Source organism: Macaca fascicularis, chromosome 7 (assembly GCF_037993035.2).
Source record: "Macaca fascicularis isolate 582-1 chromosome 7, T2T-MFA8v1.1".
In the NCBI taxonomy this organism is placed as follows: Eukaryota; Metazoa; Chordata; class Mammalia; order Primates; family Cercopithecidae; genus Macaca; species Macaca fascicularis.
The window spans coordinates 145,284,388-145,345,335 of NC_088381.1; the positions used below are offsets into that span (position 1 = coordinate 145,284,388).

The following is a 60,948-nucleotide window of genomic DNA, read 5'->3' on the forward strand; positions in this document are numbered from 1 at the left end:
AATTAAGGGCTCTTTGGTAATATCATATACTATAATATTTCAAACCAAAACTTCAAAATGGTTCATGATCCTATTTCAGAACTTTAGAAAATATACTTGTCCTCTGGAAGTAATTTCACATATATTATTTTACCCCCAGATAAGCCACAACTACCTGCTTAAAAAATTTTTTTTAAACTATGGAATTAAATAAACATGCATCTCTAGATTTCTAGGGCAACTTTTCATCATATCTTAGAATGAAGAGCCATGACATTAACTCTGGTCCACATACCTGGGGCCTAAAAGAAATCAGGTACATAAAATAGGAATCAGATCATGAGCCTCATTTCAAAGCCAGTGTCTTGCCTTTGGACTCAGTGTGTGAGGCATGCCTATTTGTAAATGACTCCACTATCACTGGCTTTAGTCTATAGTGTTTTCCTAGCTTAGAAATTTCTTACCTTAAGAATTCAAACAGGAGGGGCTTTGTTGGGCCTTCTTGGTTTAGGCAGGGACAATGCAACACTTGAGAGGGAGCAGTGACTTCTGAGCAAAATTCTAAGATGCATTCGATAGCTTTGCTCTCCCCTCCCCCAATACTCCTACCCTTTGCCCCCTCATTTTATTTTGTTTTCACTCCTTGTGATCAATTTTAAAAGACAGTTATCAAGCAGCACAAAACGGTGTAACTTACGCCCCTCCCTTATGCTCCACTAAAACAAGTATCTTATGTAAATATTAGGGTCACTCAACTCCACACCTTAGAACCATTGGGGTTAAAAGGCAACCTTCTGCAGATAAGTGGTCTTAACAAATACAAAAGCAGACTTTAGAGTCTGGGTTTCAACTAATTCTCTCAAAGAGGGACTGAGCAGGACTCAAACATAAACATACTTCCTATAGATTAAGACATTTTATGATAATACCTAATCCCACTGCTTAATATAAGACAGTGTTCAGATTTCACTCTTCCATATACATATTATAATGGGACAACATACACTTTTTTAAAAGCCTGAGTTTTTCTTTCCAAAATAACAAAAATATTCTTTTAAAGTGCATGTATCAATTCATTAAGAAAAAAAACTAAGAATGGTCTAATTCCAAATTGCTACCCACTTCCATGATAAAGCTACCTGTTATCTGAGGATCGAGTTTTAATATCAGAGTCCTGAGGACATGTCATCAAGCAACAGAGGTTAGCATAAAGCCCTTCCGGAGCAGCTTCACAATCACGCCTGTACTGACATGCCAGTTAGTAAGGAAAACAGCAGAGATCATGGCCTGAGGGAAAGGGGAAATATAGCACAGGTTTTGGAAGATGGAGACCAAGAAACAACCTTTTTTTTTTTTTTGAGATGGAGTCTTGCTCTGTTGCCCAGTCTGGAGTGCAGTGGCATGATCTTGGCTCACTGCAACCTCCGCCTCCTGGGCTCAAGAAATTCTCCCTGCCTCTGCCTCCAGAGTAGCTGGGATTATAGGTGCCTGCCACTACGCCCAGCTAACTTTTTGTATTTTGTAGAGACGGGGTTTCACTACGTTGGCCAGGCTGGTCTCGAACTCCTGGCTTCAAGTGATCTGCCCACCTTGGCCTCCCAAAGTGCTGGGATTACAGGCATGAGCCACCGTGCCTGGCCTCCAAGAAACATTTTTATGAAGACCACCTCCTGGGTAACCCCTGTTGAATGAAACAGGTCTGCTAAAAATCCAGGGCTCTCTGACAGAGCTGAGGTTGTCTGTGCAGGGGACATTCTCAACATTCTCTAATTGGACACTTATCAAAAGGAACAGAATGTTAGAGTCATCTTTGCTTAAGAATTGGTAGTTTAAAATTTTTACATTTATGTGGGGAGTGTATGTATACATATATATACAGAAAACCAAAAATAAAATTCTAAGCCCCTCAACTGGCTGAATGGACCCCTCTCTTGGCCCAGGGGATATCAAAGGAACCTGAAAAACTAGTCCCTGGTGGGAAGAAGGGGGTCGGACGTGCCTCATATTACCCTCTTCCCTTTGGAATTTAAATACAACTGACCAGCATTAACATTAAAACAGAGATCTTAAGACTAACCAAACAGACTCTTTGTGGCAATAAAATATCAAATCCCAACCTGACTCTGGTGTAGCATCACATGACAGCAGGCCCCAAAGGAAATTTACCCCCCAATATATTTATTTGACATATTTTGAAATGGCCCTACAAAGCTGTCTCTTGTAGGGGAAATTGCATTCTGTAGAGAATCTATTAGGTCTTTTCTGGAGAGTCTGACACCTTTTAAGGTCTAAAAAGAAATATTCATCATCTGTTCTCTCTGAAGCCTGCTACCTGGAGGCTTCATCTACATGACAAGAACCTCAGCTTCCACAAGCCCCGCTTACTTTAACTTAAGCTGACTTCATCTTTTCAGGTAGAGCTTAACTCTTTCAACCAACTGCCAGTCAGGTACTCTTTGATCTACCTCTGACCTGGAAACCCCCATCTTCAAGATGTCCTGCCTTTCCAGGCCAAACCAGTGTATGCCTTACATGTATTGATTTATGGCTTTGCCTGGAACTTCTGTCTCCCTCAAATGTATAAAGCTGTTACCCGACTCCTTAGGCACGTGTTCTCAGAACCTCCTGAGGCCCCGGCACAGACTCTTAACCTTGGCAAAATAAACCTCTAAAAATATTGAGACCTGTCTCAGATACTTTTTGGTTTATAATATATTTATATTTCTCTTAAGCTGTTTGCTGAATCTTTTCACAATAAAACATTGAAGGAAAAATCAATACTTTAAACATGTCTTCCTTTCTAAAAGCCCCATCTCTCAACAAAGTGGCAGAACTAAAACTAAAGAAATTTAAGAACTCAGTCACTCTGTATAGAGAATTCCAATCTCCTACTATGAAGCACTTTCTTTCAATTGTTTGTTAATATTTATTTGTGCTCTAGGGAACAAGATCAGGATGAAAGCAAACGATTTTTGTTTCATTGTTTGGGTCTATACATTTGGACTGGGAGGGGCTGAGAAAATGACTGTCTCTTAGAATTTGCTGGGCTGTGGGTTCTCAGTAATTACCTGTGCTTCAGTCAACAATATCTTGCCCCTAAAGTTCAATTATTTCAGAAATGTAACGTGAGAATAGTGAATTAGACGGTGAAAATATCTTCTTTAGCTATTTTGTGCTAATGGAACACAGAAACCCCGACTGTTGGTGAAAAACCAGTATGGAATGAAATGTAACCATGCCCAGGACATCAAAAGTGACCAGACACTAACAGGCACACAGAGGCGAGGGGAACAAGTCCCTTAGGCTTCCCTGATGCAACAGAACTAGGATTCCAAAGAAAATAAGCAGAGAATCTCATGATGAAAATCAATAATAACAAGTGTTATCCTTGGGAACTTGCTGTGTATGGCCTGACAGTTTCAATTTGAGAGAAAGGCAGAAGTTAATAATAAACAGGAAAAATAAGCAAGGCTTTTGCTGACTAGAAAACAGCTCAGTAGAAAATTATTTTACAAAGATTATATTCAGTTAGCTAAGGCATGATTCAGCTTCAATGATGCAAGAGCGGTCACTCAGCTATCCAATGGGATGACACACAGCAAATCTGCTCTTCACTGCCTCAACAGACAGTCACTAAAATAATTTCTTTAAAGGTATATAAATTTTGGCCAGTGTAATCCTCTACAAAACACATTTGCAAATATAAAATAATGGAGGTATGATGCTGCTCAGAGAATGGGAATGGTTGGCAGTCCCCAACATCCCATCCCGCTGGGGGCTTTGCTCCGAGGGGAAGAGCAGGTGCAGGATATATTGCCCTTTGATGTGATGTAGATGCTACTAGGGACCCACTGGGAAGAGTCCTGTTCCTTGAGTTATGCTACTGTAGGGACAGACACTTGGTGTGAGGAATCCAACAATGAAGGAGTGAGTCAAAACTAGTCCCTGGTGGGAAGAAGGGGGTCGGACGTGCCTCATATTACCCTCTTCCCTTTGAGTCAAAGGAAACATCACAAAGAAGGTGACTCCTCAGAGGAGACAAAGGACTCTGAAATCCTGGAATCACAGGATATCTCTGATTGGCTAGGCAATTCCTCTGCACTCAATCACCAGCAAATGGTCAGATTCCCTCACAACTTGGGGGAGTGCTGGACTGTACCCCAAACATGGAGTAAGGTGGCATCATCCATCTCTGAAGGGCCACACTCCTTGCAAAGCTGTCACAGGACTGACCTGCAGAAATAAAACCTCATCGCTTCCCAAATTATCCTAAAAATATCATCTTTAACTCCATAAAAGAGGGGGCTTCAGTGGCTCAGAACAGATGGGAAGCCTTCTGAGAAACAGATGGAAACTGTTTCAAAGGCAAAATGAAATGTGCTAAAAAAAAAATAAATATAGTAATAAATAAATCTAATTATTCTTCAGAATTCACAGGCAGTAACAGACATAACACAAGGAGTAAGAGACAGGGAGGTACAAACACAGAGACTGCTGAGGTCCCATCTCACCTCTGACTCCTTCTCCGCCTGGGGGCCGGGCATCTGGTGCTCCGGTGACCACTGGCTGCAGCACCACCTGCACTCTGTGGCACTGCTGAGCCTCAGGAGTGACAGAGTAGGAAATGCTGTCACCAGGGAAATGCAAGCTTTGGTCAGGTAAAGAACAAATACAATGAGCAGCAATAGTGAAGCTTCATGATCACCTAAACTAAGGGACTCTGAACACCAAAAGCTTTAAGCCCTCAATGCAAGAAACCTAAATGCAGAAACTTTGGAAACCTGATTGGGTTTCACTGCATTTGATTCCAAAGCAACATTTCTAAATAGCACTCCTACTCTAAAGACAAAAAATAGTGGTGAGGACTCTGCAGTGGTTTTCTGTTTTTCATCTTCTCTCTCAGATGATACCATTCCTTCTTTGATTACACACACACACAAAAAAATAGTAACACTTGACTTTCAAATATGTGGGTTCTGACATCAGTTCAGTACCTAATTTCCACTCTCTCCACTTTGACTGCCGGTGCCCATGGTAAGGGAAATCAGCTCTTGGAACAGGAAATAATGGAGGCAGTTTTTCTTCCCACAAGATCTTAGGTTACATTGATCATCACTTTAGATTGCATGAAAGTTCTTGCTGTAATGGCAAAAACATAGACTTAGGAAAGAGAAAGGAGGAGGTGTCTACCATCAGGAATAGTAACAGCCCTCCAAAGGCAGTGTGGTCTCCCAGCTATGCAGAGACCAAGAATAACCAGCAGGCAGGAATATGGCAGTGGTGACAGGCTGGATAGAGCTTTCTCCAACCAAAAGATTGGGCTCCTTCATGGACAATGTGCTTTTCCCTCTTCTGGCACCTCAAAAAGTTAAAGAGAGTGGGTGCCACTAAATGCACTGGTTATAAGGGCTCTGGGAGAGGAGAGGGCAGCAATCTGAATGATAAACCTGTGCCAAGATGAATCTATTTTTAAAAAACAACGCCCTGCTTCCTTTCAGGCTTGTGCCCAATGGGTGCCTTCAAGAGGGAATCTGCTGGAGTCTGAAGCAAGAAGAGTATGAGTCAGGGACCACAGAACAGGGGCACTACACCACCACCGGCAGAAGCCAAGAAGGGGAAAAAGCTACATGGGCCAACAGTCAGGCACGCCAGACAGGGTGTGAGGCTCAGGAGCCCCACATGAACCTTTGGCTCTTGCCTATCCCAAACAAGAGGCACCAGCTGGCAGCCTGCTTCAGCCAGCAAATACAGCCTGCCCCCGTCCCAGCAGTCCTTCAGCTGGTGTAGTAGATGTGGAAGTAGAGAGTCTTGTTGCGCAGCAGGGAGTAGGAGTTGTCAAACTTGAGCAGGTAGATGCCCTCACCAGGGTAGTCATGGCTGCCAGCCTGCACGTCTCGGTGGCTGTCCCGCCGGTACACAGGCATGACCTCCCCGTAGCGACCCCGCAAGGAGCTCCTGGAGCCTCTCTCCACATCTCCAGCTGGAACGGGTTCTGCATGAGCAAAATGGCAGAGTGTTTGGATATGTGTTCAGAGACTGCGTAAGTCCTGCCTGAAGGTGAGCGGAAGGACCAGGTGACCCAGTGATTTTCACAGTGCGGGGAGGTTATTGCCGTCCTACAGACAGACATCTGGAAATGTCTGGTGATCTTTTGGTCATCACAGTGACTACTAGGTGATACCTGCATTTAGTACCCAAGGGTCCAGGAATGCTAAAATCAGGATTGCACCTACACAGCAAAGAAGTGTCCTATCCCAAATGCCAATAATGTCTCCACTGAGAAACAATGATTTAGCCTGATAGGAGCCTTCCTAGCTTCAGAAGTGTCTGGACATTTCTGAGAGGGAGAAAGAGATGTTTAGAAGGAAAGATCCTGACATTCTTTCATTTAATAGGTGAAAGGACTAGCTAATGGAGATAGGAATTGCAAATAAACATGCTGTAAAGTGACCCTAGCACCTTCACTTGGCTTCCTGAAAAGCAGCAAATAAGATACAAGGTTCTCCTCTTTCCCAAAGACCTGTAGATTTCCCTGCAGCTTGCTTTTTTTTTTTTTTTTTTTTTTTTTTGAGACGGAGTCTCACTCTGTCACCCAGGCTGGAGTGTAGTGTGGCCCGATCTCTGGCTCACTGCAAGCTCCACCTCCCGGGTTGACGCCATTCTCCTGCCTCAGACTCCCAATTAGCTGGGACTACAGGCGCCCACCACCATGCCCAGCTAATTTTTTTGTTTTTTTAGTAGAGACGGGGTTTCACCGTGTTAGCCTTCTATGAAGAAGCACGTTAAGGGATTGATTGTAAGATTATATAAGAAAATCAGGGAATAAGAGGAATAGGACTAATGCTTAGGACCTAATCTTAAATTACCTGAAAAAATGCCTCTGGGCCATCCTTAGTAGACACTACAGATAGAAACTGGAATGGAGCCCAGAGACCCTTATAAAACTTCTCTGGGCGTGAAGTAAGGAAGTAGCCAATAGTTAGCCAGCTATGAGAGTCTGGGGTAGGGAGAGAATGGGTACCTGTAGCAAACTGTAATCACTCACTTTGGTTCCAGGCCAAGAATATCTCCAAAGTAAAAGAGAGATGTAAAATAATCTCTGGCTTACATGCAACCTGAAAGACCATCCCTCTAAACTGCAGCATGACTCCCCCTCTCTCTGCTCCCGCCCCATCCCTGCCCTCAGGAAGGTGTTGGGAAAACAATGAGGTACTGATGAAAGGAAAAGAGGCTTGCTTTCAACTAAGGCAGCAGTATCAACCTTTTCACAACGTTCTCTTTGGCCTGTACCACTCAGCTTAGCTTGTAATGCTGAGTTCCTCAACTGCTTTCGAAGGAAGAGGAAGACTGGTACAACACAGGAAATGGTCACCAGAAATTAGGTTAAGCCAGAAAACTGCAAATTATGTTAACATTAAATTTACCTTCAATCTCTTCCTCCTCTTCCTCTTCTTCATCCTCATCATCACTGGAATCACTGACCTGCACAGTTATGTCAGTGCTGGTTACAGGGGTCCAGTCAAAATAAACTCCAAAGCCAATGTCATAGTCATCAGTCGCAAACTCCCAGCAGACACGCTTCCCCTCTGGATGAGTAGGTACCCGGATGGTCACCACCTCACCACGCTTCACCACCAGACGGCTGTTCTTCTCTTTGCCCAGCTTGCTTTTGAATTCCTTCACCTTGGCGAAGGTCCAGATGCATGGAGGAGCCATCAGAGGTGGGGAGACTGAAAGGACAGGCAGCTTAGCACTGAGAAACCATGAGGAAACATGAGTACCCCCGGCATTTTGCTAAGAGAGGTTGGCACAGTCAGACATTCTTTCTACTGGCTTCTTTGACTTCCTTTCACAAGTCATTTCCTTTCCTTCTATTTGTCTGTCTGCCTGCCTTTCTTTAAGTATCTACTGGAAACAAACCACCTCCTATACTCCCAAAGGTCTCACCTTTCCTGTGGTCCCCCAGAAGATCTGCAGATTCCAAATCAGCTGAAAGAACATCTATGGCTCCTGTATGTTCAGATTGGATCATAACGATGTCCCCAGACCTCTGTGGAACTTGATACTTGGCCATCTGCACAACAGAACTCTGGTTAAAGGAGTATTAGAGTGGCAGATTCTAATTAATCTTTTTGCATGAAGGCTGCCCCACCCCTGCTCTATTATCTCCACTATCCCCACTCAAAGCTTAATGTACTAGTCAATGTTCCTTCTCTTTCTTCCAAATAGGAGTTGCTAATAAATTCTACTAATTTTTTAAAGTCACCAAAATATTCCATTGTTTAAAGACTGTTTCCTACCTTTTGCAACTTTCCTGCTCCAAACCTTTTATAAGGTCCTTGCCTGCCAACACCCTTGCAGATTGTTGACAGTATTTGCATCGACCATGATTCTGGGCCATGCCTTGGTCTTACCTCACCTGCACAGTACTTCCCTGTGGCTCCTCTCATTAACAGCTCTTGCTCCTAGGGTTTAGTCTGACTCCCACTCTGCCACACAGCCTCCCGCTACAGTTCCCACTCAAGGGTTACTTCTACATTACTGTCAATCAGCTCTCCAAAGCACTGCGGAGACAGAATCTGGTTTATAGTCTTTCTCTCATCCAAAGCCCACCTCAGGCTACAGGTTGTCTCAGTCTTGAAGTCACTAACAGTGTTCTATCAATAGTTACAATTTCACCTTAGACCAGCCCCAGGACTTGCATTTAAATGGTACATTTGCTGCCAGACGTCTGACTTACATGGAAGAATGCAAATGGCATTTGATACTCAAAGCCCTTGCTAACCCATGCAGGAGCTTACAATGTTTCCCTGGTGAGTTTCCCTTCAAATCACTCAGATTAGTGTTCCTGGTTTCATGCTATTATACCTTAATTTCCTGCCCCTTCTCCAAACAGTTGGCAGGCAATTCAACAAGAAATCTATACCTATTGCCCACAGGGGAGAGCACATCAGTGAGTCAGCAATCCAGTTAAGAGGTTGGAATTGTGTTTGTGAGAAATAAATAAATCAACTTTGTAATCCTCCCAGGCTAACTGAAGTGAATCAGACTTTGGCTAGTGTGCTTGAACAAATCCTTCCTTTTCTAAAATGCTAAATAAAGGATTAGGTTGCAACATATTAGCTCCACAGCCGTAGTAAACTCTCTTAACAGCCCTCAGTCTCAGTTTCCTCATTTCTTTCTTTTTTTTTTTTTTGAGACAGAGTCTCGCTCTGTCGCCCAGGCTGGAGTGCAGTGGCGCGATCTCGGCTCACTGCAAGCTCCGCCTCCCAGGTTCACGGCATTCTCCTGCCTCAGCCTCCCAAGTAGCTGGGACTACAGGCACCCGCCACCATGCCCGGCTACTTTTGTTTTATATTTTTTAGTAGAGACGGGGCTTCACAGTGTTAGCCAGGATGGCCTCGATCTCCTGACCTCGTGATTTGCCTGCCTCGGCCTCCCAAAGTGCTGGGATTACAGGCGTGAGCCACCGTGCCCGGCCTCATTTCTTTCTTTCCTTTTTTTTTTTTTTTTTTTTTTTGAGACAGAGTTTTGCTCTTATTGCCCAGGCTAAAGTGCAATGGTGCCATCTCGGCTTACCGCAACCTCCGCCTCCCACGTTCAAGCAATTTTCCTGCCTCAGCCTCCTGAGTAGCTGGGATTACAGGCACCTGCCAACACGCCCAGCTAATTTTGTATTTTTAGTAGAGACAGGGTATCTCCATGTTGGTCAGGCTGGTCTTGAACTCCTGACCTCAGGTGATCTGCCCACCTAGGCCTCCCAAAGTGCTGGGATTATAGGCATGAGCCACCGTGCCCAGCCAGTTTCCTCATCTATTAAATGGAGACACAATGGCACCTATCTCACAAGGTTGTTCTCAGGAGTAAATGAAGTGTTACAGATACAAATGCTTGTAAACTATGAAGTATTATACGAATCTAATTATCACGCCTGGTGTTGCCTTCATTGACATTAATACCAACCATTATTCTAATACATATGCTAATAAATGATAAAACAACCCCACCCCCTACCTCCACGGCAGGGGTGCTGCTACACTATCACTTCCATACAGCTACCTGAAGGGCTGGGGCAGGAGGATCACTTGAGCCCAGGAGTTTGAGGCTGCAGTGAGCCATGACTGCACCACTGCACTGAAGCTGAGTGACAGAGTGAGACCTCTGTCTCAAAAAAAAACCAACAAGGCCGGGTGCAATGGCTCACGTCTGTAATCACAGCACTTTGGGAGGCCGAGACGGGTGGTTCACCTGAGGTCAGGTGTTCCAGACTAGCCTGGCCAACATGGTGAAGCCCTGCCTCTACTAAAAGTACAAAAATTATCCGGGCGTGGTGGCAGGCGCCTGTAATCCCAGTTACTTGGGAGGCTAAGGTAGGAGAAACGCTTGAACCCAGGAGGCGGAGGTTGCAGTGAGCCGAGATCGTGCCACTGCACTCCAGCCTGGGCAACAGAGGGAGACCCTGTCTCAAAAAAAAAAAAAAGAAAAAAAGCTTCTATGGAACTTTATCATAAATACTGAATAGATCTACCACAAAAAAAGCAAGAGCAAAATAGTCCAAAATGACTTCGGGCTCCTCAATGAAGAGGATTTTAGAGAACACATGAAAATTCATTCTAACACTTCGTTTTCTGAATAGGTGCCTACTGGGTGCCAGTACAATGATGGGCCCTGTGGAAGATACAAATAATCATTCTCCAAATAATAATGAAAACCAAGATGCCCTACATTAGAGGGCAAAGAGAGAATTCCGGGAACCACCCTCGCAGTGCTATCTAATTCCAACCCATCCACTATGTGTCCACATTCTGGTGCCTCCCTTCATAAGAAAGAGCCAGAATCCTCCCCCTACCTCATTGAGGACCTGGGCCTGGTCTGCAGGCAGCAAATCCTGTTTCACCAAAGCCTGAGCCTCCAAGGCACCAGCTGCTTTCCGCAGATCTTCCGTGGCATCCTTACTCACTGGAGATACCATCTGTGGCCTCTCAGAGGAAGAGAGCATGTCAATTCAAGGGCTCTTTGAAAAGACGCAATCATCCTGGAGAAACTTTGAAATAAAACAACATTCAAAACACCCCCAGCCCCACCTGCCCCTGGTGTTTAGCTCTACTGTCACTTTAGCCGACCACTGCCCAGCGCTGAATTGGTCCACAGTAAAGTGTTGACAGTGTGAAAACAAAGACTAAGGCCAGGTCAGAAGCCAGGAGAACCATAGAAAACACACAGCTCCATCATCTGAGATGGACTGCTGGTTTGGTTTTTTTTGTCATTGTTGTTTCTTTTATTTATTTATTTTAGTTGACAAAGTGTATATATTTATGACGTAAAATGTGCTGTTTTGATATATGTATGCATTGTAAAATGATTAAATTGAGCTAATTACCATATCCATCCCCTCACATCTCCTTTTTGTGGCGAGAACATTTAAAATCTACTGTCTTAGCAATTTTCAAGTATACATTGTTATTAAGTATTGTCACCATGTTGTACAAAGGTCTCCAGAACTTGTTCCTTCTTCTAACACTTTATACCACTTGACCAACATCTCCCCATCCGACCCTCTGGCCCCAACCCCTATTAACCACCATTCTGCCCTCGGCTTCTATGAGTTCCAATGTTATTCCTCACTCTGGGACCCACAAAATTTTAACCAAAGAATTGTTAGAATCTCAGTTCAGTTCTACACACAAAGCCACTGGCTAGAAGCAAAAGGAGGAGGCCTGCCTAAGGAGGCCTGCCTGGTGGCAGGCACTGGGTCTCACTGCCTCTGTATGCACCAAAACAAACTACAAACTGATGATCGAGGCAACTCTCTGTGCAGTTATCCATGAGGCAGTCTTTCAGCAGGTCTATTTCATACCCTGTCCCCGTCAGTGCTAGCGGTCATCACTTTCTCTCCTTTTTAAAGCACATTAATCAACAATCCCAATGGCTTCAAACACAGCTATGTCAATAGTTGATTGATTGTTTGTTTTTTGACGGAGTTAACCAGGCTGGAGAGCAACGGGGTGATCATGGCTCACCACAACCTCCGCCTCCCGGGTTCAAGCAATTCTCCGGCCTCAGCCTCCGGAGTAGCTGGGATTACAGGCATGTGCCACCACACCCAGCTAATTTTGTATTTTTAGTAGAGACGGTGTTTCTCCATGTTGTTGGTCAGGCTGGTCTCGAACTTTCGACCTCAGGTGATCCACCCGCCTCGGCCTCCCAAAGTGCTGGGATTACCGGCTTGAGCCACCGTGCTTGGCCGTGAATAGTTGATTTTAAAGATGCAAGAGAATGATTTATACTCTCTTCCATTTCCCCTGGCTTCACAAAAACTAGAAAATTAGTGCCAGGTCTGTAGGACAATAACCCAGGCCTTTTGGAAATCTGTTGCCGATAAAAGGTGACATGGATTTTTTCTGAATGACAATTATCAAAGTATGGTCTGGGGACCCTTGGGGTCCCCAGAACCCTTCAGGGGAGTCTGCGAAGTTCAAAGTGTTTCATAATAACACTAAAATGTTATTTCCCCTTTTTTATTCTCATTTTCTCAAGAGTGTGCAGTGGAATTTTCCAGAGACTATATGACATGTGATATTGCAATGGAATGAACTCAGAAGCAGAGCTGAGAATCCAACTGTCTTTTATTAAGCCAAACATTAAAGAGATTTACAATGTCTCTCTTTGTACTACATTCTTTGCTTTGAAAATTAGTTGTTTTTAAGTAAAAACATGTTTTATATATAGCATGTAATGAGTTCATTATTTTTAAATGAACAAATAACCATATTCTAATTTTTCAGTTTTAATTTCTAATATAGTAAATATTGATAGGTATAACCCACACAAACAAAAATTCTTTGGGTCCTCAATCATTTGTAAGAGTATAAAGGTCTGAGAATCCCTCCTTGAGGGCATCATTTCCTTGAAGAGGCTGAGTAAATGTCTGGAAAATGGTAGTATACACCTCATGGGGGAAACAGAAGGAGGCTTTATTTTAGAGTTTATTAGTTTGTTTCTTTCCTTTTTTAACATAAACAAGAAAAATCACTCCTATTTTACAAGTTACCTCTTCAGATAAAACAGCCTTGTTTCGGAATATCTAAAATGACTCCAGCCTACCTCAGGACAGACAAGAGGAGGTCACTCCAAGAATCAGAGCTATGGGATCCTGTTGATCTTTATAGGTTCACTTGGGTAATTCAATGTGAGCTGTAAACTGGCCTAGGCTGTGGACCTATTTTAACACTCTTCAACCCAGAAATTATAGTCCATTTCTGTTTCTTGACACTGTATCATCTGCCTCCTCTACTAGAAAGTAAGCTTGGTGGCAGGCACTGGGTCTCACTGCCTCTGTATGCACAGCACCAGAAACCAAGCCTGCCACCTGGAACTCTAACGCCAATTTTTTTTTTTTTTTTTTTTTTGAGACAGTCTCGCTCACTGGGGTGTAGTGGCATGATCTCGGATCTTGGCTCACTGCAACTCTGCCTCCCTGGTTCAAGCAATTCTCCTGCCTCAGCCTCCCAAGTAGCTGGGACTACAGGTATGCACCACCACACCTGGCTAATTTTTTGTATTTTTAATAGACACAGGGTTTCACCATGTTGGCCAGGCTGGTCTCAGACTTCTGACCTCAGGTGATCCACCCACCTCAGCCTCCCAAAGTGCTGGGATTACAGGCCTGAGCCACCTCGCCCAGCTCTAAGGCCCTTTGCACTCTGACCTCACCTCCCAGAATCCTCATTCTACCCTGGTCCCTCCAGCCACAACAGCCTCTTCAATCCTTGATAGTCCTCAAACACCCCAAGTACTCTCCCACTTGAGAGCTTTTGCATTTGCTGTAACCTCTGCCTAGAATACTCTTCTAGGCCATTAACTCTTCTTTAGTTAACTGAAGACTTCCTTCCGGCAGGTTTTCTGCTGAGAGGTTTCTCAGAGGTCTGTCTATAAAATGGCTACCGCTTCCTGGCCTTGTCACTGTCGTTTTTCTTCACTGCAACTATTACTGCCTGACATGATGTGGAGCATATTTTGTTGATTGCAAGATGCACACCGGCTTTTAGATTTTAACACAACTGAATGACAGGATGTCTTAAAAATTAATGATATCTTAAAAGTGCCGTGGGCCCGGACTGACGTCAAGTCTTTCCGCAAGAGATTTGCATTTGCTTCTGCCAGTACTTAGGAATGCTACCAATCTAAGACGCCTTGAAATTAAGTTCTCTGTTGAGGGTTTTGTTTAGATCATCCTGGCAGAGTGAATTTAGACAAGACACTGGCTAATACCAACTTGTGGTTCCTATTCTCAGAGGAGATTTTTTCCTCCTATGACACAGTGTCAAGTTGGAGACAATCAAGTTTCCTTGCTGTCCTTTTCTGTGTGGGGATTTTTTTCTTTATATTTTCACTGAAGGTCCAGGCTTTTGGTATCCCAGCTCCATATGGGGGTGTCTATTAGACGATCCATCTTAAGCGTTTCTTCCTTTCTTGGTGGTACATGGAAGTACATCTTACAGTTGATGGCAACTTAAGAGTCTATGAAGTATGATGTGTAATTGTTTACTGTCTACTTCCCCCACTAGAACGTAAGCTCCCTGAGAGCAGTGACAGACTCTTTTGTTCATTTGTGGTATCTTTAGTACCCAGAACGGTATCAGGTACATGGTAGGCTCCCAACAAACATCTGTTGAATAAATAAATATTAGCCCCAAAATGTATGTTGAATAAAAAAAATGAACAAGTTAATTTTTGCTTGGGAATAAAAGAGAAATTCTGGATCAGACTATCATTTATAATATTGGAAAGGTGAGGCCAGGCACGGTGGCTCAAGCCTGTAATGCCAGCACTTTGGGAGGCCAAGACGGGTGGATCACGAGGTCAGGAGATCGAGACCATCCTGGTTAACACGGTGAAACCCCGTCTCTACTAAAAAATACAAAAAACTAGCCAAGCGAGGTGGCGGGCACCTGTAGTCCCAGCTACTCGGGATGCTGAGGCAGGAGAATGGTGTCAACCCGGGAGGCAGAGCTTGCAGTGAGCTGAGATCCGGTCACTGCACTCCAGCCTGGGCGACAGAGCGAGACTCCGTCTCAAAAAAAAAAAAAAATTGGAAAGGTGAGACTACAACAGGCTATCTGAATCATTAGCCTGACGTACTGTGTGTGACATCTAAAATTTAGTCTCTTTGTCTTTGTGCATGCTACTCTGAAAAAACATGGTTCTGCTTATTTAAAAAACATATTTTACGGCTCGCTGTGGGGGCTCATGCCTGTGGTCCTAGCTACTCACAAGGCAGAAGTGGGAGGGTTGCATGGGTCCAGGAGCTTGAGGCTGCAGGCAGTTATGACTGCTCACCGTGCTCCAGCCTAGGCAACAGAGCAAGACTATGTCTCAAGAACTAATTAAATAATAAGATTATGTTAAACAGGATATGTGCCACCCATGTAAATTGAATATTCACATTAGCATTTTATGCTCTGGAGAATTAGAAAAGGGTATTTGGGGAAAGATGAATTTCAAATCACTTAATGCTGGTGATAAGCCACGTAAAGGAAAAGTCTCTGCTTTAAGCTTCTGGTTTGTACTGACCTGGAGCAGGGAGGCCATCTCAATGGAGGGGAGAGCCTGGCCAGCCAGCCAGCCTCACTAGAAAAGATAGAAAGTTGTGCCGTTTCCATTTCCAATAGACACATAAGCATTAAGAAGTGAGCCTTAGGCATCACACTCACTGGATTTTTATCTTTGCTCAGCAAATGTTAGAAACAAAAATTAAAAATTAAATCCCTGGCCCTGTGCAGTGGCTCATGCCTGTAATCCCATCACTTTGGGAGGCTAAGGCGGGCAGATCACGAGGTCAGGAGTTCGAGACCAGCCTATCCAATATGATGAAACCCTGTCTCTACTAAAAAATACAAAAATTAGCCGGGGGTGGTGGCGCGCACCTGTAGTCGCAGCTACTCGGGAGGCTGAGGCAGGAGAATCGTTTGAACCCGGGAAGTGGAGGATGCAGTGAGCTGAGATCACCTCACTGCACTTCAGCCTGAGGATGGAGTGAGAATCCATCTCAAAAAAAAAAAAAAAAAAAATTAAGGCCAAGCGCAGTGGCTCACGCCTGTAATTCCAGCACTTTGGGAGGCTGAGGCGGGCAAATCACAAGATCAGGAGATCAACACCATCCTGGCTAACACGGTGAAATCCCATCTCTACTAAAAATACAAGAAATTAGCCAGGCGTGGTGGTGGGCACCTGTAGTCCCAGCTACTCCGGAGCCTGAGGCAGGAAAATGGCGAGAACCGGGGAGGCGGAGCTTGCAGTGAGCAGATTGCACCACTGCACTCCAGACTGGGTGACAGAGCGAGACTCCGTCTCAAAACAACAACAACAACAACAACAAAATTAAATACCTTTGTGTCCAAGGATGTTCTGTGTTTCTTATTTTAAAAAATTTATTGACCCTCCGAAGTACAAAACAGTTCTGTGTACTTTGGTGATGGACACCATAAACACCTTGACTTGATCACCGTGCATTATATACACATAAAAAATGTATCACAGACCCCATGAATTTGCACAAATTTAAAAACAAAACAAAACAACACCTTTGTGCCAAACTCATCACCCAAAGATCCTTCAAATCAGCAGGTACAGAAAAGGGATGATGACAAGAAGATGGAAAGGAGTTCTCCTCAGGAGATTTGATGAAAACATGACTGGTCTCAAACAAAGCCTTGAGGAGGCTACATCTTCTATAGGATTATTATGTATATTAGCTGAGTAGCTCCAGGCATAGAACTCAAAACTCTCTGGCTGGTTATGAGAATCAGCTATAGAGCTGAACAAAACTAAAGCTATGTGAACTTGAGCAAATTCTTGAACTCACTGTTTCATTTGCTTCATCTTTTTTTTTTTTTTTTTTTTTTGAGGCGGAGTCTCGCTCTGTCGCCCAGGCTGGAGTGCAGTGGCGCGATCTCGGCTCACTGCAAGCTCCGCCTCCCGGGTTTACGCCTTCTCCTGCCTCAGCCTCCCGAGTAGCTGGGACTACAGGCGCCCGCCACCACACCCGGCTAATTTTTTGTATTTTTTAGTAGAGACTGGGTTTCACTGTGTTAGCCAGGATGGTCTTGATCTCCTGACCTCCTGATCCGCCCGTCTCGGCCTCCCAAAGTGCTGGGATTACAGGCGTGAGCCACCGCGCCCGGTCCATTTGCTTCATCTTAAAAAAAAAAAGCAGGTATATTTATTTCATGAGGGCTGTTATGAGAATTAAATGAGATAATAAATACACCTAGTACAGTATTTGGCAAAAAGAAATGTCTGACAAAGTAACTATTTCATTACATTATTATTATTTTTATTTATTTATTTTGAGACGGAGTCTCGCTCTGTCGCCCAGGCTGGAGTGCAGTGGCGCGATCTCGGCTAACTGAAAGCTCCGCCTCCCAGGTTCACGCCATTCTCCTGCCTCAGCCTCCCGAGTAGCTGGGACTACAGGGGCCCGCCACCGCGCCTGGCTAATTTTTTGTATTTTTAGTAGAGACGGGGTTTCACCGTGGTCTCGATCTCCTGACCTCGTGATCCACCCGCCTCGGCCTCCCAAAGTGCTGGGATTACAGGCGTGAGCCAGCGCTCCCGGCCTCATTACCATTATTACAGAGGAACATTAAAAAAAAAAAAGGCTATTATAACCAACTATAATTATACTTACTAATCATACAAATTATTTCACATGCAAAAGTAAGAGGAAAGAGCTTCTAAATGGAACTCAAGAAATAACGGATTTTTGAAATACCTTGACATCTGCCACCACTTCCAGACATCAATTTTGTGTGGAGACCACAGGATTACTGGGCAACACTGTCCCATGAACTGATCAGTTGGACTACAATACTCACTAGCTCAGGGTTCTCCAATATACAGGTTTTCATTAGTTATTCTATTAGTGCTTCATGGTTTCTACTCTTTCCAGGGCTCAGTACACCTCTTCTCTTTCTGTTATACATTCTGCTGTCAACGATGGTGGTTGGATGAGATAGGCAGAGAAGGAAATTAAGAAAGACAACCTAAAGGCCATCAAAATGGTTTAATCTGAAAATTACAGAATAAAAAAATTCCAACTGCTTTTGTGAGGGCATATGTATGTGTGTATGCATTTTATAAAACCAAACGTGCATTCTCTTGCAAGTCCACTTGGAATCTCCTTCAACTATTTTAACATTTGAACATGATCTTCAGGAGAAAATAAATGAGGACACTACACTAGACTATTTGTTATAGTTTTATTCTCTGAGAGTAAAGGAAAAATGTACAACCTGAAGTAGACCTGACATTGCCCCTAAACACACTTGAGGGTTGATTCATGACAAAACTATCCACAATTTTTTGTTTTTTTGTTTGTTTGTTTTTTTGTTTTTGAGACAGAATCTCGCTCTGTCATCCAGGCTGGAGTGCAATAACATGATCTCGGCTCACCGCAACCTCTGCCTCCTGGGTTCAAGCGATTCCTCTCCCTCAGCCTTCTGAGCAGCTGGGATTACAGGCATGCGCCACCATGCCTGGCTAATTTTTGTATTTTTAGCAGAGACGGGGTTTCACCATGTTGTCCAGCCTGGTCTCAAACTCCTGACCTCGTAATCTGCCCGCCTCAGCCTCCCAAAGTGCTGGGATTACAGGCGTGAGCCACAGTGTCTGGCCAACTATCCACTATTTTTTTTTTTTTTGAGACAGAGTCACACTCTGTCACCCAGGCTGGAGTGTAATGGCGCAATCTCAGCTCACTGCAAGCTCCACCTCCCAGGTTCACACCATTCTCCTGCCTCAGCCTCCCAAGTAGCTGGGACTACAGGCGCCCGCCACCACATCTGGCTAAATTTTTTTTTTTTTTTGTATTTTTAGTAGAGACAGGGTTTCACTATGTTGTCCAGGATGGTCTCCATCTCCTGACCTCATGATCCACCCGCCTCGGACTCCCAAAGTGCTGGGATGACAGGTGTGCGCCACCGTGCATGGCCCACATTCTTTAACTTGTCTTCCCCCTTAAAGTCACTACCTATTGCTTTCACCAATCCTCATCTCGGAATATGAAACCTCGGAAAGCATTCTATTCAAAGTGGTTACCTGTTGGGTGAGGAACGGGGTTCTGGATCAGTGGCAGAAGCCAATAGAGAGGTATCCTTGTAGTTTTCCAGATCTTCATTCTCTAGAAAACCATAGAGAGAAAGAATTCAATATCTGAGAGGGAACACAATCATAATTATCTTGTACCTTTAAAATAAAATCTAGCAATTTCAACCAAATTCTTCCCAAAAATATTCTGGTATGAACTTTATCCTCTGGGAGGCCCAACACATAAATTATTCAAGTCATCACATCCAAGTATTCTCAGTCATAACTCATTCATAAAAAATAAGTCATTTCTAAAACAAGTCTCCAAAAAGTTAATCCTAATTTAAGAATCATATTTCTGCTAGGTGAAGTGGCTCACACCTATAACACCAACACTTTGGGAGGCCAAGGCAGGAGGATCGCTTGAGACCAGGAGTTCAAAACCAGCCTGGGCTAACAGAGCAAGACCCTGTCTCTAAAAAAAATTAAGGCCAGGTGCAGTGGTTCAAGCCTGTAATCCCAGCACTTTGGGAGGCTGAGGTGAGTCAGGAGTTTGAGACCAGCCTGATCAACAGAGTGAAACCCCATCTCTACTAAAAATACAAAATTAGTCAGGCATGATGGTGCACACCTGTAATCCCAGCTACTTGGGAGGCTGAGGCAGAAGAATCACTTGAACCTGGGAGGCAGAGGTTGCAGTGAGCTGAGATCACACCATTGCACTCTAGCCTGGGCAACAAAAGCAAAACTCTGTTTCAAAAAAAATAATAAATAATAAAAATAAATTTTAAAAAAATAGGGCCAGGTGCAGTGGCTCACACTTGTAATCCCAGCACTTTGGGAGGCCGAGGCGGGTGGATCACTTGAGGTCAGGAGTTCGAGACCAGCCTGGCCAACATGGCGAAACCATGTCTCTACTTAAAAATACAAAAATTAGCTGGGCATGGTGGCATGCGCCTGTAATCCCAGCTACTCAGGAGGCTGAGGCAGGAAAATCACTTGAACCCGGGAGGTGGAGGTTGCAGTGAGCTGAGATCACACCACTGCACTCCAGCCTGGGTGACAGAGCGAGACTCCATCTCAATTAAAAAAAAATTAATAAAAAGAAATCAATCATATTTCTCAGAAAGCAGATGGCTAAATTAGGCAGAACATAGAGGGTAGAGTGGGATGTAAGATAAACTGAATTTAGAGTCAAAGTATAAAGTATCACTTCTATATTCAATAAGCTCAGATCAATGTACCCAAGGTCAGGTAAAGGACTTTTGTAATTTCATTTATTTATTCAATCACTCATTTACCAATGATTTATTAACAACTAGGTGCCCTCAAGGAATATATAGGTGAAATGCATAATGAAGGCCATGTTCTACAAGCTCAAAACAAGCCTATGATTGGCGGGTATTATCACAGCCATTTTTGCAGTAAAGAACTTAAGGCATAGAGACAGGATTCAAATCCAGGCAGTTGTGCTCTTAACATCGGATGCTACTTAGTTTTCTGGGTTATTCATTTAGTCTTTCCTTGAATACTCAGAGAGCATATGGTTTAGTGCATTCAGACAGCCCCTCATTTAACTCCCTCTGTGTAAGACAGCAAGACACTGAAGACTGAAGTTTACTTCTCAATACAAAATGCAACTTAATTAAGTAAACTTCAAACATTGAAAGTTTCAGAGTTTGGTAGCAAAGTCAAAGTGAAAATGGCTGGCAAAATTTTTAATCCAAGCCTAATCTAGTCTCATGTTTTATATGTGAGCGAGATCTATTTTTCTTTTCTTTCTTTCTTTTTTTTTTTTTTGAGACAGGGTCTCCCTCTATCACCCAGGCTGGAGTGCAGTGATACAATTACGACTCTCAGCTTCTCAGCAACCTCAACCTTCTGGGTTCAAGCGACCCTCTCACCTCAGCCTCCTGAGTAGCTAGGACCACAGGCACATCCCAACATGCCAGACTAATTTTTTTTTTTTTTTTTGTAGAGATGGGGGTCTCACTATGTTGCCCAGGCAGGCTGGTCTTGAATCCCTGGGTTCAAGTGATCCTCCCACCTCAGTCTTCCAAAGTGCTGAGATTACAGGCGTAAGCCACTGTGCCCATCTAAGATCTATTTTTCTTTTGGTCAATTCAGTCTCATAGGCAGAAAGACCTTAGAGCTCCTGCCACCCAATTGTTCTCCCAACAAAGAAACTGAGTCTAAGACACTGTTCCCCAGTCTCTGCCACTCTGTAAAGAGGCCCATGAACTGAGGGAAAATGCAAAGAGAAAGTTCTCCCTTATGTTGACATAAGTGAAATGTGCTTTCTAATAAATTCTATTCTTTGACCACTGCTCCCCACAATATCCTTTCCCATATTGACAGCTGGCTGTCACATTTCCACAAGTTCTTTCTCAGGCTGGTCATCTTCATACCACACAGCCTGTGACCATGCTGGCCCCCTATAGCTGCTCCACTTAGTTTGTTCCATTTAAAGAAAGGAGCCAAAATGAACAACTTTTCCAGGTGTGTTCCAATCCGTGCAGACTACACTGACAATAACCTCTTAAAAAGGACACAATATTTCTTGACATAATACCCTAACCAGGCACTAGATTTCTTAACTGCAAACTTACTGTTGGCCTAAATAAGTCAGTCAAGATCTCCAGGGCTTATAAAAATAAACTTTTTCCAAGCCCACTCTCGACTATGCTCTATTTTTAAAACAGACTTTTGGAAAATAATTGACTTTTTAACTTAAAACCAGGACTTTACATACCCTATTACTTATTTCAAATTAACTTTTTGAAATTACACTAATAATGCTTTGTTCATTGTAGAAAAAAGTAAGTACAGATAAGAAAACATTTTGCACTTTATTTCCTTTAAAATAAATTTTTAATATACAGATAATCCATTGTTCACTGTAAAAAAAAATATCAGGAAACACAGATAAGCAAAACAACAACAAACTAACCATAACCCCACCAACCAAAGATTACCACTGTTAACTTTTTTTTAAAAAGACAAAAGAGGGCCGGGCGCGGTGGCTCACGCCTGTAATCCCAGCACTTTGGGAGGCCAAGATGGGCGGATCACGAGGTCAGGAGATCGAGACCATTCTGGCTAACACAGTGAAACCCCGTTTCTACTAAAAATACAGAAAATTAGCCGGGTGTGGTGGCAGGCGCCTGTAACCCCAGCTACTCAGGAGGCTGAGGCAGGACAATCACTTGAACCCTGGAGGAAGAGGTTGCAGTGAGCTGAGATTGCACCACTGCACTCCAGCCTGGGAGACACAGGAAGACTCTGTCTCAAAAAAAAAAAAAAACAAAAAAACAAAAAAACCCACACAAGGTTTCTCTATGTTACCCAAGCTAGTCTCCACCTCTTGGGCTCAAGGGGTCCTCTCACCTTCCCCTCCCAAACTGCTGGGGTTACAGCACAGCACCTAGCCAACTGTTAACATTTTGATGTATATCCCTTGAGAAATACATTTATACATATATACATACAAATACGTATGTATATGTATTGTGTGTGTGTTTGTGCGTTTCTGAAAGGACATGCACTAAACACTGTTTTGTTTTGTTTTTTTTTTTTTGAGACATAGTTTTGCTCTGTTGCCCAGGCTGGAGTGCAATGGCATGATCTCAGCTCACTGCAGCCTCTGCCTCCGTGTTCAAGTGATTCTCCTGCCTCAGCCTCCTGAGTAGATGTAATTACAGGCACACGTCACCATGCCCGGTTAACTTTTTGTATTTTTAGTAGAGACGGGTTTTCACCATGTTGGACAGGCTGGTCTCAAACTCCTGACCTCAGGTGATCCACCCGCCTCAGCCTCCCAAAGTGCTGGGATTACAGGTGTGACCCACCGTGGCCAATAAACACTTTTAATGAACATATTTCAGAGTCAATAAAGATAGGGCTGTATCATAATTTTAAATGGCTACATATTATCCCATATGTTGTCCCATTATTTCTTTAACCAATTCTTAATCTTCTACTGGTAGAGCTAGTGCTTATTCCAAATCTTTCATTGTTATAGACAATGATGCTGTATCTTTCATTGTTAGAGATAATGATGGTCTATTAGCAGTATCTACAACGCTTTCTTGAGAACCTCCCCTGTCAACAGCCTTGGAAGTGGTAGTTCCTATGATGAAGGTACATTATGTTGGCCATAGTTCATTGGTTTTGGGTGAGCACCCGACCAAAAGTCAGTCCAATTCTCTTCCGTAAAATCTGGAGTTGGTATCCAAGACAGAAACAGGCTGGGGAGAACCTTTGTGAGTTTAGGAGCTGAGCCTGCCTTTTGGGAGAAGCCTTCACAGGCCATGTAAAAGCAGATGACTAAGCAGAGAAGATAATTTTCAAAGAGAGTACAATGATGCATTCAAGTAAAGGGAAAGAGAAACAAGGGGACCTCTGGCTTTAGGAGAGAAACAGACCAGAGAGGCTACTTTGTAACCCCATGAAGTTCAAGTGTGTTCCTCCAATTGGAGTCTGTAAGAAGCCTTACATACTAACAATGAGCTCTTTTCTTCTTTTTATTGTGAAATAAACCACATATATGAAAGACTGCATGGAAAGAAGATACAGAGCTAAAATATTAATAATACAAATACCTGCATACCTACTAACTAGGTGAATTATTAGTACTTTAGAATTCCCCTGCCCAATGCCCCTTCCTATCCTATATTCCCTGTTCCAAATTCTGAGTAAATTATTCCTTGTTATTCTTTATGTATTTTAATTAATTACTGCTGTTTAAAAACCTTTTTTATTGTAGAAAATGTTAAACATATACAAAATCACAAAATTATATAACAGTAGAACGAAGACTCATGCACCCTACCTATCTTCTCAACAAGATTTTATTTGGCCTTTTTTCCTCCATGCCCTACCTTCTTGGCCCACCAACAGTGGATTACTTCAAACAAAGCCCAGACGTCATTGTATCTACCACTACATTCATTTACAACAAATCTCTAAAGAAAAAGACTTTCAACACAGGTACAACAACATTATCATTCCTACAAAATTGGCAGTTCCTTAATATCATCTCATACCCAGCCCATGCTCAAACTTCTCCAAGTTGGCTCCCAGAATTTCTTTTTAGGAGCTGGTTTGTTTGAATCAGAATCCAAATAAGGTTCACACATGAAATTTACCTTATAAATCTCTTAATCTACATTAATCTTCACCACCGTGGGTCTGTATACAATATATTTGTTGAAATTTTTAAAAGCTGATCTGCAGACTTTTCAAACATTCTGAATTTGGCTGATTACCTTTCCATGGTATCACTTAACAGATTATTTTATGCACTCTATTCCTATAAACCAGTCATAGATGTAGAGCTTCACTGTCCAGGATAGTACTTACTAGTACACGCGGCTAAATTTAAAACGTAAAATAATTTAAAATTCGGTCCACCCATCTCAACCAGCCACATTTCAAATACTCAATAGCCATGAGTTGCTAGTGATTACTGTTGCCAAGGAGCATGTTTTCACCGTCAAAGCAATTCTACTGGACTGTGCTGATCTAGAGGCTTGACTCAATTCAGATTCAGTTTTGTTCTTGAAAGAATACTCCAGAAATAACATTTGTAATTCCTATTGTATTACACTAAGAGGCACATAATCTATGGTTATCACAAGTTTAATGACAAAGATTAGTTTCATGCTTTCAGCCTAATCCACCATCCAGCTCCTCATTAACCCTGCACCTAGTGGCTTTAGCAGGCATTGATGATCCTTGTCTAAAATAGATACAGGATTTCATTAAAAACTAGAAAATGACTTTTCCAATTCCAGCACTTTCTACAGTTGTTCTTAGTTGGAATTCTACTAAAAACAAAACAAAACAAAACTTCCCCTCACCAACTATTTGGCTACTCTGACACAGGCATAAGAGAAAAGAAGGATAAAGACTTGATCCTTCACCAACTGAGTTAGAATCATAACAACCTCCAAAGGTAACCAATGATTTGTTTTTTGAAGTATTGTTAGAAACACACGAATTTTAACATATTTTATGTGCTTCGAGTTTTCCTAATTTTGGCCTGTGGGAGCTCCTTAAAGTTGGCTCTTGTGTCCTTTTAAGATGATACCAGTGGTCTTGCTTATAGCATAAGTCCCAAGCTTTAAAATCTTATAAATGCCTGTCCTACACTTGGAATCAACTATTTCTCTAAGGAGCCCTGGTTCTTTTTCATTAGAAATTGTATTTAAAGGCTGGGCATGGTAGCTCACACCTGTAATCCCAGAACTTTGGGAGGCTGAGGTGGGTGAGTTGGAGACCAGCCTGGCCAACATGGTGAAACCCCATCTCTACTGAAAATACAGAAATTAGCTGGGCATGGTGGCACACGTCTGTAATCCCAGGTATGTGGGAGGCTGAGGCACAAGAATCGCTGGAACCTAGAAGGCAGAGGTTGCAGTGAGCTGAGATTGTGCCAATGCACTCCAGCCTAGGTGTTGGAGTAAGACTCTGTCTCAGGAAAAAAAAAAAAGAAATTGTATTTAAAGACCACAATCAAGGTAAAACATTACACGTATGTTACACATACACACACGAATATATATATATATACACACACACACACACATATATATACCCTAAATGTCATATATTAATATCATATATAAAAATATACATGTAAGGCTGGGCACGGTGGCTCATGCCTGTAATCGCAGCACTTTGGGAGTGGATCACGAGGTAGGAGATCGAGATCCACAAGGCAGGCGGATCACGAGGTCAGGAGATCGAGACCATCCTGACCAACATGGTAAAACCCCATCTCTACTAAAAACACAAAAATTAGCTGGGCGTGGTTGCCCAGAGGTTGCAGTGAGCTGAGATTGTGCCACTGCACTCTAGCCTGGGTGACACAGCAAGACTCCATCTCGAAAAAAAAGAAAAAACATCCAGTAATCTGAATTAGAAGGATTTGCATGAATTCATTTTACGTGTGTGTGTATATATATATTTATATATATATATTTTATTTATTTATATTTATATATATTATATATATATATATTTTTTTTTTGAGACGGAGTCTCACTCTGTCGCCCAGGCTGGAGTGCAGTGGCGCAATCTTGGTTCACTGTAAGCTCTGCCTCCTGGGTTCACGCCATTCTCCTGCCTCAGCCTCCTGAGAAGCTAGGATTACAGGTGCATGCCACCACGCCCAGCTAATTTTTGTATTTTTAGTAGAGACGGGGTTTCACCATGTTGGTCAGGCTGGTCTCGATCTCCTGACCTCATGATCCATCCGCCTTGGACTCCCAAAGTCCTGGGAGCCACCACACCCAGCCCAGATTACAGGATTTTAACCTAACTTTAATTCTATATTTGTATTTTTCGGTCTTGTTGTGGAACATCCTGGATCTTAATAATATTCACATATATACATATTTGCTTTATTCTACAATGTAAATATAATAGTTTTAATTAAGAATAACAATATAACTAAAGATATGGATGTTATAACACTCTTTTCCTTAGCTTTTAATCTTCCATTATTTGTTTTTGAAAACATAAGGAAATACATATACATATAGTTGTATGTTACCCCCATCTTAGAAAAAAATACACATTCTTCTTCTGCAACTTTTTTTTTTTGGCGGGGGGGAAAGGGTCTTGCTGTGTCCCCTAGGCTGGAGTACAGTGGTGCCATCACAGCTCACTGCAGTCTCAACCTCCGCAGCTTAAGTGATTCTCCTGCCTCAGCCTTCCGAGTAACTGGAACCACAGTCCCAAGCCACCACACCTGGCTATTTTTTTAAATTTTTTGCAGAGATGGGGTTTTGCCATGTAGCCCAGGCTGGTCTCAAACTCCTGAGCTCAAGCAATATGCCCACCTCGGACTCCCAAAGTGCTAGGATTAGAGGCATGAGCCACTGCGCCCGGCTGCAACTTGTTTTTATCACTTAACAACATAGCCTAGAAGAGCTTTCAAGTTGGTGAATTTACCCACATTCCAGAGCAGTGGTGCAACCCAACTCCATGCAGACGGAAGCTCCTGCACTCAGGACCCTTCCAGGCCTTGCCCTGTGTACCTCTTCATCTGGCTGTTTATCTTTTACAATAAACCAGTAAACACAGGCAGAAATTCTCCAGATGTCTCCCAGTAATGTCCAAGTTTTTATCCCAGTGTCACAAAGAAAGATCAATGATGAAACAACATGACCTACCCAGGACAACCTACAATGACCTGAAGACATTTACTGGGGAGCTGTGTTGTTTTCATAATATCCACTATCAAGTAAAAGTGAAGAGTGGCTTTCTACTTGATCAAAAAACAGTTTAAAAAGAAATATTAATGAATATCAAAGGAATAATGAAACCTGGCTTCAATGCCACTCTGGTACACACAGGTGGAGGCAAACCTTTGTTGTTAGATGTCTGAGCTGCAAAGAAAAGATCCACATGATTATCTGGAGATGTTTTGATAAATGGAGTACCTCAATCTGCCAATTTCAAATGTAATTCAGGTTCTGTGGTACAGGATGATATCATCATGGGCATTCTGACAGTGAGAAAAAATTTACAGCTCTCAGCAGCAGCTCTTTGGCTTTCAACAACTATGACAAATAATAGAAAAAAAAAAAAGAATGAATTAACATGGTCATTCAAGAGTTAGTTCCAGAAAAAGTGGCATTCCAAGATTGGAACTCCATTCATGGTGTGTCTGGAAAAGATTACACAGATCTTCCTCATTACTTTAAATTTTTTTTTTTTTTTTTTTTTTTTTTTTTTGAGACGGAGTCTCGCTCTGTCGCCCAGGCTGGAGTGCAGTGGCCGGATCTCAGCTCACTGCAAGCTCCACCTCCCGGGTTTGCGCCGTTCTCCTGCCTCAGCCTCTCGAGTAGCTGGGACTACAGCCGCCCGCCACTTCGCCCGGCTAGTTTTTTGTATTTTTTTTAGTAGAGACGGGGTTTCACCGTGTTAGCCAGGATGGTCACGATCTCTTGACCTCGTGATCCGCCCGTCTCGGCCTCCCAAAGTGCTGGGATTACAGGCTTGAGCCACCGCGCCCGGCCTACTTTAAATTTTTTATTGTATATGTTTAAGGTGTACAACATAATGTTTTGATGTATATATAGACGGTGAAATGGTTACCATATCAAGCAAATCAATAAATCCAGCATCCCACAGATATCCTCTCTTTTTGTGATGTTGAACACCTTTTTATATACCTGTTGGCCATTGTGTGTGGCAAGAGCACCTAAAATTTACTTTTAGCAAAAATCCCAAGCACAATATTAACCAAAGGTCTCATATTGTACATTATATCTCTAGACTTGTTCATCCTATGTATCTCTACTTTGTATCCTTTGACCTACACCTCTCCCTTTCCTCTACCATCACTACCACCACCTCTAGTAACCACTATTTTCTTCTGTTTCTGTGTACTTGACTTTTTCTTTTTTTTTTTCTTTTTAGATTACATATATAAGTGAGATCGTGCAGTATTTTTCTTTTTGTGTTTGGCTTATTTTACTTAATACAATGTCATCTAGGCTCATCCATGTATGGCAAATGGCAAGATCTCTTTCTTTTATAAGGCTAAATAATATTCCTCTGTGTGTATGTATGCACACCACAGCTTCTTTATTCATTTGTCTGTCAACGGACACGTAGATTGTTTTCGTATCTTGGCTATTGTGAATAATGCTACAATGAACAGATATCTGAGGTGGTGATTTCACTTCCTTTGGGTATGTACTCAGAAGAGGGATTACGGGGTCATGTGGTAGTTCTACTTTTATTTAGGAATTTCCATACTATTTTTCACAATGGCTGCATCATCTACATTTGTACTAACAGTTGCTATCTCTTACCAAAGATAAGTCATCTTAACAGGCATGAGGTGATATATCTCATTGTGGTTTTAATTTGCATTTCCCTGGTGACTACTGATGTTGAACATCTTTTCATGTACCTGTTGGTCATTTTTACATCTTCTTTGGAAAAACATCCATTCAGATCCTTTGCCTTTTTTTTTTTTTTTTTTTTTTTTTCAGACGGTGTCTGACTCTGTCGCCCAGGCTGGAGTGCAGTGACACAGTCTCAGCTCACTGCAACCTCTGTCTCCCAGGTTCAAGTGATTCTCCTGCCTCAGGCTGCCGGGTAACTGGGAATACAGGTGCATGCCACCATGCCCAGCTAATTTTTTTGTATTTTCGTAGAGACGGGGTTTCACCATGTTGACCAGGCTGGTCTCAAACTTCTGACTTCAAGAGACCTACCCACTTTGGCCTCCCAAAATGCTGGGATAACAGGCATGAGCCACCATGCCCAGACCATTTCCATTCTTTTGCATGTGGAAATCCAGTTTTCCCAGAACAATTTATTGAAGAGACTGCCTTTCCCCACTGTGTCCGCTTAGTACCTTTGTTAAAAATTAGTTGGTCTGGCCGGGCGCGGTGGCTCAAGCCTGTAATCCCAGCACTTTGCGAGGCTGAGATGGGCGGATCACGAGGTCAGGAGATCGAGACCATCCTGGCTAACACGGTGAAACCCCGTCTCTACTAAAAAAATACAAAAAACTAGCCGGGCGAGGTGGCGGGCGCCTGTAGTCCCAGCTACTCGGGAGGCTGAGGCAGGAGAATGGTCTAAACCCGGGAGGCGGAGCTTGCAGTGAGCTGAGATCCGGCCACTGCACCCCAGCCTGGGCGACAGAGCAAGACTCTGTCTCAAAAAAAAAAAAAAAAAATTAGTTGGTCATATATGCTTGGGTTTATTTCTAGGCTCTCAATTCTGATCCGCTGGTCTGTGTGTGTGTTTTTATACCAGCACCATACTGTTTTGATTACTATAGCTTGTAACAGAATTTGAAATCAGAAAGTGTGATGCCTCCAACTTTTTCTTTCTTAGGATTGCTTGTATATTCAGGGTATTTGTGGTTACATACAAATTTTAGAATTGTTTTTTTCTATTTCTGTGAAGAATGTCATTAGAATTTGGATTGGGATTGCGTTAAATCTGCATATTGCTTTGGGTAGTATGAACATTTGAACAATATTAATTTTTCCAAATCATGAACACAGGATGTCTTCCCATTTGTGTCTTCTTAGTTTCTTTCATCAGTGTTTTATAGTCTTAAGTGTCCAGATCTTTCTGTTTAAGTTTATTCTTAACTATTTTTTTCTTGAGACAGGGCCTCTGTAACCCATGCTGGAGTGCAGTGGCACAATCACAGCTCACTGCAGCCTCGACCTCCAGGGCTCAAGCAATCCTCCCACCTCAGCCTCCCGAGTAGCTGGGACAACAGGCATGGGCCACCATGCTAGGCTAACTTATTAAGTGTTTTTATGCTACTGTAAATTGGTATTCTTTTCTTGATTTCTTTTTTGGATAGGTTGTTACTGTGTACAGAAATGCAACTGATTTTTGTACACTGATTTTTTTTTTTTTTTTTTTTTTTTTTTTTTTTTTTGGAGACGGAGTCTCACTCTGTCGCCCAGGCTGGAGTGCAGTGGCCGGATCTCAGCTCACTGCAAGCTCTGCCTCCCGGGTTCACGCCATTCTCCTACCTCAGCCTCCCGAGTAGCTAGGATTACAGGCACCCGCCACCTTGCCCGGTTAATTTTTTTTGTATTTTTAGTAGAGACGGGGTTTCACCGTGTTAGCCAGGATGGTCTCGATCTCCTGACCCCGTGATCCGCCCGTCTCAGCCTCCCAAAGTGCTGGGATTACAGGCGTGAGCCACTGCGCCCGGCCCGTACACTGATTTTTTATCCTGCAACTTTACTGATGTCATTTATTAATTCTAAGTTTTTTTTGTAGAGTCTTTGGGGTTATTTACATATAAGATCATGTCATCTGCAAATGGATATAACTTCTACCATTCAGCTAACTGTATGCCTTTTTTTTTTTTCTTGTCTGCTTGCTCTTGCTAGCACTTCCATTACTATGTTGAATAGAAGTGGTGAGAGTGGTCATCCTTGCCTTGTGCCAGATCATAGAGAAAAAGTTTTCATTTTTCCACATTGACTATGACACTGGCTTTGGGTTTTTCACAAGTAGTCTTTATTACGTTGAGTAAATTTCCTTCTATATCTAAAGTTGTTGCCAGTTCAAAATAAGCTATTCTAACTATAAGATGATGTTCTATGTAAGCCTCATGGTAAGCACAAAGCAAAAAACCACCCCAGATAAACAAATAATAAAGAGAAAGGAATCAAAGCTCAGCATTATAGAAAATCACCAAATCACAAAGGAAAATAACAGAGGAAGAAAGGAACAAAGGCTCTACAAAACAACCAGAAAACAATTAACAAAACAGCAGAAGTAAATCCTTACCTATCAACAATAAGTTTGAATGTAAATGGATTAAGTTCTCCAATTAGAAGACACTGAGTGGGTGAATGGATTTTTAAAAACTAAGACCCAACCTATATGCTGCCCACAAGAGACTCATTTTAGCTTTAAGAACACATTCAGGCTGAAAGTGAAAGAACTGAAAAATATATTCCATGTAAACAGTAACCAAGAAAGAGCAGAGGTGGCTGTACTTAGACAACATAAAGTCTAAAAACTGTCACACGAAACAAAGAAGGCCATTATTTGATGATAAAGGGATCAAGCCATCAAGAGGACATAACAATTATGAATATATATGCACTCAACATCAGAGCACCTAAAGGTATAACCCAAATTTTAATAGACGTGAAGGGGGAAAATAGATAGCAATACAAAAATAGTGGGGGGCCTCAATATCCCATTTTCAACAATGGATAGATCAACTAGACAGAAAAGTAATAAGGAAATATTAGACTTGAACTACACTTGGGACCAAATGGGCCCAACAGACATACACAGAACTTTCCATACAACAGTAGCAGAATACACATTCTTCTCCACTGCATACGTAACATTCTCCAGAACAGATCAGACGTTAGGCCACAAAACAAGTCTTAACAAATTTATAACTGAAATCATACAAGTATTATTTCCAACCACAATGGTAAAACACCAGAAATCAATAACAGAGGGAATTCAGGGAAAATCACAAAGATGTGGAAATTAAACAACCTGCTCCTGAACAACCAATATATTAGAGAAGAAATCAAAAGAGAAAACGTATCTTGAGACAAAAGAGAATGGAAATATAACATACTAAAACCTACGGGATGCAGCAAAAGCAAAAGCAGTTCTAAGAAGGATGTTTATAGCAATAAATTCCTACATTAAAAAAGAAGAGGCCAGGCATGGTGGCTCAGGCCTGTAATCCCAGTACTTTGGGAAGCTGAGACAGGAGGATCACTTGAGTTCCAGGGTCCAGTGAACCATAATCATGCCACTGCACTCCAGCCTATGTGACAGAGTCAGACTCAGTCTCTAAAATAATAATAATAATAATATCTCAAATAAATAGCCTAACATTATTCCTCTTTTTTTTTTTTTTTTTTTTTTAATGTTGCCTAGGCTGTACTCAAACTCCTGGGCTCAAGCATTCCTCCTGCCTCAGCCTCCTGAGTTGCTAGGATTCAGGTGCATGCCACCACAGCTGGCTCATTACTTTTTAAACTGGCATACTTGACTGTGTGGATGTACACCATACTCATGTCCCTACTGACAGACATTAGGGTTATTTCCAGTCTATTACTATTGCAAACTGTGCTACAATGCCTTGTGCATATTTCATACTTTTGCCAGTGTATCTTTGGGATAGATTCCTGGGAGTGGAATTTCTGAACCACATTCTCCACAAGGATCATCTATTTTACATTCACTGCATCAATATATGAGTACCTCTTTCCCCACACCTGGCACATCAGAGTATGTTGTCAAACTGTTGGAAAATTGGCAGAACTTGATATGTGAAGAATGGTATAATAATTTTAATTTGCACTTCTCTTATCTTTTAATGCATTAGGGTACTTTTTTTTTTTTCTGAGACAGGATCTTGTTCTACCACCCAGGCTGGAGTGTAGTGTTGCGATCACAGCTCACTGCAGCCTTGACCTCTAGGGCTCAAGTGTATTTTGCGATCACAGCTCACTGCAGCCTTAACCTCTTGAGTAGCTCCTAGCTACTCAGGAGACTGAGGCTAGGACCACAGGTGTGCATCACCACATCTGGCTAATTTTAAAATATTTTTGTAGAGACAGGGTTTCCCTATGATGCCCAGGCTGGTCTCAAACTCCTGGGCTCAAGCAATCCTTCCACATGGGCCATCCAAAGTGTTAGGATTACAAGCATGAGCCATGATTTTTTTATAAAGATGGGGTCTCACTGTGTTGCCCAGGCTGGAGTCTGGTGGCATAATCATAGCTCACTGCAGCCTCAAACTCTTGGGCTCAAGTGATCTTCCTGCCTCAGCCTCCCAAGTAGTTGAGAATACAGCCACCCTCGCCACCCCCAGCTTGCATTTTGTTATCTAAGCCTTTTTTTACTTCATTTCTATAGGACAGGTCCCCAGGACTGAAAAACTTTGTCAAGGTATACACATAAACAATTTTATACACATTGCCCAATTTCTCTCCAAAATTCACTTCTACTGGGAGTGGATATCTGAGTGTAACCATTTCCCCACATTCTCACTAACACTAGGTATAATCATTCCTTACAACTGCTGCCATTCTATAGATAGAACATGATGAAACACTACTGTTTTAATTTGTCATCCTTTAATAGCTCATATGGCTGAAATAAGCTCTTTTATGCATAAAAATCAGTTGCCTTCTTTGTTGTTTAATAAATGAATTCTGGGCCGGGCGCGGTGGCTCGAGCCTGTAATCCCAGCACTTTGGGAGGCCGAGGCGGGCGGATCACAAGGTCAGGAGATCGAGACCACAGTGAAACCCCGTCTCTACTAAAAATACAAAAAATTAGCCGGGCGCGGTGGCGGGCGCCTGTAGTCCCAGCTACTCAGGAGGCTGAGGCAGGAGAATGGCGGGAACCTGGGAGGCGGAGCTTGCAGTGAGCCGAGATCGCGCCACTGCACTCCAGCCTGGGCAACAGCGTGAGACTCCGTCTCAAAAAAAAAAAAAAATAAAATAAATAAATAAATAAATAAATGAATTCTGACCCCACATACTACTTAACCTACCTTTTCAACTCAACAATGATATTTATGCATTTAAAGCAGCCCACTGAATCTCCTTCAAATATCACTCTGCCACATATTTTGCCAAAATCAAAATATACTATATATATAGCAACCACATGAAAAAGGGAAATTTGAGTTAATGACTTTGCCTAAATTCAACAGAACTTTACTGGGCCCCTGCTATATGTCAGGCAGTGCATTCCATGCAGGGAATATACAGTTAAATTAGACATGATTTGTGCCCTCAAGGACCTCAGCCTAGTGAGGAACATAAACTCATAAACAGACAGTTGTAATATAAATGTGGTATCCTTTAGGATAGAATTATGCACTAGATGTCACAGATACACATATAGTTAACTAATTTAGGGAATAAAGGTGTTAAAGGAGGTTTCCTAAAAGCGATGACAATTGCACTGCCTTCAAGAATGACCAGGACTTGGCCAAGTCAAGTGAAAAAGGGCACTGCAGGCAGAGGAAGCTGAATGAACAAAACGAAGAACACAAAAAAATACCACCATGGCAGTTCAGTGTGGCTGGAGGCCATTGCACAAATGCAGAGAGATGAACTGAGAGCCACAGGTCCCAGTGATTTAACTCCATACTACCAAATTCCTAGTAAGTGCCTGGCCACATCCTAGGTACTGGAGAGAATATCAAAAGCAGACATAGCTCTGGCTCTCATGAAGTTTTCCATCTAGCAGGAAAAAGTGTGTGAAGGTCCTTTATCCCAAAGGTGATTAATAATTTTAAGCTAGGAAATGACATGGTCAAATCTGTATTTTTTTGGTACAATTCTATGGCAGCCATAGGTAAGATGGATTTTACAAGATCAGATAGGAGGCCTCTGCAGAAGTCCATGAGAGAGAGAAAGGACCTAACTAGTAATGAAAGACTAGAAAGGCTACAATTAGAAAATAATTAGGCAGTCAAATGTGCTTTTAGTTTGCCCATGCTGGCTCCTAGCAACACATATTTTCTTTACATTCAAATGACATATTCCACTGAAAATCTGGATCAATTTTAATGGTCTCCAGATTCTGGATTACACTCTTTCCCTTCAGGATAACTAGTATATATGTCCATTTCTAGTCCCAGACATCCCTCAAAGATGGTGCACAATTATATTTGCAGGTTATTTCAGGACCCCAGACATAGCAGTCATCTGTCAATCTTCTGGCTTTCAAAAATACTCAACCTTTTCCTCCGTGGGGAGAACTGTCACTGACAATAGTACTCAGTGGAAGTCAAAATGGAAGATCTTTCTCTTCTCAGCACCAGGAAGTCAGGGAACAAGCACACAATCTAAAATATTTCCACCTTTAACAGGTGAAACAGGAGTGGGACAAAGGAGAGACAGAATCCATCTAGTGGCAGCCAAACAGCCAAGTTGTTCTTGCTGCTTAGCCTCTGGAGTCCTCCAGCCTTCTAACAATTGAGTGAGCCTCCTTTATCCTTCTAATAAATCCTCTTTCTGCTTCAGGAAGCCAGAATTAACTTATATGGCTTTTAAAAAGAACTCTGACCAAAATTCCTGGATAGAATTTCACTGGGTCCAGAAATCTGAACTTAATTAAAGTACCTAGCTATTCTATGTTTATTCTGATCATCTTTGTTATTATAATCAAGAATCAGTGGTCACTTACTATATGTCAATTATTTTCTAAGCTTTTTGTAGGCATCATTATACTGAATAGTCACTGAATTGCACGGAATTATAGAACCACTGAAGTTGATACTATTATTACTCCCTTTCTATAGTTTAAGAAATTGAAGCTCGGAGAAATCAAGATGCCCAAGATGAACAGCAAATACAAATAGAAGTGATATGCACTCAGGCAATCCAAGACCAAAGCCAGCACTCTTATTAACTACATTATACACTGACTCTTTTAAAAATCTTTTCTAGGCTGGGCGCGATGGCTCCTGCCTGTAACTGCTGCACTTTGGGAGCCCGAGGCAGGCAGATGGCTTGAGGTCAGGAGTTCCAGAGCAGCCTGGCCAACATGGTGAAACCCCATCTCTACTAAAAATCAGCCGGGCGTGGTGGTGTGTCTGTAATCCCAGATACATGGGAGGCTGGGGCAGGAGAATCGCTTGAACCTCGGAGGCAGAGGTTGCAGTGAGCCGAGATCACACCACTGCACTCCAGCCTGGGTGACAGAGCAAGACTCTCTAAAAAAAAAAAAAAAAAAAAAAAATGTAAATCTTTTCTATTGTGCAATAATAACGCAAATGTAGAAGAGTACACAAAAGTGTATACCTCAATAAATTATCACAAACACTACCCAGGCCAAGAAATAGAACATTTCTAACACTCCAGAAGCCCCACTCATGATCTTCCCAATCATCACCTGATCCTTTCCTCCTTAAGGTAAGAAAATCATTATCCCAACTATGGACATTATTTCCTCACTTTCTTTATAGCTGGGCCACCTAAGTAAGCATTCCTAAACAGTGTTGCTTCACTGGGCCTGTTTTTTGAATTCTATAGAAAGGAAAATGATACAGAATATTTTCTTTTGGGTCTGGGTTATTTCAGTCATTATTTTGATGCATCCATCAAAAGATGCATCCATGTAATTGTATGTAGGTTTGTTAACTTTCTTCTTCTTCTTCTTTTGAGACAGAGTCTCACTCTTGTTCCCCAGGCTGGAATGCAATGGCGCAATCTCGGCTCACTGCAACCTCCACCTCCTGGCTTCAAGAGATTCTCCTGCCTCAGCCTCCTGAGCAACTAGGATTACAGGCACCCGCCACCGTCCAGCTAATTTCTGTATTTTCAGTACAGACGGGGTTTCACCATGTTGGCCAGGCTGGTCTCGAACTCTTGACCTCAGGTGATCCGCCTGCCTCGGCCTCCCAAAGTACTGGGATTACAGGCATGAGCCACCGTGCCCAGCCAGTTTGTTCACGTTCATTGCCGTACACTATTCCATGAATCCACCATGAGCTACCAATCTATTGTTGATGATACTTAGGTTAACTCCAGTTTGGGGCTATAATGAATAATGCTGCTATGAATATTCTTGTCTCTTGGCTACGGTGCATGCATTTATGTTGGATATAAATGTCAGAATATAACGGTTAAGTCATAGAAATTTGAATGTTAAATTTCAGTAGATAATGCTGAACTATTTTCTAAAGGGGTTGTACCAAATATAATGCTACCAGCATTGTAGCATCATTTCCATTACTCTGGACCTTCTCTGACACTTGGTCATGTTAACATTTTTTATCTGGGCCATTCTGGTAGATATATGCTAATTTAGTTTGTATTTCACTGATGATTCGTATTTCTTGGCCATTAAAAAAATCTTCTTTTTTGAAGTGCCTGTCCAAGTCTCTTGCCAATTTTATTACTGGTTTGTCTTTTTTATTACTTATTTATTTATATTATTTAGAGACAGAGTCACGCTCTGTTGCCCAAGTTGGAGTACAGTGGCATGGTCTTGGCTCACTGCAACCTCCACCTCCTGGGTTCAAGAGATTCTTCGGCCTCAGCCTCCCCAATAACTGGGACTACAAGCATGCGCCACCACACCTGGCTAATTTTTGTATTTTTAGTAGAGACAGGGTTTCACCATATTGGCCAGGCTGGTCTCGAACTCCTGACCTCATGATCCACCCACCTCAGCCTCCCAAAGTGCTAGGATTACAGGCATGAGCCATTCACGCCCAGCCTCTTTTTATTATTTACAGGAGTTTTCGATACAAACCTTTTGTCAGGTATATGTATTATAATTACCTGCTTCCACTCTGTGACATGACTTTTCCCTTTTAATGGTGGCCTTTGATAAACCAAAGTACTTTCGTGTATTCAAAATTTATCAAATTTTCCTTCCTTAGTCTTTGTGTGTCCTGTCTAAGATGTCTTTCACTATACTGAGATCCAAAAATATTCTCCCGTATCCTATAGGTGCTTATGTACTGCCTTTCACATACTGTTCTATAATCTACCGAGTTGATTTTTTGTGTATCATGTGTGAGGTAAAGATTAAGTTTCTTTACTTTCCTTTCTCTTAGAATATTCAATTGTCCCAGAAACATTTACCTTCTCTTACCCACTGCTCTATGTTAACAATCTTTGTTACAAAGCAAGTGTCCATATAACCATGTTTCTAAGCTTTTGATTCTATTCCTAGAGCCTGACTACTCTTTAAAAACTTTAAAATAAGTCTTGATGTTGGATGGAACAAATCTTTCCATGTTGTTGTTCTTATTCAAGAGTGTCCTTGCTATTTGTGGCCTTCCATTTCTATATGTATTTTAGAACCAGCTTGTCAAAGCCACCCAAAAATCCCAATTCGTGAACTTAGCTGTTTCTGAAGCTGAGTTGCACTCCCTGCAACGACCTACTTTTAGGGCATGGCCTTTCATGGCCCTAACCCAAAGCAAATGGAGTTCACCAGACTCCCCCTTACATGATGGGTCCTGAACACTAATCCATTTCCTGTTACTTTAGTTCAAAGAGGCACTTTTCATGACCTTGTCACTCAGCTTCCCCACTCAGGAATCCAGCATGTACCCCCAGGGGACAAAGGAGCCCCAAAATAGACTCTTGTCCTTGAATCTCTATAGCTTTCACATGGATCACAGCTAGGTAATTCTTCATTATCTTTCTATCTCTCCAGTATTTTCCAGCATATGTTTATATTTCACCCATATTTTCTAATTGTCCCTGATGAGAGATAATTACCTAGTCTGCCATTACTGACAACAGAAATCCATATTGCCTATTTACCCGTATCAATCTGAATATACCTTAGTGAATAAAATAGAAACAAAAATAGAAGTTTTAAAATTCTGCCCTCTGCCAGGCATAGTGGCTCATACCTGTAAGGGAGGCTGAGGCGGGAGGGCTGAGGCGGGAGGGCCGAGGCAGGCAGATCACAAGGTCAGGAGTTCAAGACCAACCTGGCCAGCATGGTGAAACCCCATCTCTACTAAAAATACAAAAATTAGCCAGACGTGGTGGCGTGTGCCTGTAATCCCAGCTACTTGCGAGGCTGAGGCAGGAGAATCGCTTGAACCCAGAAGGCGGAGGTTGCAGTGAGCCGAGATCATGCCACTGCGCTCCAGTCTAGGTGACAGAGTAAGACTCTGTCTCCAAAAAAAAAAAAAAAATTCTGCCCTCTCTCTGTTATTGATTAATTGATATTATTAATATCAATATAATAATGATATTATTAATATCAGTTTGTCTAAGTAGTATGTCTATCCCCCTTCGGCTTATCCTGTCCTTTGGATCATAATGAAGACTTCAAAAAGGTTAAATTTTTAGACAGAAATGAAACTAGCACAAAAATAATGAAAGACAGTAATGGATTTAAAGAATAACATAAAATTAATCTCTAAGGAGACTTATAACCTTTATTTTATAAAAAATTCACTGAGAGAAAAAGGTCTAGAAAATGTCAGTTCCTGATGAGCAGAAACAGAAAACAGACCTATAGAAAGGCTCTTATTTAGGATATAAACATAGTGAAGTCTCATGCTAAGCTTGTGTGTATGTATATCTATGTACACATATATTTATATATTTTAAAGACTATTTTTATTAACTATTTCTGAATAGTTAATTTATCTACATTATTCAGAATTCAAAAAGCATACAAGTATACAGTGAAAATTTCGTCCCATGTCAGTTCCTACCCCCAAGAGCAATCAATGTTATTCAGTTTTGTGGTCTTCGAAACATGTTTTATGCATATAAAAAGTATGTGTGTGTGTGTGTACACACACATACTTTTTCACTTTTTTACACAAAAAATGGGCATGCTTGGGCGTGGTGGTGCATGCCTGTAATCCCAGCTACTTGGGAGGCTGATGCAGGAGAATCGCTTGAACCTGGGAGGCGGAGCTTGCAGTGAGTCGAGATCGCACCACTGCACTCCAGTTTGGGCAACAGAGCGAGACTCTGTCTCAAAACAAGGCGGGGGGGACATGCTGGACATAATACTGTGTACTTTGTTCTTTCCACTTATATCTCAAAGACCTTTCCATAACTGCACATGAAAAACTTCCTTATTCTTTTCTACAGCTGATTAATATTATATTTCATTGAGTGAATATTCCATAATGTATTTACCCAGTTTCCTACTGATACTCATTCATGTTTGTTCTAATCTGTTACCATTACAAACAATGCCATAATAACCTTTTATCTATGTCATTAAACAGGAGAATAAATAAATCTATGGGATAAATTCCTGGAAAGAATGAGTCAAAGGGGCATATATTGTAATTTTGATGGATATCGACAAATTGCCCTCCATAGAATCTGTACCAATTTACAATCTCAGCAATGCATGAGAGTGTCTGCTTCGGCACACCGACCAACAAAGTGAGTTAGCAAACTACCAAGTGTAGTTAGGATTTCCAATTCCCTTATTATGAGTTAGGTTGAGCATTTTTCACATGGTAAGCACCCCTTCTCCTAGCATTTTAACGACTTAATGTATACTAGAAAAAAAATAAGCTTTTGATTTTTTTTGTTTCCATCCCATAAGGAGTTGAGTTTTTGATTTTTAATTTTAAAGGAATGCCCTAAATTATTTTTAATTTTAAAGAATGCCCTAAATTACATAAGAACTACTGGTAAAACAACTTATAATTGGATTCAGAGCGGCAGGAAGTAAGAAAAGGAGAAAGAAAAACATAACTTTATTTCTAGAAGTATAAAGTGTGGGAGATGCAGCCCTGTTTCAGTGAGAGAGAATTATGAGCACAGCCTTTTAGGTTTCCTGAAGTTATTCAGTGAAATTTAAGCCACTATGAAGAAGAAAAAGCCAATTTTCCTACAGTATAGCTTTTATTATATTAGCCAAATATAAGCCAATTCTGAAAGTATTCCTAGAAGAGATCTGAGAAATCAGGCCAGACTTTGCAAATTTAGATGGTATGTGGGGAAATGTTTTTTATTTTTAAAAATACATATTCTAGTATATATTAAGAAAAATGGATACACCAAACTAGTAATATCATAAGAATTATTTAGAATGAAACTTTTAAGTGTCAATTAAAATGTCAATTAAATGTCAAGAAAAAACAGTAAATAACTAATACTGTAACGGTATTCTCTAGTGTGGCAAAGTCATTACCATGGTTCCTCAGTGGCCAAAATCTCGGAAACAATGAACGAAGGAGGGAAAATGGAAGCTTAACAATAACTTAATTTATCATTGATGGCCACTAAAGTGAAGGTGAGAGAGAAAAAAGGAACTTCCTTAAAATAACTTATTTTATATTTGACAATTTTTAAATGTGCATTTTCTTTCTATGTTACCAAAGGGTCTAGTTTCAGACATTCTGATCATGCTAGGGATTCAAACTTACTGTGTACGTCGTACTTTCCCTACAAGGAGAACCAAAAAGCAGGTTTTTTTCAAAAGCATTTGAATATCAGGTCAGGGTTCTTTAGAACAGGCCTCAGAGGATTTCCCCCTCAGTAAACAGGCTGCAAAGAGATAATTAGCCTGTCATTTTAGATTCCAGTGCAGAGGAACTAAAAGCAGGCTATGTGGTTACAGACTCAAGAGGCTTAAATGAAAACAAATTAAGTGAGCTTATGTTCCAACCAAATCTAATGACCATGTGATCCAATTTCTCTTCAGCTCTTGAGTGGGACATGCTCCTGAGTGGCCACTCAGATTGTGCACCTTTGGTTATACTGTTTAGACTGAATCACGACATGATTAATCAACTCTCTGACTAATTGACTATCTGGACACTAAAAACACAACGACTGTAAAAAAGAAAGCCACAGGCAGACAAAATGTTAACGTTATGACATAAAACCACAATAGAAAACCAAAAAACATCAAGGCTGTTTGTCATAGACTCACAATGATTCTTACCATTCAACATGGTAGCCACCAAATTTTGAACTTTAATTCACGTAAATTGAAATAGCCACAGAATTTTTTTTTTTTTTTTGGAGACAGAGTCTCCCTCTGTCGCCCAGGTTGGACTGTAGTGGTGCTATCTCGGCTCACTGCAACCTCCGCCTCTCGGGTTCAAGCGATTTTCCTGCCTCAGTCTCCTGAGTAGCTGGGACAGATATGAAATATTTTCATCACCGCAAAAAGACTTATTGTAATATTCTAACTCCTAACTTAGAACCATGAACAAATCTACCTGACCTGTTTCCATCCTCAGCATCTAAATGGATTGATAGCTCTGGGGGACATACACACCAAACTAAGTTCTACTGCTGACTTCAGGATCACTATAGAGCTTTATTTTCCTTTAAACTTCAAAAAACAAAAACAAAAAAAACCTGCCTTTAAGTGATGCAACAAGTATGCCTCAGAGAGTTTCATAATTAAAGAACGATTCATCTCTCCTCTTGGGCACTGAAGAACCCAGGTGCCTCAAATAAAAGACTATTAAAAACAATTACAATGTATAAAACAATAAGAACACCATGACCACTGGAGAGCTTAGTTCATAAGAACATAAATTATTTTCTTCCTTTTCACCAAAACCTCAGCTAACAAACATGAAGACACTCAATAGGTATTCTCGGCAGAGAACACTTTTAAAAAACAAGTTATGGTTATTCTGGAGAATGACACATTCCTGCTTTGAAGGAATAAGATACAGTGAAAAACCAAAACCTTTAATCCAATAATACCTGATATGGCTTGGATGTTTGTCCCCTCCAAATGTCACACTGAAATGTGATTTCCAATGTTAGGTGAGGGCTGGTGGGAGGTGACTGGATCGTGGAGATGAATCCCTCAAGAATGATTTGGCATCATTCTCTTGATGATAAGTGAGTTATCGCTCAGCTAGCTCACCTGAGATATGGTTGTTTAAAGAGTCTGGGACCTCCTCTGGTTTCTCTCTCTCTCTCTCCTGACTCTCGCCATGTGAGGTACCTGTTCCCCCTTTCAGCATGACTGTAAGCTTCTTGAGGCCCTCACCAGAAACAGCTACCAACACCACACTTCCTGTACACCCTGCAATACCATGAGCCAATTAAAACTCTTTTCTTATAAATTACTCAGTCTCAGGTATTCCAATGGACAAATAGAACACCTGAATATCCAATTCCATTTCTTACTGCTGTTTTCTCTCTGAGAGGGTGAGAGAAATCTCATTCAATTTCATTCTTTCTTAGAACTCTATTGCTTACTCATTGTATCATTTTCTAGAGAAAGATGGCACAAGGATCCAATCAAACAAATTCCAAGTTTAAAGCAGTTTTTAGGGGTTTACTCCCAAGCCTCTGGTCCAGGCCAAATATAATATTTTCACACTGCTTTGGAAGCCCAGCTTAACTCTAACACAAGGTTCCCAAAAGCAGCACTACTGACATCTGGAGCCAGATGCCTCTTTGTCATGGGGATTGCCCTGTGCATTGCAGGATGTTTAGCAAACATCCCTTGCCTATCCTCGCTAGATGTCAGCAATAGCTGCAACCAGTTGTGACGAGCAAAGATGTTTCCAGACATTGCCATGCCCTGGGGATACAAAATCGTACCTGGTTGAGAACCACTGCTCTCAACCAAGGAACATTCTTGGTTATCTCAACCCTAATTCTTCACATTCATTAGATGCTCATCCAAATCTCTGCATATAGACTTTCTCTCACCATCAAACTCAGCAACTATTTGTGAAACCTCTAAAACACAACATCAAGGGCTCTAGATAAACAAGCAAGAGAGATTCCGTTCCTACCTTCAAGGAGGTTTCTTAGATAAAGAATTGTAATAAAAGACGCCCAATTATATAATGTTTTGAATTGTTAATTGTTTTCCCCTGAACTGGATCTCTCATCTCATCAAACTGAAAACACCTTGAGGACAAAGACCATAACCTGTCTGTGAGTACCAATACTTGATTCATGGCCAATAAAAACAATCATTTATAGACTTCATCATAACAAGATGACAATTTCATATAGACAGTAAAAACTTGCGCTAACTCGAACAGGTAAGTTAACCTTTCTCAGCTGTAGTTTGTTCCTCTGTAAAACGGGGAGAAAATGATTGTTGACATGACTAAATCAGAAAATATAAGTAAATTTTTTTCCACCTCTGGCACAGAATAAGCATTCAATACCTGTAGGTTATCATTACTATTATTTTATTAGCAACGAATCCTACCTCAAGAGGAAGAGCTTGCTCTGGGCTACTATAATAAACTCCTACATGACATTTAAAAAAAAACAAAAACAAAAAAACTATCACCCTGCATTCTGAGGGTAAGAGGAAGGAAAGTAAGCATCTCTACCAGTGTCCTGGGAGGAATTCAATGCAGGAATGAATTAGCTGTCTGGGGGAAAAGAAAAAAACACTCATCTATCTAAAACGCGTGGGTATGTTTGCCATAAACACATGAGAACCTAAAGGGGAAGTAAAAACATGCCTTTTTTAAATAAATACTGGCGCATGCAAGGGACAAGTGTTATAAGACTTACACACCTTTCTGTTTATTTGCTTAGTCTTTTAGAAATTATGCTTAGAATTTCTACTGCTATAATCTTAAATACATGCCAGCGATTTTTAATGTAATACAAAGCAGAGTTTGTAAGAAAAAAAGGCAAATTTTGTTAGATGCTTTAAAGTAAGACAATATAAAGCCATGGGAAAGAGCTGGGTGAGTTGTGTGTGTTTGAGTAAAGCAGCATTATGAGAGGGAAGATACTTGGGATCGGAGTAGAAGAGAGAAAAAGGCACCATGTTGGAAGCCGTACATCCAGGAACACCTCTGGCAGCACAGGAAGTTCAACTGAACAAAAAGAGACCTCACTGTCACAATGGATGAGACGAGTATAGTGTGTACCATGGGCTCCACACCAAATGCCTTAGACAAAGCGGCTCAAGTAATCCTCACAATAATCCTACGAGGCAGGTATCTTTTAGTAATCACATTTTACAGATGAGGAAACTGAGGTTTCAGACTCCAATCCAGGCACCCTGACTCCACGGTAGTGCCTCAACCACTATACTTTATGGTGTCTATTTTAATTTCAGACCTAGAAAATTAATTTATATTTGCTACTTAATAAGACCAGTTCTCTCCCCTCTACCCTTTCGTATTTCAAAAGAGCATCCTTTCAGTTGCATCGTGTGTGGTGTTCAGGAGGCTGAAAGAAGAGAGTGTGATGGATGGACTCTTTTGTCTTTGGACACTGAAATCATACACACGGAGGAACTCGCGTGGGTAGAAATGGAGACGTCGTCCTGGACAAGAAGAGGATGAGGGTCTTGAGAATGAGGGAGGTCGCCCCAATTTTTAATTCCTGCTCTTGCTTTGGCTACTGTGTTCAATCAAAAGACCCCAAAGACTACCTATTTCAACTCTGCTTTTCATTTTTGCCTCTGAGCGATGGAGAGGATGGCAGCAAGGCCAGGGGGCCTATGTACAGGGAGGCTAGGGCGAAGTGGGCTTCTGGCAGAGGAAGGCAAGGCTGCCAACCCGGATGGGGGCAGTGAGGCGCGTGAGAAGGCTGGGACAGAGGACTGAGGTGGGGATCGGGTGGGGAGCTGGAAGCAGGGGGCGGCGAGGCCAATAGGGTTCAGATCGGCAGTCTGGATGTGATCAGCAGACGGAGGTGGGACCCGAACCCCGGCTGAAGCTGAAACTGAAGCTGAAGAGGCGCCAGGGGCAGAGCCACCCTGTCACTACCATTTGGGCAGATCTCAGAAAGGAAGCGGGGCAGGAATCAAGGCATTTCGAAACAGGAGCAGAGAATAACCTCGAGGCCTGGGCCCGGGTGGTGGCAGCGGCGGGGAAGGGGCCCCGCGCGCGAAGGGGCTGCCGAGATGGGTCCGCTCCGCGGGGAAGCCCAGGACAGAGCGCCGCGGAGGCTCGCGCCGTGGCGCGGGGCCCTGAGGCCGGGCAGTACCCACCCGCCAGCGCCACGGCCTTGCGTACCTGAGGCGGCCGCCTGGCTCCCCTCCACTCCCTGGCAGTCCCCGACGCCGCCAGCCGACCCTCGGCGGGCTGTGGGGCTCCAGGAGCCCGGCCCCTCAGCCGCCTGCAGGTCAGACATCTGCAGCCCGCGCGCGGAGCTCTCCTCTGCCAGTCGCAAGTGGCTCCGGAAACAGCCGAAGGCCGAGCGAGCGCCGGGCACAACCGAGCGCAGCCTGCAGGCCGGAAGAAGCGGTGCGGCGGCCGCTTGAAAATTTAGCTGACCCAGGGGCGGCCGCAGTAGCTCCGGCCCGCGGAGCCTGGCGATGCGGCCACGGGGAAGGTTACCGCGTGCTTTCTGATAGCCGATTTTTAAAGTCAGGGCTTGAAAGAACAAACAAAATCTGGGGAAGAGTCAGGAATACACTGCCGGAAATCGTGGTATCCATAGAGACGCTATCGGAAGTTGGGGTTGCTAGGAAGCCGCGGCGCGTCCGCTAAGCTGCAAATGGCTGAAGTCCCGGAGGATTACGATTCCGGCCCAGATGAAGATGGAGAGCCGGAGTCTGAGAGGCCTGAACTTCATAAATCATATGAAAATGCCGAACGAGACACCATGGCAGAGGCAGACTCGAAGTTACCAGCAGAGATTTATCACGAGCCACAGCCAGAGACCGAGGAAGAGGACTTCAGAGAGGGGGAGCCAAAGAGTGCTAAGAACGTGCAGCTGAAACCTGGCGGGACGGCCCTGGAAGGCATTGCCAAGGAGTCCAAGAGAGACGTACCAAGCGAAACTGAACCAGGGATTCCCCAAGAGGTAAAGTCGGAAAGAGAGATGGGAAAGTTTTTCAAAGATTTGGAGGCCCCTATGGATGAAACGCATGAGTCAGACCTAGAACCACCAGAGGAGGCCAAACTAAATGTTACAGAGGATGTGTTCCTAGAGTCAGCTATGGAAACAGATCCAGTGCCACCAACGGAAACCATGTCTGAGGTTTCAGGGGCCACAGTAAGAGAGAGAAATTTAGAATTACTAGAGGAGGGGACGGAACTGGGGGTTCCAGAGGAATCACTTAGAGTGCAACATGAAGAGACAGGTGTAGAGCCTCCAGAGCAGACCCAACTAGATTTTCCAAGTGAGAAACCAGGAGAATCACTTGAAGAGACAGATCTTCAGCCACCAAAGATGACCAAACCAGATATTCCAGAGGAGACACAAAGAGAGTCAACTGAGAAGAAAAGGACAGAGCCACCTGAGCAAGCGAGACCAGAATTTCCAGAGAAGGAACCAAGAAAGTCTAGTGAGGAGGCAGGTCTAGAGCCTCCAGAAGAGACTCAACCAGAGGTTCCAGGGGAGATGCAAAGAAAGGCAACTGAGGAGAAAGGGACAGAACTACCTGAGCGGACTAAACCAGACCTTCCAGACCACAAGTCAAGAAAGTCTACTGATGAGAACGTCCCTGAGCCACTAGAAGAGATCAAATTAGAGTTTCCCGAGGAAGAATCAAGAAAACCAAATGAGGAAACAATTCTAGAACAATCAGAAATGATGAAACCAGAAAGTCCAGAAGAGATAAGAAAATCAAATGAGGAAAAAAATCCACAACCACCAGAGGAGACTGGTCTAGTGCTACCACAGGAAATCAACCCACAAGTTGAAGAGAAAACACAAACAAAGCCAACTGAGGAGAAAAATCTAGAGTTACCAGATGAAACCAAACCAAGAGAGACACATGTAGAATTTCCCAAGGAAGACAGGCCGGAACCAATCAAGTCTAAGTATTCTGTAGGAAAGAATGAGCTAGAGTTCCGTGAGCCTAAAAAAGGAAAGTGGTCACTAAGTGACGAATTTAAAAAAGAATACTATGCATTAGGATCTATCAGAGAAAGTGAAGAATCAATTGGTACACATTACGAGTTTTCACAACCACTCCAAAAATCGTTTGATGTCAGTGAAGTATGCTCATACTTAGATCCCTCAGAGTCTCTGACAGAATTAAACGAGTTTGTTCATGAAAAGGAAGTTGTAGATTTGTCCCAAGACTTGAAGGAACTGGTCTCTGAAGATGATGAAACCCAGTCAAAACAAGGGACTGAGTTACAATTTGAGCATCTTAATTGGGATCCAGAGAAAGTTGCAGAGTGGATTAGCCAGCTAGGCTTCCCTCAATACAAGGTATACAAAAATAAGATTTTTTGAAATCACATGCTCTCATCTGTCTACCTCTTATTCCTTCTAACCTGGCTTGAGCTCTTACCTCTTTACCGGAAGGAGTATCAAAAAGTCCTGGACTGTGGTAGAGGTAACTTGGATTTTAATTTTGGCCTTGCCACTGATGTATATTTGTATTTTGGGAGAGGAAGGGAGGGTCACATCTGTTTGTTTTTCCTCTTCCAGTGATTACACTTCTCTGCAATCCTTGAATAAAAGACCGAGAAGAGTATATAGACCTCCTTTCTTTTTCTTTTTTTGAGACAGAGTCTTACTCTGTCGCCCAGGCTGGAGTGCAGTGGCACGATCTTGGCTTACTGCAAGCTCCACCTCCCCTGGGTTCATGCCATTCTCCTGCTCAGTACCTCCCAAGTAGCTGGGACTACAGGCGCCTGCCACCACGCCCAGCTAATTTTTTGTATTTTTAGTAGAGACGGGGTTTCACTGTGTTAGCCCGGATGGTCTCGATCTCCTGACCTCATGATCCGCCAGCCTCAGCCTCCCAAAGTGCTGGAATTACAGGCGTGGGCCACCGTTTCCCGCCTTAGACCTCCTTTCATGGAAAACTGTATTTTTAAGTAGATTTTGTTCAAGGTAGGCTTTTTGGTACTTTGTCAAGTTGTTTTAGTGGCAGCTCCCTTACTTTGAACTTGTGCCATTACTCTTTCAAGTGTCGGCCCCAAATAATGTCACATGTATCATGAGCACATAAGTGTATTAATTCAAGTCAGCCAGTTAACCAAAAATAGTTTTAATAAAAAGACAGTGTAAACCTCTTATTTCACTGATGCCAACTAGGTTTAAGGCTACCACAAAACAACAAGATCTGAAACCTTTTGTACCTACTATACTTACAAATGTAATTGAGACATGAAGAAGCACTGGTTGTACCATGCCAAAAAAAAGGTTAAAGAGCAGTGTAAAATTTAATAAAGAGCTTACATGGACAAATTGTGCCATTATTGGGATAGAAAATAAATTTAAGCTACTCAGGAGGCTCGGGCGGGAGGACTGCTTGAGCCCAGGACTTTGAGGCCGCAGTGAGCTATGACTGCGGCACTGCACTCCGGCCTGGATGACAGAGCAAGACCCTGTCTCTAAAAAAAGAAAAGAAAAAATGTTTTTTTCTCAGGATAGAACAAACATGATTTCTTCCCTTCCTCTCTCTTCCCCCCCTTTCTTCCTTCTATTTGCAGTGCATTTTTTAAGTGATGTCCTTGTATTGACAGGAATGTTTTATCACAAACTTCATCAGTGGCCGAAAACTCATTCACGTCAACTGCTCAAACCTCCCTCAGATGGGGATAACAAACTTCGAGGACATGAAGGTGAGTTGTGTCCAAAGTTTCCCTACAGAGCACTGTAACAGTGCCACCATCTGTCTCAAACCAACCTTTTTTGCCTCCAGCCTGGGCTCCCATTTCTGTCAATGGTGTCATCATAATTCCAGTCCCTCAGGTTCACAGCGGTTGCCTCCTCTTTCTCCTTTGATCCCCATAAATATTCCAAGAACTGTCCATTGCTCCTGTGGCACTTACACCATCTGGCTTTCTTCTTTCCCACTTTTCAAACCTTATGGCCTCATGCCTAGAACACCGCAGTGGCCTCCTGCTTTTAGCCTTTCTCCGTGGGCCCTTTGGATTCAAGGGCCCTGCTTTTATGCTCTCACTTTCCACCTACTTATGTACTATTCAGAAACCTTCTTTGGATCCCTTCTGCTTACCAAGATAGTCTCAGTTCCCTAGTTTAGAATTTAAGGCCCTCCACAAGTTCTTTCCCCTACCACTCCTCCACATGAATTTTGTGCTCCAGCCTACCACCAGGTCTAACTCACACCTTCGCAAACCTGCCTGATGCATTCTTCTCTCTATGTCTTTGCTCAGTTCCCCCATCCTCTGTATTACTAATATGAATCTTAATCATCCTTCAAGACCAATTCCTCATTTGCATCTCCCCAAGAAGTCTTTCGTAATATTCCCAGCCCACAGTAGCCCCCATCCCGAGTTCTCATGACATTTCGTGTCTCTGACACCCATTTGGCACTTATATAACACCATATGTATTTTGCCTGCTTTGCTGCCTAACTTTGAAACAAGCTACATTAACCACTCTGAGCCTCAATTTTCTAAAATCTCCAGCACCAACAGTTCATGATTATACTCCTTTGCATAACAGTACCCTCCATTTGTAGTGCTTTGCAATTTACAAAGCATCACAAACAATCTCACCGGTAACTTCTCCTTTAGCACCCCACCCCACTAACCCTCCAAGAATGAACAGTTCTTGGCATAACCATGGTTTTTCTCAGCACACCCATGCCCAGAAATGCTCCACCTCAGTGGTTTCCAAACTTGGGTCGTCTTCAGAATCAAATGAGATTTTTTGAAAAAGATACATTCCTAGCCTTCATCCTGCAGAAATTTGGATTCATTAGGGCTGGGTAGGCCCTGGAATCTCTTCCCTAGATGACTCTTCAACTGGCTTTATAATCTTGTAATTCCATAAGTCATATGGTTTAGAAATAAGAAAACTACACTTGTGAATACCCGAGTCCTTTTACTAGCAACAAGATATAAGGAAGCTTTTTAAATTATTAAACATATAGTCCTAACTGAGCGTTTACTTTCTTGAATTCTGCTAATAGCTATCCTTTGCTGAGAGCTTACTGTGGCCTCTTATATGTATTATTTCACTAATTCTCATTTTACAGAAGAGAAAACTGGGGCCCTGAAAGGTGAAACAAGCTATTCAGATAATACGATTTTTCTGTTTTGTTTTGGTTTGGTTTTGTTTTTTTTTTGAGACAGGGTCTCACTGTGTCACCCAGGCTGGAGTGCAGTGTGACCTTGGCTCACTTCAACCTCCACCTCCTGGGTTTAAGCGATTCTCCTGCCTCAGCCTCCCAAGTAGCTGGGACTATGGGTGTGTGCCACCATGCCCAGCTAATTTTTTTTTCTTTTTTTTTTTTTTTTTTTGAGACAGAGTCTCGCTCTGTTGCCCTGTTGCCCAGGCTGGAGTGCAGTGGCACGATCTCAGCTTATGGCAACCTCTGCCTCCCAGGTTCAAGCGATTTTCCTGCCTCAGCCTCCCAAGTAGCTGGGACTACAGGTGCATGCCACCATGCCCAGCTAATTTTTTCTGTTTTTAATAGAGATGGGGTTTCACCATGTTAGCCAGGATGGTCTTGATCTCTTGACCTCGTGATCTGCCTGCCTTGGCCTCTCAAAGTGCTAGGATGAGCCACTGTGCCTGGCTTAATTTTTGTATTTTTAATAGAGACAGGGTTTCATGATATTGGCCAGGCTGGTCTCAAACTCCTGACCTTAAGTGATCTGCCAGCCGTGGCCTCCCGAAAGTGCTGGGATTACAGGCGTGAGCCACTACGCCTGACTTATATTCAGATAATAAGTTTAAGAGCCAGGATTTAAGTCCATCTTGTGTGACTTCCCAATCCATGTTCTATTTAAACCACTATACTGTGTTGCCTCTCTAAGTGCACATTTTTGTTACCATAAACTTCTATGTACTATAAACATTATGATGTGGAAATGATCATTTATTTATTTATTTTTAAGACAGTCTTGCTCTATCACCTGGGCTGGAGTACAGTGGCTCGATTTCAGCTCATGGCAACCTCCGCCTCCCAGGTTCAAATAATCCTCCTGCCTCAGCCTCCCAAGTAGCTGGGATTACAGGCACGTGCCACCATGTCTGGCTAATTTTTGTATTTTTAGTGGAGATGGGGTTTCACCATGTTGGCTATGCTGGTCTTGACCTCCTGACCTCAGGTGATCCACCCACCTAGGCCTCCCAAAGTGCTGGGATTATAGGCATGAGCCACCATGCCCGGCCTGGATCATTTATTATATATTTGTATTTCCAACCATGCCCTCACTTAACTACCAACTACTGCCAGATAAATATTGTGTTCTTTTTATGTTCAAAGATGACACAGCTGTGTTTATGAACTCTAATTTCTACTTAAGGTATAATGAATTTTCTAGATAAAAATAAGGAACAGGCTGCTCTGCCTATGGAGCAGCCATAGCCCTTGACTTTCTTAATAAACTTGCTTTCGCTTAAAAGTAATAATAAGGAACAGAATTAGCAAAATAGTAACCTGTCAAATTCCTGGAACATTTAAGTACCAAGAATTTCAGCTTTTTATCATGAGAAGGCATTTTTAAGAGTCAGACAATTCATTCAGCTCCCTTGGCTTTCTAATTCCAAAAGTACAATATCAACATGCAATAATAAAAACTCTAATTATGCTTTTTCTTATCTTGCAAGATTTTTTAAAAAATCTTGTGAAATCCTCAAGAGTAAATGATTAACCCAGTGGTCTGTCCTTATATCTAAGAAATTTGAGGCCGGGAGCGGTGGCTCAAGCCTGTAATCCCAGCACTTTGGGAGGCCGAGACCGGCGGATCACGAGGTCAGGAGATCGAGACCATCTTGGCTAACACAGTGAAACCCCGTCTCTACTAAAAAATACAAAAAAATAGCCGGGCGAGGTGGCGGGCACCTGTAGTCCCAGCGATTTGGGAGGCTGAGGCAGGAGAATGGCGTAAACCCGGGAGGCGGAGCTTGCAGTGAGCTGAGATCCGGCCACTGCACTCCAGCCTGGGCGACAGCGGGAGACTCCCTCTCAAAAAAAAAAAAAAAAGAAATTTGAATAAGCCAACTTTGAGATACTTATTATCACAGTCACCTCAGACAAATGTGGCCTTCCCTTGAGGTCACTAGAGTAACATAAAGACCAAGACATTCAAAGTATGTTAGATAAGCTTTGCTTGACACTTAGACCCATATGAAAAAGCTGATTATGGCCAGGCCTGGTGGCCCACGCCTGTAATCCCAGCACTTTGGGAGGCCAAGGCAGGTGGATCACCCGAGGTCAGAAGTTCGCCTGGCCAACATGGCGAAACTTCTTCTCTACTCAAAATACAAAATACAAAAATTAGCTAGGCATGTTGCGTGCCTGTAGTCCTAGCTACTCGGGAGGCTGAGGCAGGAGAATAGCTTGAACCTGGGAGGCGGAGGTTATAGTGAGCTGAGATCGTGCTCTCCATGAACTGCATTCCAGCCTGGGTGACAGCAAGACTCAATCTCAAAAACAAACAAACAAACAAACAAACAACTGATTATGCTCTAAGACACATAACTTCTAGGAGGTCATACATGAACTCAAGTATGCTTAGTTCATAGACTAAGCATAGTCTAAGTCTTTTAGACTTACTGATATAGAAAGCTTTTAAAATGTCTCCGTTGTACTTATAGCACCTAGTACACCCACAATTTATCCCATGACAACAGTTAAATAGTATAGTTATCTTTTTCATGCTGACTCTCCCATATCATCATGTATGGACTTTTGGGAGAATAGAAGGAAGGAAGAAAGAGCAGATTGCTTGAGAGTACGGAATTCTGGACATGCTGCTAAGAATTTGAACAACATTGCCACTGTGTACCTCCTATACAAGCCTTGCAGCTAATTTATGGCCATTTTCTGTTACCTTCAAAGCCCGCATTTACTTCCTTAATTTTTGAATTACTCATGCTTCACCTCTAGAAATAACTTACTTGTCCCTTTGTCCTTAGTGCAACATATTAAGATGACCAGAGAAGAGCAAAATATGTGTGTGAGACTGGTGAGGACTGCAGGAGAAAAGAAGCACTAATTCTCCTTTCCCCACCAGCCAAGGAAGCGCTTGAATCCACTGTCCTGTCTTTCCCATTCATAGTGATACATTTAGCTTGGTAAAAGGAGAGAGAAAGTCAATCTCAGTTAGGACAAGCTAGACAAGCTAGCATTACACTTGCTTCATTTTTCTCTTAGAAAATAATTCTTAAAATACTTTAACTCTTCACCGTATCAGATGAACAAAAGGATTTTGTGATAAATATCTGAAGAACCTTGATGAGTTACTTATTCCTGTTGTATGCATGATTTTATAGTATAAGGTATAGCCTTATATGCTTTACAATATCTCAACAGTTTTACTACACTTGCATTGTTGCAAACTATTTAAATAGCACAGATTCATAACAACCAGTCAGCAGTTGAGTATCATTAGACTAAAATTTTTTCTTTTTAAAAATCCTTTTAATTTTCAAATAATTTCAATGTTACAGAAGAGTTACAAAGATAGTACAGAGAATTCTGGTTTTTTTTTTTTTTTTTTTTTTTTTTTTGAGACAGAGTCTTGTACTGTTGCCTAGGCTGGAGTGCAATGGCATGATCTCGGCTCACCACAACCTCCGCCTCCCAGGTTCAAGCGATTCTCCTGCCTCAGCCTCCCTAGTAGCTGGGATTACAGGTGCCCGCCACCACGCCTGGCTAATTTTTTGTATTTTTAATAGAGACATTAAACACTATGTTGGCTAGGCTGGTCTTGAACTCCTGACATCGTGATCCGCCCACCTCGGCCTCCCAAAGTGCTGGGATTACAGGCGTGAGCCACCACGCCCAGCTGAATTCTGGTATACTCTTAACCCAGTTTCCTCTATGTTAACATCTTAGTTAACAATAGTACATTTATCAAAGCTAATAAATTAATATCAGTATTATTAGTATTATTAAACTATAGACGTTATTCAGATTTCTGCAGATTTCCCACTGATAAATGGTTTTTTGTTCCAGTATCTAATCCAGGATTTGCACTTAGCTGTCATATTTCCTGGGTCTCCTCCAAAAGGTGGCAGTTTTTTTATTTTTGTCTTTCATAACCTTGACACTTTTCTTGAAGAGTAGTGATCAAGTATTTTGTAAATTCCCCTCAATTTTACCTTGTCTCATCTTTCCTATTATTAGACTGAAGTTATGGATTTGGGGGAAACCAGTCACAGAGGTGATGAGCCCCTCCCATCTCATCATATCAGGAGGTACATGATAGCAACATGATTTACTGCTGGAAACATTAACCTCATCACTTGGTTAAGGTGCTGTCTGTCAGGTTTCCTCATTATAAAGTTACTGTGTTTCCCTTTACAAATTCTGCTCATTTTTTTTGAGATGGATCTCACTCTGTCACCCAGGCTGGAGTACAATGGCACGATCTCGGCTCACTGCAACCTCCGCCTCCCAAGTTCAAGCAATTCTGCCTCGGCCTCCCGAGTAGCTGGGATTACAGGCACCCACCACCGCACCTGGCCAATTTTTTTGTATTTTTAGTAGAGACAGGGTTTCACCATGTTGGCTAGGCTGGTTTCAAACTCCTGACCTCAGGTGATCCGCCCGCATTGGCCTCCCAAAGTGTTGGGATTATACCCCCTTGTCTGTTTATAACTACTTTTTCTGACATTGAGAAACTTGGCTCTCCTTATATGTAAATATGTTTCCCTGTGAAAAACAGATTTACCAAATAGAGTTCAGTGTTTGCGTACAACTGTTTCTGTCTTTAGCCTTACGGTATCTAGAGAGAGCACTGTTTTCTTAAAGTTATAGGTCAGCTCCTTTCCTCCTCACCCCCTTCAGTGAGATTATGTCTTACTCTATAATACAGTCAGATTCATTTGTCCACAGCCTTTACTCCATCCCAACATCCTGGATTTTTTTTTTTTTTAAGGCAAGGTCTTGCTCTGTCACCCAGGATGGCATGCAGTGGTGCAATCTCAGCTCAGTGCAACCTCCACCTCCCGGGCTCAAATAATCCTCCCACTTCAGCCTCCCAGGTAGCTGGGACTACAGCCACATGCCACCACACCCGTCTAACTTTTCGTACTTTTTTGAGGGGGTAGAGATGGGGTTTTGCCATGTTGCCCAGGCTGGTCTTAAACTCCTGCGCTCAAGCAATCCATCTGTCTTGGCCTCTCAAAGTGCTGGGATTACAGGCATGAGCCACTGCACCCTCACTTCCTGGCTTTTTAAAAGTTTGCATGCAGTAAAACCATTATTTGTTGTGTGTAGTTCTGTGGGTTTTGACAAATGCATGCAGTCATGTATCCACCACCAAAGAACCATACAGAACAATTCTGTTACTCTAGAATTTCCCTCTGTAGTCAGCCCATCCCTTTACCCTAATCCCCAATCTGTTTTTGATGTCACATAAGTGGAATCAAATAATGCATATTCTTTGGGTCCGGTTTCCTTCCCTTAGCAAAATGCGTTTAAGATTAATCCATGTTGTTAGATGAATCAACAAGCAGAGTTTAAGAAGACTACACATCTGCTTTAATAATGCTGGTATAGGCTGGCTGCAGCAGCTCAGACCTGTAATCTTAGCTACTCCAGAGGCTGAGGTGGGAGGAATGCCTGAGCCCAGGAGTTTGAGGCTGCAGTGAGCTATGGTCATACCACTACACTCCAGCCTGGGCAACAGAGGGAGACCTCATCTCTGAAATAATAATAATAATAATAATAATAATAATAGTGGTATAGATGGTTCATATTTTAACCACAACAATTATGTCTTTGTCCTTAGGTTTAGATCATATAAATTATAGGTTCCAATTATACAAATATGCAAAGTTACATACTATGAGGTAATAAACAATACACAATAAATTGGTGATGAAGCAAAACCATCAGTAGTTTACAAATAAAAGAACAGCAGCCTTTGAAAACAATGATCAACATAAGTATAATATAGTAGTAATAATCTTCTTGAAAACTGCAGGCATTGCAGGTAACTGTTTGAGGCCATGTGAAGTAGGTGTTCTGCCGTGCCACCTTAGAATGTAGAATTACGAATCCTTAGAAAACTAATCATCCTCACAAATACCTATTTCCAATAATCCTTACTAACTCAAGTAATTTACCAGTAAGTTGCTCTAAGTCTTAGGCAAAAATAAACTCTACTACTTGTTGTTCATCAGAACTAAAGAGGCTGGGCACAGTAGCTCACGCCTATAATCCCTGCACTTCGGGAGGCTGAGGTAGGAGGATCGCTTGAGCCTAGGAATTCGAGACCAGCCTGGGCAATATAGTGAAATCCCAGCTCTATAAAAAATATTTTAAAAGTTAGCCAGGTGTGGTAGCACATGCTTGTAGTCCCAGCTACGCTGAGGTGGGAGGATCACTTGAGCCCAGGAGGTCAAGGCTGCAGTGAGCTATGATCGTGCCACTTCACACCAGCCTGAGTGACAGAGCAAGACCCTGTCTCAAAAAAAAATAAATAAATAACTGAAGAAAGAAATTGCAGTTTTAGTTCAATCTGTCACTTGTCAGAGGAACTTCTTGTTTCACTGATGAACTTCAGACACGCTTAAAAATCACTGAATAGGAAGAGGGATAGTCAGATTGTATTTATTGATTTCAGTGCTGTGCAATGAACAGCTTTCTAACACTTTTTTATGAAATTATTTTTATTAAGAAACCCTAAGCACCAAGAGCCATAAAAAACCCATATCATTTGCTGTTATAGCCCACAAAGGGAATATGAGTAGATTATATATATACTCCCTTCCCAAAACAAAGAAAAATTCCAAAAACACATGAATGTGGCTGAGCGGCTGGCTCACACCTGTAATCTTAGCACTTTGGAGGCTGAGGTAGGAGGATCACTTGAATCCAGGAGTTTAAGACCAGCTGGGGAACATGGCAAAACCCCATCTCTACCAAAAACAGAAACAAACAAACAAAAAAAAGCAGGGGTATGGTGTCATTGCCTCTGTAGTCCCAGCTACTTGAGAGGCTGAGGCAGGAAAATGGCTTGAGTCTAGTTCAAGGCTACAGAGAACCATGATCACACCACTGTACTCCAGCCTGCATGACAGAGCAAGACCTACCTGTCTTGATAGATAAAGAATGTGTCGAGGACACTTTTAATTTCTGCATTACAATATTGTACAAAACAGTAGTGAACCCTCTCAGCCCACAGTGGGCACATAGCTCTTTTTGTTAATCATGTGTATATGATGCAGTGTACCTCCTGGGAACACCATCTGTGAACCTCAGGGAATTTGTGAAATAACCTTTTCTGTTCGGGGCATTGGAAAGGAGAATCAGGGTACTTGCTTTGGCGGCACATATACTAAAAGAGAATCAGGGTGAGATGCTTACCAAAAAAGGTGCACATGTAGAAGCATGCATCACAAACAAGAAGTTTTAGAAGCCACCTGTTCGTGTGTGTGTGTGTTTTTGTTTGCTTTTGGAGACAGGGTCTTGCTCTGTTACCCAGGCTGCAGTGCAGTGGCATGATCATGGCTCCTCATTGCAGCCTCAAAACTCCTGGGCTCAAAGGGTCCTCCTACTTCAGCCTCCCAAGTAGCTGGGACTACAGGCATGCAACTTCACAACGGGCTTTTTTTTTTTTTTTTTTTTTTTTTTCTGTAGCAATTTGCTTTTGTTTGTTTGTTTGTTTTTTGAGACGGAATCTCTCTGCATCACCCAGGCTGGAGTGCAGTGGTGCGATCTCAGCTCACTGCAACCTCTGCCTCCCAGGTTCAAGCGACTCTCCTGCTTCAGCCTCCCGAGTAGCTGGGACTACAGGTGTGTGCCACGATACCCAGCTAATTTTTGTATTTTTAGTAGAGACAGGATTTTGCCATGTTGGCCAGGTTGGTCTCGAACTCCTGACCTCAGGTGATCCACCTGCCTCGGCCTCCCAAAGGCATAAGCCACCTCACCTGGCCTTTGTAGTAATTTGGATCTTAGTTCTTAGAAGCCCCAACTGATAACGATCTCAATTAGAATTCTCACTGGACAACTCAGGAGGCTGAGGCTTGAGGATGGCTTGAGCCCTGTTGTTCAAGGCTGTAGTACACTATAATTGTGCTTGTGTATATCCACTGCACTCCAGCCTGGGTAACACAGCAAGACCCCATCTCAAAAAAAAAAAAAACAAAAACACAATCCTTACTGGGAATGCCAAGGCAACTATACCCATAAACCATCTCTAGAGTCAACAAAACCAGTTCAAGTAAGATCTGAGAAACATGGTATCTTGCCTATCTAAAAGGCACTGCTAATGGGCAGTTTTATATCAGGTTTAGCATTGTATGTGGCATGAATTTTACAGTCTTTTAACTCTGACCAGTAGCTTTACATTAAAAAAAAAAAAAAAAAGTCCATTCTAAATACCCTTTGGCTGTGATCTAGCAGCAATTTCATGGACTTCTCATCCAGAGGCAGACTATGAATTCAAACAGTGGTGTTATAACTGACCTAGGATTAAAACTAGAATTTGAAAGGCAATCAAATAGTTTATATAGTATTATTATATAGTATTATTATATATTATATAGTATTAAATATATTTATATATATTTATATAGTATTTATATAGCCACCACGCTCGGCTCTGAGTTATAATTTTTTTTCTTAGTTACACACTAAATGAGCCCCTTATAGACAAGTTATTTAATAACCTTCCCAGAGATAGTCATGACTTCTAATCTCAACATATTATCTGCTCTTATGCTTAGTCAAATTGCTCAACAAAAACAAAGAAATGAACCCATCCATGGCCATCTGATGCAAGGGCCTAGAAATATCTTAAATGGTAATTTGAAAAGGATAATAAATCATGTGACATTTAAGAAATTGGTTTTGGTAAGGTTAGGCTAGTAAGTCTGTGAATTTGTTTTATTTCCCCACAGAAATAAGGAGTTGGTGGGGTGCGGTGGCTCACGCCTGTAATCCCAACACTTTGGGAGGCTGAGGTGGGCAGATCACCTGAAGTCAAAAGTTCGAGACCAGCCTGGCCAACATTGTGAAACCCCATCTCTACTAAAAATACAAAAATTAGCCAGGCGTGGTGGTGCACACCTGTAGTCCCAGCTACTCAGGAGGCTGAGGCAGGAGAATTGCTTGAACCTAGGAGGCAGAGGTTGCAGTGAGCCGAGATCGCGCCACTGCACTCCAGCCTGGGAGACACAGCAAGACTCCATCTCAAAAAAAAAAGAAGAAAGAAAGAAATAAGGAGTTCACATTCAAGAGGCTTAGAAAACGAAATAAATCTTCTTTGATCTGGTTGTGTTTTCAGGATAGTCTAATTAAAAAATTATCCTTGCATTTCAGGCAATTTCTCGACATACGCGGGAGCTCCTGGAAATTGAAGAACCATTATTCAAACGCTCCATCAGCCTTCCCCATAGGGATATTATCGGCTTGTATTTAGAGCAAAAAGGTCATACGGGGATAAAATCTGATGCCTTGACTTTATCTGAATTTGTCAAAGCAGCAGGATTACAGGATTATGCACCAGAAATAACTGCCCCTGAAGAGAATGAGGAATTACCTTGCACTGAACCATAGGAGAAAGCCGCTTCACAGAGCTTGAAAGATCAAACTAAATTACTTGCGGGAAGAGGTATGGTCTTTTTTGGTTTTCTTTTTCTCCATTTTTTTTTTTTTTTTTTTTTTTTTTTGAGACAGAGTCTTGCTCTGTCGCCCAGGCTGGAGTGCAATGGTGCAGTCTCAGCTCACTGCAACTTCCAGGTTCAAGCAATTCTCCTGCCTCAGCCTCCTGAGTAGCTGGGATTACAGGCACCCACCACCACACCCAGCTAATTTTTGTATTTTTAGTAGAGATGATGTTTCACCATGTTGGCCAGGCTGGTCTCAAACTCCTGACAGTTGATCTGCCCGCCATGGCCTCCCAAAGTGCTGGAATTACAAGCGTGACCTACTGCACCTGGCCCTTTTTCTCCTTTTCATTAAGATCAGAGTTAGAACTGCTGGCTTCATTCCTAGTTGTGTTTCTGACTTATGTTACCTTCCCTTTGTTTTTGCAATTTAACCCCTTGTTAAAACAAAGATAGTCACGCTTATCTTTCTGGGTAATTATAAGAATTCCTGAGCTGGACAAGGTGGCTC

The 60,948-nt window shown here is 42.3% G+C and overlaps 2 protein-coding genes across 4 annotated transcripts; one reads left to right on the plus strand and one right to left on the minus strand.

Annotated features, from left to right (window-relative positions):
• Positions 1-4,878: 4,878 nt before the first annotated feature.
• TMED8 (transmembrane p24 trafficking protein family member 8) lies at positions 4,879-46,171 on the minus strand. Of its 3 annotated transcripts, XM_065549135.2 has the most exons (7): positions 46,001-46,171; positions 27,516-27,635; positions 19,078-19,159; positions 10,829-10,958; positions 7,927-8,053; positions 7,404-7,709; positions 4,879-5,971 (listed from the first exon to the last, which is right to left on the minus strand). In XM_065549135.2, the coding sequence occupies exons 4-7, from the start codon at positions 10,949-10,951 to the stop codon at positions 5,754-5,756; spliced, it is 774 nt and encodes a 257-aa protein (XP_065405207.1). In that variant the 5' UTR covers positions 10,952-10,958; positions 19,078-19,159; positions 27,516-27,635; positions 46,001-46,171; the 3' UTR covers positions 4,879-5,753. The 3 variants fall into 3 exon arrangements, with proteins under 3 accessions (XP_065405207.1, XP_005561949.3, XP_065405206.1); XM_005561892.5 differs by lacking the exon at positions 27,516-27,635; XM_065549134.2 differs by lacking the exons at positions 27,516-27,635; positions 46,001-46,171 and having other exon boundaries at positions 10,829-11,023; positions 19,078-19,133.
• Positions 46,172-46,466: 295 nt separating this feature from the next.
• SAMD15 (sterile alpha motif domain containing 15) lies at positions 46,467-60,439 on the plus strand. Its single transcript, XM_005561890.5, has 3 exons — positions 46,467-48,152; positions 49,418-49,516; positions 60,151-60,439. The coding sequence occupies exons 1-3, from the start codon at positions 46,485-46,487 to the stop codon at positions 60,385-60,387; spliced, it is 2,004 nt and encodes a 667-aa protein (XP_005561947.3). The 5' UTR covers positions 46,467-46,484; the 3' UTR covers positions 60,388-60,439.
• The last annotated feature ends 509 nt before the right edge of the window (positions 60,440-60,948 follow it).

What these genes read in the sequence shown, in the direction of transcription:
- TMED8 (XM_005561892.5), bottom strand. Translation starts at nt 46,118, where the DNA reads ATGTCTGACCTGCAGGCGGCTGAGGGGCCGGGCTCCTGGAGCCCCACA. An exon ending in CCCCGTTCCTCACCCAACAG is followed by an intron (nt 10,959 to 19,077) that starts GTAACCACTTTG and finishes TTCCTCTGAGAG; the next exon opens with GCCACAGATGGTATCTCCAG. An exon ending in TCTGGGGGACCACAGGAAAG is followed by an intron (nt 7,710 to 7,926) that starts GTGAGACCTTTG and finishes CTGTCCTTTCAG; the next exon opens with TCTCCCCACCTCTGATGGCT.
- SAMD15 (XM_005561890.5), top strand. Translation starts at nt 46,485, where the DNA reads ATGGCTGAAGTCCCGGAGGATTACGATTCCGGCCCAGATGAAGATGGA. An exon ending in TAGGCTTCCCTCAATACAAG is followed by an intron (nt 48,153 to 49,417) that starts GTATACAAAAAT and finishes TTGTATTGACAG; the next exon opens with GAATGTTTTATCACAAACTT. An exon ending in CAAACTTCGAGGACATGAAG is followed by an intron (nt 49,517 to 60,150) that starts GTGAGTTGTGTC and finishes CTTGCATTTCAG; the next exon opens with GCAATTTCTCGACATACGCG.